General features: G+C 45.5%; 5 protein-coding genes across 7 annotated transcripts; 3 read left to right on the top strand and 2 right to left on the bottom strand.

The window, feature by feature from the left end:
* The first annotated feature begins 12,299 nt into the window (after positions 1-12,299).
* Positions 12,300-14,749, top strand: LOC136959595 (aquaporin-1-like). The gene is made up of 4 exons (XM_067253981.1): positions 12,300-12,734; positions 13,359-13,520; positions 13,751-13,831; positions 14,141-14,749. The coding sequence occupies exons 1-4, from the start codon at positions 12,372-12,374 to the stop codon at positions 14,321-14,323; spliced, it is 789 nt and encodes a 262-aa protein (XP_067110082.1). The 5' UTR covers positions 12,300-12,371; the 3' UTR covers positions 14,324-14,749.
* A 3,452-nt stretch (positions 14,750-18,201) lies between these two features.
* Positions 18,202-19,956, top strand: aqp1a.2 (aquaporin 1a (Colton blood group), tandem duplicate 2). The gene is made up of 4 exons (XM_067253980.1): positions 18,202-18,561; positions 18,760-18,921; positions 19,323-19,403; positions 19,587-19,956. Exons 1-4 carry the CDS (start codon positions 18,202-18,204, stop codon positions 19,779-19,781), a joined length of 798 nt encoding a protein of 265 aa, XP_067110081.1. The 3' UTR covers positions 19,782-19,956.
* A 3,153-nt stretch (positions 19,957-23,109) lies between these two features.
* thoc1 (THO complex 1) lies at positions 23,110-27,734 on the top strand. The gene is made up of 21 exons (XM_067253202.1): positions 23,110-23,205; positions 23,598-23,671; positions 23,789-23,849; positions 23,992-24,061; positions 24,161-24,279; positions 24,376-24,424; positions 24,508-24,603; positions 24,706-24,788; positions 24,876-24,949; positions 25,073-25,181; positions 25,258-25,392; positions 25,515-25,615; positions 25,777-25,843; positions 25,958-26,008; positions 26,111-26,181; positions 26,326-26,421; positions 26,505-26,570; positions 26,679-26,762; positions 26,859-27,006; positions 27,118-27,202; positions 27,306-27,734. Exons 1-21 carry the CDS (start codon positions 23,158-23,160, stop codon positions 27,581-27,583), a joined length of 1,965 nt encoding a protein of 654 aa, XP_067109303.1. The 5' UTR covers positions 23,110-23,157; the 3' UTR covers positions 27,584-27,734.
* A 766-nt stretch (positions 27,735-28,500) lies between these two features.
* Positions 28,501-33,453, bottom strand: usp14 (ubiquitin specific peptidase 14 (tRNA-guanine transglycosylase)). 2 transcript variants are annotated; one of them, XM_067253830.1, is made up of 16 exons: positions 33,328-33,453; positions 32,262-32,407; positions 32,112-32,144; positions 31,788-31,892; positions 31,098-31,201; positions 30,826-30,884; positions 30,602-30,732; positions 30,433-30,513; positions 30,242-30,321; positions 29,886-30,000; positions 29,700-29,765; positions 29,453-29,545; positions 29,215-29,343; positions 29,066-29,129; positions 28,861-28,968; positions 28,501-28,732 (listed from the first exon to the last, which is right to left on the bottom strand). In XM_067253830.1, exons 1-16 carry the CDS (start codon positions 33,341-33,343, stop codon positions 28,590-28,592), a joined length of 1,473 nt encoding a protein of 490 aa, XP_067109931.1. In that variant the 5' UTR covers positions 33,344-33,453; the 3' UTR covers positions 28,501-28,589. The 2 variants fall into 2 exon arrangements, with proteins under 2 accessions (XP_067109931.1, XP_067109932.1); XM_067253831.1 differs by lacking the exon at positions 29,066-29,129.
* An 826-nt stretch (positions 33,454-34,279) lies between these two features.
* rock1 (Rho-associated, coiled-coil containing protein kinase 1) lies at positions 34,280-59,087 on the bottom strand. Of its 2 annotated transcripts, none has more exons than XM_067252715.1 (33): positions 58,238-59,087; positions 53,342-53,423; positions 51,341-51,441; positions 51,087-51,224; positions 50,760-50,935; positions 50,577-50,661; positions 50,219-50,363; positions 49,476-49,614; positions 49,043-49,134; positions 48,072-48,231; positions 47,612-47,681; positions 46,927-47,015; positions 46,063-46,111; positions 45,803-45,938; positions 45,294-45,385; positions 44,580-44,826; positions 43,894-44,000; positions 43,621-43,771; positions 42,769-42,929; positions 42,274-42,458; positions 41,620-41,689; positions 41,385-41,488; positions 41,042-41,207; positions 40,784-40,877; positions 40,612-40,700; positions 40,284-40,475; positions 39,894-40,059; positions 37,692-37,762; positions 37,484-37,572; positions 37,213-37,291; positions 36,865-37,126; positions 36,453-36,660; positions 34,280-36,245 (listed from the first exon to the last, which is right to left on the bottom strand). In XM_067252715.1, exons 1-33 carry the CDS (start codon positions 58,328-58,330, stop codon positions 36,194-36,196), a joined length of 4,140 nt encoding a protein of 1,379 aa, XP_067108816.1. In that variant the 5' UTR covers positions 58,331-59,087; the 3' UTR covers positions 34,280-36,193. The 2 variants fall into 2 exon arrangements, with proteins under 2 accessions (XP_067108816.1, XP_067108817.1); XM_067252716.1 differs by having other exon boundaries at positions 34,280-35,772.
* Positions 59,088-69,642: the final 10,555 nt, after the last annotated feature.

Here is a 69,642-nt window from a genome sequence, read left to right as displayed (position 1 = left end):
ATGTGTTGCCCGGGAAACACAGGCTAATGTCATGATGCTAATACTTCAGTGAAATAGTAGACTACTGTTTCCGAAAGTAGATGTACTTCCTTAATAATATCAGCTTATATTGTACATTACACATCACAATTGTGTGTCATATCACAAAGTAAAATGAGTAAATAGTTATCACCCTGGCCTCTTTTCTTGTGGCGTTTCTGCAGCTGCCTTGCAGTAAAGCTATAGTTAGCCTAGCTATCCCCCAAGTTAACAGATGCTAAACGAATGTTCTGGCAAAGGTAGTCACGCGTGTTTTCGTGACGTTAGTGACGCAGTGACGTTAGTAACGTCAGTGACTGTGGCTAGCAAATTAGCCACCGTTAGCTTCACTTTTCGCCACAAAAACTTAACTGAAGCTTAAACCATGCAACGGAACGTAAATTCCAATAGAAGCAACTCAATCGCTACCAAGACGAAACTTTTGACACCTACGTTGTCTATGTAGGCCAAATATTGACTGAGTTTTAGGGGGGCAAAAATAAAAAATAAATAAATAATAATATATATGTGAGAGAACAAAGGTTGTGCTCTCGCCGAAGGCTTGAGCACACCCAATGAATACCGGTAGACAATAGACAATACGGTCTGCTCCCGAAATTATATTGATTCGACACATTTTAAAGTTCAGCAAATGCACAGAAGGAAACGACAGTGTTTCCCCCGACTCAATTCAATACTTACTCTGTCTGAAGAGAATAACACAAGACTCCACTGAGATCCAAATTTCTAATCTGAGTGACTATAGCAGCTTGCTGGCAGTGATCTTTCATTACTGTATGTCATGCCCTCTACCTCTGCCCCCTAGCGTTTTGTTTTTTTTGTTTCTGTGTCTCCCGGTGGTGGGTGGCCATGGTTTCCGGTTCCCAATTACCCACACACACTGCCTCAGTCTTCACACCTGTCTCCCATCAACTCATCAGCCCTGCAGTATATCAACCCTGGTTTTCACATTGTTCATCGCTGGATTATAGTTTTGGCTACCTTGGTAGGCATTCTCTTGGTTACCTACTGAATATAGTCAAGTAGAAGTGTTTTTGTGATATCATCATTCGTTTTGCTAACTTTGTTTTTTGCCTGTGCCTCCAGGATCACCAGCCAACCTTGCCACCCTGCCAAACCGCCAATCCCCTGCATAGCCTACCCTGCCTGTCCCGTTTGTTTTGTCAGTGCCATTCCACTCTGCAATAACCCAGGCATTAAACCGTTTCTGGACCATCCCTCATTGTTGTGTTAGTCTGTGTTGTGCACTTGGGTTCATCACCACCACCCCCGTCACACTGTAAAGGTCTGAAACGTCCTCTTGATCACACTTCTGATCCTTTCTCAATTACTGAGGATTGCGCCCAATTTCTCTCAATAGCTTTTTGGCCTCTCAGCAGGGGGTTGCCATGGTGCCCCTCAGGAAAGCCGATTAAAAACATTAGCACGTCTCAAGTGTTCTACCCCCTATCAACATGTTTCCCTTTATAAACATGGAGTTGTTGATATCACTTGAGTCCACATGGAAGACATTATTTCCCTTTCCTCTCCAATAGGCCAATAGCTTAAGCATGACCTCATTGTTCATGTTTTGCTTTCCATGAACTTGACTACCTTGAGCATTATGATAATGAGGAATGTATATGTGCATACTAATTGAGATAATAGACATGCTTAAGGAACACAGTATATACATAGTATATGTGTGTATAAACTGTAAATAACAAGTTATAATTATAAGACCGGTCTGGGTACACAACGATCAATTTGCATCTCCTGAAGGTTATATAATTCTTACAATTCAAATACCAGACTGACAGTGACAGAATATATGTCGTTTTTATATACCCATGTCATCCATTTCAAGATAAGTTGAACATGAGCAATAAATGGGGTGTGGGTTAAGTGCTGTAAATAGTCATGTCCAATAGCTTTTAGCCTCAACCACACCTTTTGCTGGGGGAAGAAAGCAACAACATTTGGAGTGATGGAGATGGAGTGGGTACCAAGAACAAGTCCTAACTTAATGATATGGGTGTCTACAATATCTAAAGTCTCCCGTAAAAAAAACAAACATGATAGGATTTGGAGATTTTGGTGCTTTCTGGATAAGACTAATGAGGAACCTCACCGTCTCAAGGAGTCAGTATCACATGGCAGTAGAAGTACAGATGTGGGCTGATTGATAAAAGCCAGACAGCTGCTGAGTAATGTGTGTGACTGTTCTTGGGATTTGTTGGCCAGTTTCCAGACCTGTTTTGTGAGTAGGCCTTAGTCTAAGCAACCAAACAGAAGCCCAGGATGTCATTAAAAGGCTGCCATAGAGAAATACGACCTCCCATCCAGGAACGCTGCCCATTGGGCAGTGTTAGTCCTGTGAGATTTACTACTTACTTCCTCAAAAACCTCTGTATTTACTACCCTCAATGCTGTCAATATAAAAATATGATAGACATTGATACATTCCTTTATGTTTCACACATGGATGAACTATGGAGGTTACTATGAAGAGGAATCAGTATTTTAAAGAAGACTTGTGAATCGTTTAGGCTGGGCAGTACAGCAGTGCATGTATAGAGTTGGCCGGCTTGCCATGGAAAATGGTTAGCCTTTGTTCTATGTTCCAAGTTGGAAGTGTATTTTTGGCAAAGTAGTTTGCCAGATTGGGTGAATGGGCAGAACTTAAGCAGATTCACAACTTTGGATTTAAAAGATTTTAGGTACTGGGACACAGTACTTTAACTCAATTGAATCAATTAAAGTTGGGTGCAGTTTGAGCAACTGTACCAGGTCAATTTCGGCACATGTGAAACCATTGACACGTGTCAATTTAATAGATACCTTTCTCACAATCACATGCTTCCTTTCTATGCTTCCTTTCTACTTCAGAAAGATCTTAGATGTTAAATTTGGGAATTTTATAGTCATATATCAGATGTCCAATAGGGTCAATGATTGAGGATGCTTCCTGTTAGCCCCATGGCAACCTTACCTTGAGCCACCCTTGAGGAATTTTCTTCTTGGTGCAAAAGGATAAGGAGCCGCTTTTACTTGCGGAAAGGTAAACACAATGACGGGAAGCAGCTCCAAGATTGTTTCCTTCCATGATATGGCACCGATCACCAGAGAATGGAAGACATGAGAGTCCCTTGTTTCCCCTTGGGATGAGTCGTAGTGTGAGAAGATCCTGTGTACTCTTTTAACCGACACCCCCTCATCGCCACCCATGAACAGTTCCGATACCACCCATCACTAATTGCCAGCTCCGTTTGGTTTCCACCTCAGTTCTCAGGATACTCTTGTCGCTTTGCAAAGTAAGCTAAATGAAGGTGCCAGCAATGCCACAATGGCTCTGTATAGACCTACATGATGCAATGGTTAGAGGGCATGCCAGCTTGATTATCACATAGCTAATAAGGTATCGATGGTTGGCCATGATAAGTAATCACCACCAACAAAGATAAATCATTTATCCAGGCACTGGAACATTCCTTTGAAAAAGGAAATGTGAAAATCCTCCCGGAAATGACCCATGTTATGAATCTGTGTTAAAATGTTTTTTGAACATCTAAGTATCTGAAATTCCATCATTTTCTGAGGGGAAACTGGAACATTGTGTGACGGATACAGCTGACCAACATGTTCTAAACTGCTTTTCACACACAGCAAAAGTGTGACTCATGCATCAAGATTTGACTTTCTCATTGACTTTGAGCCATAGGAGGTAGACAAGAGGCATTGTCAAGCCCAACACCAGTCCAGCGGTGCCCCACATTGTTTCAGCTTCTGGACGGGCAACTCTCCACATCAAAGTCCTGTCAGCCAACATCCTATTCGAACACAAACTGGGGTCTTTGGGAGGCAAAAACTTTGGGTATGGGAAGGGAAACCATTAAGGTCTCTCATAAGCTGATAGCCTCTTTTCACACTGCAGGTATTTGTTAGGATTTGATTAGATATTGGCATATTGTACACATTTAGTCAATTTAAAAATAATGATATATCATTTTCCTTCTGGTGAACTAATTAGATTTCTGCAGATATGTCTTTCAAATCACTTCTGGAATTTGGGATTCCCTCCGTTGAACCGTCTGATCACAAAAGCATCCAGCTTCTGGTCCAGGCCCATTCCCTCCAATGTTTACGAGTCTGACTGGCTGGTACAGACAGTACACAAGTACAAAAGAACACACAGTTTGTGTTAACTAAGGTGAACCACAACCCAACTCAAAAAAACATGTTTTGTCTGCATTACATTTCCAAACATCCTTTGCTTTTCTGAGAGTTCAGTTTCCGTAGATTGCTGATAAGATTCCTCAATCCTGGGCTCTGCCTTGTCCTATTGTGGCCACTGGCAAAGTGCCCATCCCTTGCCACCCTCCATGAAATCCCTAAAACTATCTGATCTGTTTTAGCCATGCGTAGTACGTCAAACCCTGTATGTCTGCATACTATTTCCTAGAATTGAGAGCCCTGGCACTTGGTCACACCAACTTTGGGGAAGAAGGCACCCAGAGTAAATTGGCACCAATGATGCCACGCCCAACCCCTGATAAAAACAGGGAAAAGTATTAGACAAAGCATGACAGCAACCACAACTTTGCGTCACGTGATTCACCTGCATCTCCTGCTCCGTTGTAAACAGAACCCCCAGAAGTCACATACATTTCATTAACTAATTATGTAGTGTGCCTGGCTTGTTGAAAGGTCACTGAAGAAGTCACTGAGAGGCAAGAGATTACAAGGACATCCTTCTTCCCTTTAAGATACGACAATTCAATTTAGTCATTTGGCCATAATCATGGTGATGATATTAACAAGGTGGTTGCACTTTACTCTTGATGCCAAATAAAAGAAATCTCAACATGGAACTATGAACTGGTTTTATAAATGTCTATAGTCTTTGCACATAAGAAGCAGTTAAATTGTTCTATAATTGTAACTATTACGTGACACTGTGAACAAGTGAATGGGAAGAAATAACTCTTCTTCCTCCTAGCTCATTTACAGCTACAGCTTCAACAGACAGACAATATGCACAATGTAAAAGGTTATTTTTATCCTGGGAACAGTATTCATTATACATGATAGACCCTCAACTGTGGGTGTGCCTCTGAGCTTAATTCCAGACATTCTTTGTGTATACTGTACCTTGTCTTAACTACGGGTGTCATTACTTGTATTTCCACCCATTGTTCCTATTACTCCCAGGAAATCAAACCTTGCAGTAAGCACATACACATGGAGACCAAGGCCAACACCAGTTCTCCCTGATTAAAGCAATTAAAGAAAAAGGATGTGCACAATTGTCTAGACTTCATGTTCTTATGATTAGCCTACTGTACTATAAGGAAATAGGTTTATTGTTATTGCTGTTGTTGCTGGCACCCTTAGTGCCACTGCAGAGGTTCACCGGTGTGGTCATGTTGTATTATGAGACCAGATATTAAAGGGACCACACACACTTTCACATGTCAATACACACGACCGCACACACATTTTCACACACCTTTCACCAAGATACACAAACGCACCAAAATAGTTTGTCGTCCTCTATCTAGATTAAGTTTCGGAACATGAATACATTTACATTCAGTAAAATAGATGTCTGACTTTCACAAGTGTTCAGGGCATGGATGTTGATTCATCATTAATATGATAAATAACTTTCTTCCAACTGAGTGGAGGATGACAAAAATATGTTCCTTAACTGACCCCCATCTTCTGCAGAGATAAACAACACTTCAGGAATTGTTAACTTATTTACTATTTGTATAAGGAAAGGGGAAGCACCATCACAATCACAAAGTTGACACGACAAACATGGTAACGTGATATAACAGTTTCTTTGCTCCCCCCACCCCCCCCTAACGACCATTACCCTTGCTTCCCTCCCACCAACCCACTCCCCTCACCCTCTAACCCCTGACATGATGGGAAAAGGCAGTGTAAGAACACAAAAACACAAAACAGACACAAACAACAGCAAACAAACATTAAGAAAAGTACAACCTAACCCTTCCTCACAACCCCATCCCCCTTTTACCCAGGAATAAACCGTCAGCATTCGGACACAAAGGAATTAGGAAGTGATACCACAAGATGATCAACACTTGTATATGACGTTGATGTCCTTCAAGGTGTTTCCTAACTTCATCACTTTTCTCAGCAACCAGGGGTCAGATATTGGTTTGAAGGGTTGCATTCATGCGGTGACTAATATCACACAAGTATGACTCATCTCATACTTACAACAGATGACAGAACTGCAAATGTTTCTACATGTGGTGTGCCTGGATTATTCGTCCAAAACGTTTGTTTCCCTATTCAGGCTATTATTTCTCTAACTAGATCAACTGCTTGAAAAGTATCCACGTGGGATGGGGAGCTTCCCAAAATTTACAGGAATCTTTTTCTTAATTGGACATTTGATGTGCTCCTCACTATGTTGCAGGAAAGGAACATCTGATACAGAACAACATTACATTGAAAGTGAACCAAGAAGACAATGCGTCTATTGCTAATATTTGCAGGAATATTCTTTATTAATTATTAGGGATTGAGTGGGGGGGTATGTGTTTTGCAGGAGGACTAATAAGCAGATGGCCATGAATATACATTTCAAATGGAATTAAGCAATAGTTTTTGTCTTGCCATAATGCAAGATAATAACTCGAAATTGAATCATAACTGGGGTTGAATAAGCTAGGAGAGGGAGGATATAACAGTTGAACACCAGAAAACATTGAAGTAACCAACAATGATATTGGCTATCTTTCCTATCCTTTATCAGTCATCACTTCACAGAGTTTTATACCTCAGGAACATTATGTGATTCCAATGTACAACTGCCATGGGGTCAAAGACAATAAAATTACTATGAAGCAAGGTTATCTCTAGGAAAGGGCAGTTGATAAACACCTCAAAAAGGCAACATAAAGTCAACTGTTAACCATTTAGTGAAACAGATGAATCTATAGTGTACAGTATAATTATAGCATAAAGACAACTAGAGCTTCTGGGTGATGGTCGTTTAGTGTTAGTGTATCTACATTGGTGTTCCATTCTGCGCCATTCCGGGAGACATCTACATGTTTTGCAATTCACAGTTACCTTAATATACAGTAAATCATTGGGTAACATAGAAAGAAAGAAACAGAAGTGTGGTTGAAATGACTGCTGCATAACCTCTCCCTGTGTGATGACTCGGCTAAGCTTCCTGGGTAATAAAACATGATAGGATCTCACAAAATGGGAGAAGTCTATATTATTAGAGCAGTTGTCATGGCATCAAGGACACCCGACAAGAAACCTTTCAAAAATCTTTTGTGCACGCTCTCTAAAAGTGGATACATTTGCATGGGGTCCTCACACTTGTAATAAAAAGGCAAAGAACCTTGAGTCACATTTGATAAATAGGAGGTCCAACACATGATAAGAGGCCTCAAATGTGTTTGTGATCCAGTCTTATATCCAGTTCAGTCAAGACACTCACGTGATTGATTTCACCATTTATTCATCCACATGACAAATGGTTTAACATTGGCGGAATGGATGTACATGGGGAAGCGCTCCCTGCCTTCACTGCAGCATGCATGACATGAGGCAGGGAGCAACAAGTTAAATCCCCCGCGGGGAGAACAGACAGACCACATGGGGGAGAAGGGGATGGTGGTGGGTGGCAGCAGCGCAGAACACAAGGGTAATCGAGGACGCGTGTGCGTGCATGTGTGCGACTTTATAGTGCCGCCTATCAAGCTAAGCCTATGGGCTGAGAACACGGTGATGGGTGATATGGTGCACGCTGCCCGAGTGCCATGCCTGAACTTGCTTTGCTCATTTAGTGATCCATACATGCTTAAAAGTATACATGTAACCTAGTCTGCAAGCTCATGTAAGTGTGTTCAAAAATGACCCCAGTTTGTGGTACTGCACCAAATCATCAGGGTTCATTAAAATAATATAAAATCTTGACGTCAGTAAATCTCCATGCCATCCACTTTCCGATGAAAATATGATGAAAAAGATTTATCGTATAATATTTTCTATGTAACTGTTAGGGTGAAGTAGACATGATTTTGCATGACAAATATGTGTGACACCTGCCTTGTGATCAGTGTCTTGTATTATAAGTAATTGAAATTTGGAAATTGTTTTTGTATATGAGGGAAGCTGTTCTCTCTCTTGAACTTTGGACCGTAATGCTTACTGATTAAAGATGTTTGTGGAGGCCATTGTAGGAGCCCGATAAAAAAAGGATCATTAAAAAGACATTAACTTCCTGTTGTGGAAAGTGACACAAATCCCTATGGAGATAAAATGTTAGCAAACAGATTTCTGCCATTCAAAAGTGTGATAGATCATTTCACTTTTTGAGGGTTACAGAAAGTTCTCAGTACTAAATAAGCATCACTTCAAATCCACTTATAGAATGTATTTTGTTGGTTTAGTTTTCAAATGAAAGTGTGTAAAGACCAACCCTTTAAAGTGAGCTTCCATTGTGGTCCCGACCTGCTTTATAAACTATTACATAACGGACAGGGCTGTCTGGGTCAACTCTGTGGAGCACTTAGCTGAACTGCTCATTAAGAACCAGCCTCATGTTTGTGATTTGGAACCTAATGCTACTGTCGCCAAGAGTTGAATGGAGGCCTTTGAGGGAGACTGCTCTCTGGCCATTTCAGTGAGGTGATCTCTCTGGCTATCTGAAAGCTCCATACACTCCCTGACACTTCCTGACTGTCACACTCAGAGGAGCCCCCGGGGTTCAGAGCCATCCGGTGAGCCACCATTTTAGTTTCAGCCTTTCTGATCAAGATCCATGCCATTCATTCAGGTCTTTTGTCTCAGTTCACTTTCACACGCTGGTAGATAAATTCCTGACCTTGTCAGTGCGAAGTCACTGTGAAGAATGCGCTTCAGAAACCCCTCTAAAACAACCTAAATCGGTTCATTTGACTCAATGGCAACAGTTTATAATATCTATCCTTAACATACCATTTGTAAATCATTTGCAGATAATAATCTATGAACAAAGGTGTCTGATTAAATAGAAATAGGAAGACTAAATGACAAGTAAGGATACATAAACAATTCATGAGGCTGATCAAGTTGGATTTACAACAATTTTGAAGGTGGTGTCCTAACTGAGATTGGTCTACTACAATACCTACCTACGGTAGATATCTACTTTCAGTCCCTTCTATCACAACATAGATACAGTATCTGGGTTGTAACCTGTTTACATCAATCTAAACCTTCTATTAACCATAGGGATAATTTTGTTCATTTGCGGAATTGCGCACTTACTAATACTCAAATACTACTAATTGCTTACAAACTATTTGTTAATAATTAGTGAACCGCCACAAACGATTTAGGAATGACACATAGATGATAGTGATTGTAGAGTTTTACCCGTGGCACATTTAGCCATGAAGGCCTACAGTCCTCCAGTTTTTGGATTCACCCAGTTCTTTGTTTTGATGCAAACTATGAAGGTGTCACTGGAATTTCTCTTTGAGTACATTTGCCTCCACGACCAAATTGTATGAACCAATTAGATAGATTTGAGCAATTAGTAAAATGAGTTCCCCACTGTCACGAATGGTTTCACGGGTCACATAATTTTTGCGTTGTCTGTTCGGCAACCCTGAACCCTCCAGTATGTTTACTCAACTAACTGCTCTAGATCTGCATTGGTCCATCCAACAGCCTCTCATACAGTGTGCAACTGTCTTTGTTGTTTTTAGAACAGTGTATACATACATTTATGCATCACATAGCTCTACCTTATGATTCTCTAGTGACCTAGACTTTATAGCCTAACAACCTGCTGAGACAATTTGTTAGAATCTGCTAAATGTCTTTTTTCAGACACATGGCTCACTCCCAAACATTTGGAGTGATAAATGTCTGTATTCAAACATTCTGAACATACCTCTGCTCATAGTTTGACCCCCTGCAAATCAAAATGTCATTCCTTTTTAAAATGTCTCTGCCGTTTTACAATGTTACTGCATGACATCTCTACCAAAAACATCTCTGGACCTAAAACACTTCAGTGTTTGGACAAAACATGCTTCCTAGCTGGGCTAGCTGGATTCTGAGAATCCAGATAGCCCAAAAGCATACACTACCATTAGTGTCCAACAAGTGGATGGATCCAACCAAAGTAGTGACTGGTCCTTGATAGTACCTGGTCAATCCTCCCCCAGCACACTGAGCACTTAGTGAGATGGTCCACTGCTGGAGATGGTGGTGGGGGGAGGAGGCAATACTTTATGGAGGCAGGGAAGCAGAGATTTGAAATCCTAATCTTTAGCCGTAAACAAAGCTTAGCACAGAATCCTACATTATTTGACTAGATGGATATACTCTCATAAAGGTTGTTGTTGAAGACTGTCTGGTGTTATAATGGCCTTAAGTTAACCCATTTTGGAGATGCAACTTTTTGACATGCAATATCAGGAAAAGCCATTAGTCAGTTCTAGCTCTTGGTTTTAAGCCCATTTTCAAAGACCATCCATGTTCAACCTGTCTTAAAACATGTTTTGCTGTGTACTTATTAACTTTTACTACTAATATGCAGGTTCACGGAACACCGCTTATTGCATGAGACGTTTCCTGTCATAGGATACTGTCATATAATATGTCATCACACTTATTCAATGTCAAAATCAATGCATTTACGAAAGCATACCTTTGATTGCACAAAGTATTTTCAGGGAGTTCTTTTTCCAGTTGTTTTCTTAGCTGTGAATCATTGTGAAAGATGATTTCACAAAGGATGCATATCTTTGCAAGACGGTAAATGAGAACAAACCATACTTTCTTCCTTCCTTCATCCATCAATTTATTTGAACTCTACCTTTAATGGGTACTGTTACCAAAGTCACACTTGTTTATCTTAAGGAAATCTTTGTGACTATGAGCTTGCCAACGGGGTACAGTTAATGATTCATTATTAAGTTATAACTTAACATAACACTTACTCCAAGTTAAAGGGATATTTTGAAATGTATTGTGATATTATTGTTTCCTTTAGAACTGGTATTTGATTGAGTTTACGAGACTATTCTTATCTGATTCTTTAATTGTAGTGGCCCAAGCAGCTTTAAACCTAGCATGTTTTATGACTGAATCAGCTCATTCAATATTCAGATAAACAGCATGTGCTCATACAAGTGCAAATGCACAGTGTAATTATATATTCAATACCTGACTGCTTCTTGCAGACTTGTTCTGTTTGTGGTTCCAGATGTCAGAGTTCCGGCCATTCATCACAATAACCGTCTGTCCGGTGCAGTAAGCGTAAGCAGGTAATATCTGAGAGGTTTGACCCTGTAGTATTACTCCATACCCTGTTAACATTAACCACAAGTCGTTTCAGTTCTTTTCCACCCTCCACGTTCTTTTCCCTCCATTCATGCTGTCCATCTAACCAAGACTAGCAAAAGACGGGCATTTAACCAGACTGAAGACGATCGAATGATGACCTCTGTGGAGAAAATATTCATAGTACCCTTTCCATTTGTGTGCCAGAGGAAAGGAGATTTTGGGTCTATGCTCGCCCTGTTCAGAACAAGTAGCAAAGATAAAGCAATTCTTAGATGGTATTTGGCCTCCAGAAATAATCTTATGTGTAGTCATTGTTGTCTTTTATCTGTCTCACATGGGAATTTTAGAATATGCTCAATGGTCTTTGAGTGAGAGGTCTGACTCAGAGACAAACTCATGGAGATGTTTTTCTATCTGAGCATGGGGTGGGGCTCTAAGTAAGGTTTATGACATATTACGAAATGTATTAAGTGTCCCAAAATGCGGCAAATCAATCGGCTGACCTTCCATCAACTTCAAGAGTGCTAAACAAGGTAAAAGAGCTTCTCCCTTTGTAGATAGGATGGAAACACATCATCACAAGACAAAGTTTAATGTTACCAGTCTTCATGGCCACTGACAGAAGTCCAAAAGAGCAGAGAGAGGTAAAAGTGTAGAGGGAGGAAAGGAAAAAGGAAACAAGAGCAGGACAGGGGAGAGGGGCGTCTGGTGTGTGTGTGGGGTGGGGGTGGGGGGGCCTGGTGGTGGAGGTGTGTGTGTGTGTGTGGGGGGGGGGGGGTAGGGGGTTGTAGAGAGGGAGAGACGAAGCAGAGGGAGGGAGAGGGAAGAAAAATCCTTTTGGATTTCTCATTAATTCAGCATGCCCTTCCCTTTTCACTTTTTTCTTTAAAACCCGCCTCCTTCTATTATCAGTCCCAGCCTTATAAATGCCTGTTGCTGTTGTTTGTGAGTACACACATTACACTGGACCACCACAGGCCCCCAGCCCAGCCAAACCAGCCTGCAAAGCCACCATGAGAGAATTCAAGAGCAAGGCATTCTGGAGGGCCGTGCTGGCAGAGCTCGTCGGGATGACCCTCTTCATATACCTCAGCATCTCCACAGCCATCGGGAACCCCAATAACACTAAACCAGACCAGGAGGTCAAGGTTTCTCTGGCCTTTGGATTGGCAATCGCCACCCTGGCCCAGAGTCTGGGACACATCAGTGGAGCCCACCTGAACCCTGCTGTTACCCTGGGCATGCTTGCCAGCTGTCAGATCAGTGTCTTCAAGGCAGTCATGTACATCGTGGCCCAGATGCTGGGGTCTGCCCTGGCTAGTGGCATTGTGTTTGGAACGCGTCCAGACAACACAAACGCACTGGGAGTAAACGCAGTAAGTACCACTTTGAAATGAATTTATTCCAAATGTGTGGAGGAGGTGTGTAGTCTTGAGTCAAATAAGAGGCTGATCTGTCCAGAAAATGTTGAGTGCAAATTAAAAGAAGTTTGTCAACTTTGTCATAGCCATGTAGTTTCAGCTACAACAGGTTGCATGTGTTTTTTATGTGTGCAAAGACACTGTAAATGTGAATGTAAACTTGTTCAATACATTTAGACTTACTGAAATAGCAAATGATTACGTTATGCTGCACCAGCTGCAAAAGATTGATAAAGAAAACAGTGTGATGATACGCATGCACCTGCTGTTGAATTGCTCAATGGTACAACAAAACTGTGTAAAGTAGACTGAGTATAATGAACTGGCTCTCTTAACATGTCATCACACTTCTATTACAATTATGTAATGCAATGCTATTACAATTGCATATATTGCTGTAGTCTTTCAAATCCTAAAATGTAAATGTTGAGTTTGTCAATGTATTTCGGGGGTTTCCTGCCATTGTAAAACAAATTTTTCAACAGACTGCAAAATTGATCAAATGACAAATGAGCTTGACAAACTGTTTGGAGCTTGGACTAGCTGTTTATTTTTGGCTTTTTCTCCTCTGTCTTGCAGCTCAATGGTGTCACTCCAGGACAAGGCGTGGGCATTGAGCTCCTGGCCACCTTCCAGCTGGTCCTATGTGTCATTGCAGTCACTGATAAAAGACGACGTGATGTCACAGGGTCTGCTCCCCTGGCCATTGGCCTCTCAGTCTGTTTGGGACACTTGGCAGCTGTAAGTTACTTAAGAGTCAGCCACGGTATCTGTCTAGACCATGCATCTTATTTTTAAGACATAATATTCACAGGAGCAACACCTGAGAGAGACAAAAAACATGTTTCAGAGTTGTTGCTCATCTAATAACATTGCATTTTAATCACACAAGTAAAACATAATAATTGGTAGACTTTTTAGAAGTTAGAGATCCTATCTCTTCATTTTGTTGTGATTGTTTATATTTACAGATCAGCTACACAGGCTGCGGCATCAACCCTGCTCGCTCCTTCGGCCCCGCACTGATCATGAATGATTTCACAAACCACTGGGTAAGTCATTATGCTGTATTGACACATTCCTCGGCTTAGTGTGTGGGACATTAAATCCACAGCCAGACAGCTCAATATCTTCTTCTATCTCCAAGTCTGTTGAATATGAAGAATAGAAGTTAATGAGCAACAGTATCTCTATTGTTGAGCTATTAGTAAGTCGCTCTGGATAAGAGCGTCTGCTAAATGACTAAATGTAGTAAACGATGTTGTGAGAGTACATGTTATCATGTAGGTGAGCTCATCATGTTAGTCCCTGTAGTCCAGTGTAACCGTGGTGTACTGACCTGAGGTACTGGCCTGTTGCAGGTGTACTGGGTGGGGCCAATGTGTGGAGGTGTGGCTGCCGCTCTCATCTACGACTTCCTGTTGTACCCAAAATTTGATGACTTCCCTGAGCGTATAAAGATCCTGGTCAGTGGCCCTGTGGGGGACTACGATGTCAATGGAGCTGATGACACAACCGCCGTAGAGATGTCCCCAACAAAGTAGAGTCATTAAACCAGCGTCATATAGTGTATAGTACTTTGAGATACTTATATATGCTCGTATAAAGAGTTTAAAATGCCCTTTAATATGAAAGAATGTTGTATTATTTCATATTGCTGATAAATAATGTTGTCATAGGGAAGGGCCATTTTGTCATAGGGAAGGGTCATTAGTTAAAACAACACATTTGTTTACTACAAACTATTTGTTCCCAAACTATTCATTTGAACATGCACTTCAGTTTTTGAGAGTCCTAAGAGAGACAGAATATGTATAAAACGAATTCCCTTATCAGTATTCTATGTAGAGTTTTTGTAAACATATTTCTATACATTTGTTTCTGTATGACTTTTTATTTTTCATGTATTGTGTGTGCACTCCTGAATTGTCTTTCACTTTTGTAAGTAAATAAAACACCAGTTGTTAACACTTGCCTCTAATTTTTAGTTCTTTAATCATTTTCAGAAATCTAACTCCAAACACTTCTCACTTCACATATTTCATTCACTATTATTGATAATGTTGTATTATATTTTAATAATTTTGAAACATGCATGGGTTGTTTTAACAACAAATGTTGCAAACATAATGCTTTCTGTAGCTGTTATAAAGCTGGTAACTAAAGGTTTGGCTGTACTTAACCTGCAGTAACCAATCACAGGACTTTGGAAGGCAGATGTTTGACTGGTTTCTTCTTCTGACCTCTGCTGTCCTCTTCTGTCTAAAATTAGCCTAACCTTTCTGACCTGTGTTGTTGGACACAGTAGGGAAGGAGAGGTTTTCTTTTCATGATTCAAACTTCTCCCTAAGTCTTACTTATCGACGAGTCTGACTTCAGTGTGAGGCCTGTAAAATACTGTAAAAGAGGACTCAACAACAGAAAGAGTTTCAAATATATACATATATACAATGTGCTATATCACATTACTGTAGTTACCAGTAATTGTCAACAGCAATTGGGAGCTTAAAAATAAAATGCATTCAACTTTGGCTGGTAAAAAAGCATGCTTTTGTAATGTAATTAACATTCATTCAACAGTGTGAATAGAATGAACTGCAAAGATTGAAGAGATTGCCACCTAATAGTCAATATAATTATATGATTCTTTAAACTGCCTATTCTGAATGGGACCATTAAATGTATGTGTACTGTCAGTGCCGGTCCTAGCACATTTGGTGCCCAAGGCAAGGTTTACAAACACTGCCCCCCCCCCCCCCCCCCCCATTCCCCCACCCCCCGTTCCCCCACCCCCGCGGTTGGCGCCCTCTGCTGGTAGTGTGTTTGAAACTCCAGGACAGCGGGAGGGTTAACTTAAATGGGTGCACTTTGGAAATTGCCACCCCTCTCTTCATGCCGCCCTATAGGAAGCACCGTGTACCGTACAGAAGTTGGTTTGAAACTGAATAACATCGATGAATTCGAGTTGTGAATATGTACGGCTCATTCCATCAGAACTTTCATTGACTCTGTGTCACATCATCTGTCTAAAACCTTATTTTCTTCATTCTTTCTACCTCTGACCTCAGACAGTAAAATGTGTTATAATGTCCTGCAGCCTCAGTGCCCTCATTCTATTTGGGGGGATATTCTGACTTCCACTGAGCTTCTCCAGGGCCTGGCAGTGCCTGAAGTTGCTGAACGTGATCGTATTTGTCCTCATCTGCTTGCTGGAGGCCGCTGGACATGAGAACAACAGCAGCCCAGACCCGGAGGCCATGGCCTTGCTGCCCCAGGGGCACCTTAACGGAGCCCAGCTGAACCCTGTGCTACCCAGGTCTGTTGGTCAGATGTCAGAGCAGCTTCTTAAGAGCTGTGGTCTGTGTCCCAATACAGATGCTGGAGGCGTTTCTGGTGAGTGGCCTTGTGAATGGCCTAACACAACACATTCACTTGGGATAACAAGGTAAGGGTGTGCATGTGACTGCAGCTTTGAGTCGTTTATAACTGAATATGTGCCATGTAGTCCATGTGTCTGAGTGACATTTGGGAAATTACTTTAAGTATTGCAGTTCCCTGTAAAACGTCTGCTATGCATTTTTCGGGGCTGATCCTAGGTGTTGTACGATGTTTGCCATCTCTTGATATGAAGGTCAAAATTGAATGGAAATAATTCCCTTTTTGCTGTTACACAGCCAACCTAGACTTGCTCAAGGGTAATCTGCGATGTATCCAATCAGTAGGTCCATTCATCACCCTGCCGTGAGCAGCTTCTGAAAGATGTTTCTTCAGAATTTCGTCTGTTCAATAAGCTATCACTACTTGGCAGCCCTTGCAGAGTCTGGAACGGCAGCGCCTTATCTTGTAGCTCCCTCTGTTTCGTCCATCCTTTGATACATGCAAATTTCATTGTGCTTTCCAACAGGCTTGAGTCAAGATTCATAAATCCTTTCCTGTTCCCTTCCCCAGCTGACTGGAATCAACGCAAGTCAAGATGTTGCCATCGAGCCTCTGCTCACGCTTCAGGTGTTTCTGTGTGTCATAGCCTCTTTTGATGTTGAGGTGACGTCAGGGGCACCCTCAGGTCAAGTGTTTGGGAACAGAATAAGATTGAACAACAAAAGAGAAAAGGGATGTAACAAAATGTTGTGAACTCAAGTAACTGTTTGTCCTGTTCCTCGATCCTATTTCTGTTCCGTCCCTACCTTCTTTCTTGATAAGCCTCCTTTCCTTATGCACATTTCCTCTTACCTCCTCCTATCTATACCATCTATTTCAAGTCCCACAAGTCCCACCAGGTCAACAACAACCTCATACCACAGCTTGTTACTCTAATATGGTTGATGCCATATTATATTGTTATTTAAACAACCGCAACCACCTCCTCCTTATACTATTTATTTCAAGCCCCACAAAGTTAAGTATGGTCTCATACTACAGCCATTTTATTATATGCTATAACACCTGTGGAAAACAGGAATTCTCTCCTCACCTGTTCATTGATTTATTGCTGTATAAAGTCATACGTGCATATGGGACCTTGGGGCACCAACTCACAGGTTGAGTGGAATGAGATGCAGATAACCCTACAGCAGCTGTACCATAGCAGATGGAAACAACAATAAGAACATTAGAGGAGGCTTCATTTGGTCTCAATAATCTGAGGGTCAGTGGTTAAAGGGGTTCTTAAGAATTATAAAGTTAATGTTTATTTTAAGTACATAATAATATATAACAACGTAAACCAATCTACAGCAACGTAACCATCATTGACACACAAACATAAGACAATAACACAAAACCACCTGTCCATGAATCAGATGATCAGAAGTAGCGCACGCCCAAACAGCATCTCACAAGTTCTGATGCCCTGGCAATCTTCAGCTTCGATATTTAAAGGAGTACCCTGGAATTTGTCAAGCATCTTGTCTCTCTAAACAACAATCAATCAGTATAAATGTTGAACACATTCTTCTCCAAAATGGATGTCTTATCAAGAAAGGGTAATCCAGCATCTTCTCTTTAACATGTTCCTAAAAACATGTTAACCCTTAAATCACCCAGACTTCCTGTCTCCGGATTTCCCTCCCTGATCAAACTAATCTCCATTGTATCAAGAATCTTAGATAGAAGCCTGTAAAAGATACCCACCCTTCCCCAACTCCTTTTCTGCAAATTGTAAGCTTGTCTCAGGATGTTCCTTAACAATGAACAAAAGAGCTTACAGGTCAACCACTATTAAAGCACATTAATTGTACATAAAGTACATCCAAAAATGGTATTACATGACACCACAGGGTGACAGTGTCAAGGCGTTGTTTTTTTCTTCTTCATCTTGCTTTTTCTGTCAGCCTCCTCCCACTGTTGCTACAGGGTGAAAGTGTATAAAGTCTACTTGACCAGCTCTGCTTTGTAACGTTAATGTCAAAGACGACACTCTAGAATGATGGCAGAAGTCAAAACGTGGTTGTTTTGGCGGGCAGTTATGGCAGAGTTGATTGGCATGATCCTTTTTATTTTCATTGGCATTTCTTCAGCCATAGGGAACAAACATGCCTCATTCCCAGACCAGGAGGTAAAGGTGGCCTTAGCGTTTGGACTGGCCATCGCCACCCTGGCCCAGAGTCTGGGACACATCAGTGGAGCCCACCTGAACCCTGCAATTACTCTGGGCCTGCTGGTGAGTTGTCAGATCAGTTTCCTCAGAGCAGCACTCTACATTGTCGCACAGATGCTGGGTGCCATCATAGCTAGTGCTATTATATATGGAATCAACCCAAATTCATCAATAGGGGTCAATTCGGTAAGTGTTTTTGCCTTGTTCTGGTTATGTAATTAAGTTATCTGAAGTGTGTTTGGAAGATGGAACAATTAGGACTCGTTTGTGTTCTGTTTTAAAGACTAGTCTGCTAAAGATCTGCTAAAGACTAGTTTTAAGCAACATTGAATAAAGAGGTACTTTGACCAAATCATTTTGAAAAGATTCTCCTGTCTCTCTCAGCTAAACAACATCAGTGCAGGCAAAGGTTTTGCCATAGAATTCCTAGCCACACTCCAACTGGTCCTGTGTGTCATTGCCGTCACTGATAAAAGGCGTAATGATGTCACTGGCTCTGCACCCCTGGCGATCGGCCTGTCTGTGGGTCTAGGGCATCTCGTGGCTGTAAGTGAAGCTAAAAACACATTAATCTTGACACTAGAGTTTACTGTATAAACAGACTTGAGGACAAGCTGCAAACCCCTCTGCTTAAGTGGACTTTGGAATGATACAGTATAAACAAAGTAAAATACAAGTGCTAACATCAGGGAAGATGGAATCTTTATAATATACGACATGAATTACATCTGTTTATGAAAAGAGAAGTACTGTTCCAACAAGCAATGTTAGAAGTCAGACAAGCACCAGTCCTGACAGTTACCTTTTCACACTAAGCTTCCTCAGGCTAGGACAGAGGTTCTTGTTCTGAAGATCCATCCTTTCTTACATGGGAAAGAAATCATGTTGTGATGTTGATATAATGCTTAATTGCAATGGCTGACACAGCTGTGACTTCTTATCCACAGATAAGTTTCACTGGCTGTGGAATAAACCCAGCAAGATCCTTTGGGCCAGCGTTGATTACGGAGTATTTTGACAATCATTGGGTAAAGTAAACTTTTCACAACTTTGTGTTTAGTTGTGTTTTGACTTGATCGTGTTCTCATGATCACCATCATACTTTTACAATTAATGGTTTCTTTGTGTAAAAGACAATAATTGTCTATCACGACTGTCCCCTCCCACATTCTGATAAAGGAATATTGCCAATATTTCTGCTCTCACATTAGGTGTACTGGCTGGGGCCGATGTGTGGAGGCGTAGCGGCAGCTCTTCTCTACGACTTCCTCTTTTATCCTCGAAGTGATAACTTCAGCAACCGCTGGAACGTCCTGTCCAGTGGTCAGGAGGCGGAGAGTGCTGCCCCTAACGTTTCTCTGGATGGCAGCAGCAGCCCAGTACCCAGTCAGTGGCCCCGACACTGAGGGTCTGTACTTGGTCTTGTCATCTGATCTGCTGTAGATGTTCTACTTATCGCAGCGATGGAATATGAATGTGCGCGCACTGTCTATCTCTGCCATGTTTGTTTTTTATTGAGCTATTTTGTCAAGCGTTTCATGCCTGTGATATTTTGGGTCCTTCATTTGGGTCCTACTTGTATGACGAGTTGAAGAATATTGTCTGAATAAAGAGTGTGTTTTTCATTTACTCACTTTGCAAACTGCAATGACCTCAAGTCACAGCCCCAAACACTCCCAGTGTAAGACAATGCCCCAGCAGTATCCACAATTGACCTGTTTAACTGTTATGAATCTTTGTTAACCTTGAAAAGGTCTCATGTGCATTACAAACTGTAGGTCATTCCATTCAAGGAGTCTGAAGGCAGTCCAGCATAACAATGATCAAACATCACAACAATATAAATGATAATAGAGCATTAAAAAACGATACATTTTCCACCAAAAAAAAACCCCCACTGTAATTAGTCAAGTGGACGTTTCCTCCTTGGCAGTGTCACAAGTAATGTTCTTCCTACAGTAGCACACACAGTCCCTCTCATGTGCTCCTTTATGGATGTTTAATGGACCCTCCACCCTGTGCTAATCATTGAATAACCACCAAGCCTATTCTGAACGGAGATAGTATAGTACAGTAAGCCCTCCAGAAAGTATTTGTGAGTTATTCTTGGCTGACCCACCCACCAGCGGCAGGAAAGCCTCTCTGCATGAATGAACATACCCTCATTGACGGTTCTATTAAGACAAACTTATTATTCTGCTCTGTGTGAGATGATCATTAACCTAAAATGTTTTCACTCCAATTGATGTCGTAACCTCACCGGAAGATGGAGCAAACAAGGTCTATACCTATTTTTGCAACATGGTTTTAAGTATTCCGCATCCGTTTGGAAATGAATGCTACAGTTACAGTTCATTATGCCAATGTCATAGCAAATAATGGGTTCAATGTGAACATGTTCATGTGAACCATGATTGCAGGAATATATTTAAAATTGGCACATCCTAGTCTCACTAAATTAGCACAGAAATGGCATAAAAGGTGCACTGCAAGATATTTTTCTATCCTTAATTAGATTAATTAAGGATAGAAATTGAGTGAATGTTCAACTTCTGAGGGCAAGCCTGGCTATTGTTATTAAGTCGTCCTTCAACAGCATGAACAAAGCTAGTGTCCATGTCCAATTGTTTGATTCTGAATTTCTTCCATCGAATAAATCTTTTCTGATGAGATCATTGGGTTGCCAATTTTTTCAACAAATCTGATTCTACTTGCCATTTTGAATTTCATACATGGCAAAACCTGCATCTGTATCACGTCTACTCAAGTATGTACTAGTAAATTTAATCAGATCAGCAATTCAACCCATTTCTGGTCTCTGGATACCTGTGGATAAATGTTTATCCAAATGCTTTAGTTCAACTAAGTGGGAGTTTGAAGAGAAGGTCACCCCCCAACCACACCCCCAACCTCTAACCCCTAACCCATCTTCAAATTCCTGGTTGTGAGCAATGTCGAACCCTTATCTGTAACCACAGAGAAACTTACTATGTTCACTCCCTTTCTGCTTTTCGTCAGTTATTGGCCTAGGCCCAAAAACCACGGTAGAAGATGGGGAAGGAGGGAAGGAACTGTTTAGAAATGAAGAAAAGTAAATAGCGCAGTGTTATCTTGACAAATGCAGAACTAGGCATGAAGTCAACGTTAGAATGAGGTGCCACAACAAACTGCTGGGTCAAGTGGTCTTCTTTTTTTTTGCATACACCCTTACTATTGAAGCATGAAATGTTGTCTCAGCTATTCACAACAGCCAGATAGTGACACTCCTGGACCACATTTCACAGTCATGTTGTGCAACAGTCAAGTTAACCATATTTCCTTTTCAACTGACACAGCCGAATCACCCTAATTCTCAGTATTTTCTAACACCTCAGAATGCTAGTAGTTGTGCTAGTCACTCCAGTGCTGAGAGAACATAGGCTACTGATTGCACAGATATTTGATCCCTTCGTGCACAAGCCACTTCAAAGCACATTGCCCCTAGAACTGCCATGTGTAATTTTAGCCAACAAATAAGCAATGCAGTAAAGTAAAGTATTATTCACTGGGGTGATAGTGTGGTGGGCATACAACTAAAAACAAAGATTAGTATCTAGACGAGCTGGCATATTCTATAGAAACAACAATCTATGGGCCATTTTCGCAAGGCCTGCTTACCTACTTACTTTCGTACTTTCTTATTTGTGTACCTACCTATTTACTTACCTACAACTTATTTACTTACTTGCGTGTTCTCTTTCACACACACAACAGTGTTTTCCTCTTCTTTTGGGTGCCGGCACAATGTTTAAGGCATGGGAACAAGCCTTAAAGCAGATTAGATTGACCTGGCCTTCAGGAATGGCAAAGAAGGGTTGGCGTTTAGATGTTAAGGAGACGTTGCCAGCCTGATAATTAGGAAACGTGGAGCCAGTGTTCTTTTAAGAGATCCTATGATGGAAGAGAGGACACAGAAGGCATTCAGCAACATTCTGCATGTGTCAGGATACTAATGAATGCTCTCAAGAAACCACCATGCTGTGAACATTTCAGCTGGTTTAAGCTTTTCAACACCTCATGTGTGCTGAATGCAAATGAGGATAGATAATATGTATAAGAATGTAACTACCTCTTGGACCTCTTTGGCAAATATTTTACAGACACAAAACATTAGCATGCTGACATATGCAAAATATAAGGATATGGAAACACAGACACATCAGGGCTCTCATGTCTTATCAAACGTTTGGAGTGAGATTACTTGTCAACGTTTAGGTAGGCCTACTAAAATCCTGGGGGCGAGGGGGGGGGGGCGAGGGCGAGGGGGGGGGGGGGCGAGCAAATTACTTACATCTAAAATACCTTGTAATTATTTTATTTTTTTATATCATACTATCTTAATTCACATCCTTACTGGTTCATAGTCGAGTGGTGCTCGGGCCGCATTTCTGTCCGAAAGAATAACCGAGCTCGACCCCGGTATTCGGGCTCGAGTCAGGAGGGGAGCCACTAGTTCGTACCTAGCTTATACTGCCACCTCGCGTCCTTAAACATTTCTTATAAAACAAATGGAGAACACCCCACGCCTGCAAGTTACAAAATATCTAGCAAAAAGATAACATGTCATTATGTATCTGCTAAGTATAGTAACGTTAGATTATGACTTTTACAATAAATTCACGCTTTTTTCTTTTGGAATATAATTGTTGATCTACTTTTCCGTTTCCCCCGGATGTACAACACTAGTCGGGCCAGGGTCAGTTCTGCGTTGCGGCTGCTACAAGCTAGCAGTAACAGGGGAAAATGTCTCCGTCCTTGTTCAATTTCATCGATGCTAAAGACAAATTTACTGTAAGAATTGTAACGTTATAATTGTATGGTAATGAAGTTAAGAACGTTATAGCTAAGAACGTTGTTTTATTTGAAGACAATTCAATAGATACAATTTCCTGATAAATGTAGCTAGTTAGCTGGCTAGCTAGTCATACAACACCCGGTTGTAAGCAGGCTAGCACGAACTAACTAGAGCAAGCAGCAGCAGTTCGACTAAAAATGATAACAACCGATGCAATTCACCAGTACTTTACTAGATGTCTCAAAAGCTTTCCATGGGGACAGTAGACCGTGCTGAACATTAAGAGCTTACCAGGGCGTTTACTGCCTGGTACAGACAGTGTTACGATGTAAATTACGCTAGTGTTTTGCTAATATTAATAGTGTTATTTCTTGTTTCACTCATTTAGGCTTCGACCTTAAGTGCACTGACTAACAAAAACAGCAAACCGTTGATCAGCGCATTCAACCAGATCACTGGGAAGTAAGTAACAAGCTAAACGCCAGTTCATTAGTGTCTTTTCTCTCTGCACACCGTCGTTTCTTAGCTAACAATAGTTCTTAACATATCTTTCCTGTCTCTGATTTTATTTCTCTGCAGTGAGTTAGAGAAGAAAACCACGTTCGACCAAGCTCTGAGGGGTGTGTTGGAAGAGCAAATTGTAAGTCTTCTGCTATAGTCTGTGATGAAGATGTAGTTTGAGTGTATAGTGTGTTAACAGTGGCTAAGTAAGAACCTCTGACTCCCATTCAAATATTGTGTGCCTGTCCTTCTGAATATTGTTATTATTCTTTTTTGTACAGGTAGAACAGAAAGCAAGCTGTGATGACTTCCTTTCTCTCATCTATATCAGCATTGATGGAGTCACGGAAGGTAGGCAGTTTGCCTAGTTAGCCTACCTCACTTCCTAAACACGGTCTGTAGTGAACTAAGAGAGATGGATAATGATGTTCTCCCCCACCTCCTATCCAGGGATCTGTTCGGCTACTACTCCTTTCCTCTTGTTGGGAGATGTGTTGGACTGCCTTCCTCTGGACCAATGTGATAAGATATTCTCCTTTGTTGAAGAAAATGTATCTACCTGGAAATCGGTAAGGAACTGGAAGCTCTACGTATGCTTGCTTGGAGAACATTGGAACCATGTGCGTCTTTCAGCACAATTTTAATATTTTGGTATTGTTTTTCAGAACTCCTTCTATACGGCTGGGAAGAACTACTTGTTGAGGATGTGTAATGGTAAGGAGGCAGTTGAGTTTAGGATTCAAATCACCATGGATGACTTTTTAGTCCCGTTCTAACACCGTCCTCTGTCTCTGCAGATCTTCTGAGGAGACTGTCCAAGTCTCAGAACACAGTGTTCTGTGGGAGAATTCAGCTGTTCCTGGCTCGCCTGTTCCCCCTGTCTGAGAAATCAGGTGCGAGTGGCCTGTAGATATCAGCTGCCACAAGCGGCCTCTCGTCATCATGGGATTGCATTCAGACTTCCTCCTGTGTTGATCCCCCTGTGTTTGTCTCAGGTTTAAATTTGCAGAGCCAGTTCAACCTGGACAACATCACAGTCTTCAACAAAAATGAACAAGAGAGCACTCTTGGGCAGAAGGTGAGGGCCTTTCACGTGTCGGACACCTGCCTGCTGTTTGTATTCGGGTGAAACACTGTTCCCTCATCTGTACCTGTGTGTTCACAGCACACAGAGGAGAGGGAGGATGGCATGGAGGTGGAGGAGGGGGAGATGGGAGACGAGGACGCCCCTGCACCATGGTAACTCAACATCGCCGAATCAGCAGATCATGTTGGTTAGATTACGTTGGCTGAAATAAAAACAAATTGCTAATGTCAATTTGATATTATTATTGACGTGTAACACACTGTCTTCACTTTCAGCTCCATTCCCATCGACTACAACCTCTACAGAAAGTTCTGGACCCTCCAGGACTATTTCAGAAATCCTGTGCAGTGCTATGACAAGTTCTCGTGGATGACGTTCCTCAAGGTAACCCCCCTAGAGATTGACTTCAAAAGAAGAAGAAAACATCTTCAAGGCAATTCAGTGATGTGTCCTCTCTCAGTATTCAGACGAGACGTTGGCAGTGTTCAAGAGCTTCAAACTAGACGACATGCAGGCCTCTAAGAGAAAGCTGGAGGAGCTAAGGACCTCTGGCGGAGAGCACGTCTACTTTGCCAAGTTCCTCACCAGTGAGAAGGTGCACCATCTCTCCCTGTTTCGGCCATCATGAATCAGTGCACGGCTTGAGTAAAAAAAGGAACCTTGAACCATATTATACACATGGGTTCATTATTAAGCTCTCGTGTCCTCTCTCTGCAGCTGATGGACCTCCAGCTCAGTGACAGCAACTTCAGACGGCACATCCTCTTGCAGTATCTCATCCTCTTCCAGTACCTGAAAGGCCAAGTCAAATTTAAAAGGTATGGAGGTGAGGGGGGGGGGGGGGGGGGGTTACTCTGTACCATGTCCTCTGTCGTGTAAAGATTGGGCACGCGGCTCTTCTTCGGGGGCACAGCCTTGAATAGATGTGTCAGAAGCCACAGGAAACTTCAGGTGTCTGTACTTGTTGCCCCTGCTGCAGCTCTGGCTGTGTCTTGAATGATGACCAGTCTGCGTGGATGGAGGAGACCACCAAACTGGTTTACCAGGTCAGCCTCTGGCACATAAATGCACACTGTTCACAATGACATGCTCAACTTGTGTGTTGGGATCATGGATTGCAACTTTAGAGAATATTGACGCTAAAAGCTGTTTCCCCGTAGCTCCTGAGAGAGATCCCACCCGATGGAGACAAATTTGCCACAATGGTTGAGGTAAATTTCTGCATAGAGATATCTAGCCATGTGTTTTACTTCTATGTAGGTCATAGCATTTCAGACAACACTGATGTGAAATGATATGTTCCTTTTTAAAAGCATATCCTGAACACGGAAGAGAACTGGAACTCTTGGAAAAACGAGGGATGCCCAAGCTTTGTTAAAGAAAGGTAAGACAAACAAAATCTGTCATGCAAGTGTACTTTATGGTACACACAAAGGATTGGATTTGATGCGAGTCTGGAAGTCCTGGCACACCTCCTTCCAGACTCCCAAACCCAGACACCCTCTCACCTGTATCTCCCCCTCTATAGACCAGCAGAAGACAAACCCAAGAGGCCCACAAGGAAACGGCAAGCTCCAGAGGACTTTCTGGGAAAAGGCCCTGATAGGAAGGTCTTCATGGGAAAGTAAGTATTCGGTACTCCATAGGATTAGATGACAGATCACATCAACCCGAGACTCTACATCTCACAACGTCCTTATCTTCCAGCGATGAGTTGACCAGACTGTGGAACCTCAACCATGACAACATGGAGGCCTGCAAATCTGACAGCAGGTCAGTGTTCCTGTCGGTCAAACAAACTGGGGATCCCCACGATCCTGCTACGAATGAAAAGATGTCCTCAAGTGTAGGAACCGGTGATTTAACCCCTCCTTCCTGCAGGGAGTTCATGCCATCCCTGGAGGAGTTCTTCGAGGAAGCCATTGAACAAGCCGACCCCGTCAACATGGTGGAGGAAGAGTACAAGTACGTCAAGAACTTTCACAGTGTCACAGAAGTCCTCCTTGGCTAACCAGACCTCTGAGATGTAGTTCTTCTCCCTTCCCCGCGTGTTCTCCGCAGGGTGGTGAGGAACTCCAACTATGGCTGGAGAGCTCTCCGCCTGCTGTCCAGGAGGAGCCCGCACTTCTTCCAGCCTACCAACCAGCAGTTCAAGAGCCTAGCAGACTACCTGGAGAGCATGGTCATCAAACTGGCCAAGGAGCTACCTGTAAGTGACCCCCACTGGGAGGAGCACACCCAGTCGTGACCTCAGTCAAGAATTGACATTGTTTGCTCCGATGACACTGATAATTCACCCATCACCCCCACACACACACAGAAGGACCTCCCCTCCGAGGAGATCAAGACTGGGGAGGAGGATGACGATGACAACGGAGACAACCTTCTCAAAGAGAGCAACGACAGTAAGACCAGTACCAGTAACGTCACCACACGCCACCAGACATGCTAAGAGATGAGAGCATGGTCATTTCTTGGTCACCCATTCGTGTTTGCTGTTGTCCCCAGGCCCAAGCATGCAGAGCAAGCTGGTTTCCAACCAGCAGATGGATGAGATCGCAGCCAAGCTGGGGGCTCAGTGGAAGGCCCTGGCGGTCCAGCTAGAGATGAAAGCGGTGGAGGTGCGGGAGATTGAGACAGACAGTGAGGACGTGGAGATGCAGGCCAAGCTGCTGCTGGTGGCCTGGCAGGATCGGGAGGGGCCCCAGGCCACTGTGGAGAACCTGGTCACTGCCCTCAACACAGCTGGCTTCTCCCAGATGGCAGATAACCTCAATGAGGCATGAACTGTTGAGGCTGTTTCGTTGTTTTAATTGGCGCCATATGTCAGTACACTCACTTTAGGTAAAACACAAAAAAAAAAGACACTTTTTGTATGTTAAACCTCAAGGGACTAATCGTTTTCCTTTCTTCAATAAAGATGTTTTTTTTTTTAGAGACTTGACTTCCATTCATTTTCACATGCAGTTCGGAGAGCACAACAAGGTATATTTTGGTTGGTATAACAGTTTATTTTCACCATCCATGAAAAGCCATCAGTCAATAACTTAGTACAGAGACAGTGTTGATCATTGAAGGTCTTACACATCGTGGCAGGGTGGTTAGGATGACTGCATGAGATTGAAAGTAAAGCATATTTGCCAGAGATCAGGGATATTTGAACCAATCCAGAGGCATCATTCCCAAGAACATCAGTAAGAGCAATGTGCATGGTTGGTTTGTTTTACAAACCATGTATCCTAGAGACCTCAAGTGAGGGGTTTTGAGCTTTTAATTTGGAAGATAACAATACATTTGATAAGTACCAACAAAGGATACGTGGGACACCTGGTACTAGGCCCAAACTTTCTGTACAAGACTATTAGTTATGACTACAGAGGAATACTTTGCTTTCTATGACATGAGCACCTTATCAAAGGCTTTAAAAAATATACAATGTGTATAAAACATTTAATGGAACTGCAGAACTAGACTTCAAAACCTCTCAAGGATCCAGTCCAGAGATTGCCTCTTTCATTCATTTAAAACCTTTCAGCGTTAGAATGTCAGGTTATGGGTCAATCTCATTGACATCCTTCATTGAGAAGGGAGATGACACATTTAAATGAGTGACTCGAATCCTGAAGAATACCTCTCTGAAATGTATGCAGGATGAAGTCTTACAAGCATCCTTGTCAGTTACAAAAACAAAATATTAAGGTCATCAATTTTGAAAGACACCCAGATTTATTGCACATCTATGCAGACAGTGCTTGGAAATGGCATTTGTTGTTTTGTCTTCTTTCTCTACGGTTACTGATCCTCAAGTATTTCCAATCGTCGAGGTCCGTACAGCAGAACGTAAGCTATGTGCCAGTCTCCCCCTCCAGACAGTCTCAGTATGTCTTCTGGAGAGACCACGCTCACCTTGTCGTCGTCAAACTTCACCCATTCATCTGTTGGTGGTGGGAAAACAGACTAATTGAGTACAATTATTTAGGAGGAGCTCATTTATGTGAGCTGTTCCTGTGGTGCTAATGAACTTGTCACTTGGGGGTCTCCTAGAGGGTTGCTGTTGTGTTACCTTCTTTCCTCTTGACCCAGCCAACGTAATGGCCTGAGGAACTGGAACGTCCCTGGTGCGTGAGCACGGCCTGCAGGTCGTAGTAGCCACTGTTGTTGGAACCCAGGTCTGCAGGGGAGAGTCACATGTTGAATGGGTCTATGACTTCAGGACTCCAGGTTCTGTTATAGGGGTGCAGCATTCAAACTGTGACGCGAGCACCTACCGTCAGAAAACGAGAAGGGCTCGTATTTCACTTCCTTTGGTGTACCGCTGGCAGACTTTACAACCTAATACAAACCCCAAGCAAGAATTGTAGGTCAAATTCATGGTACTACACACGTGTACTGAAGACACAAACGTTAGGACACCTGCCTTCAGGGGCTGGTTCTCCAGCTTCTTGTCTTCGACCTCCTTGAACTTTGACCTTATTGTCACCATCTTCTCCTGAAGCTCTGAGGTGCACAGCTCGTAGACATCCAGCATAAGTGGGAACTTGACATCCTGGTAGTTACAGAACACAAACAAAACACAGTCTATAGCCTCACACAGAACACGCATTTGACTCAAGTCACTACCCTTGAATCATTTCCCAGAGCTTTCGTAAACCAACCTTAAGCACTTTGGCATTGACTGACTCCTTCTCTTTGTAGAAAAAGCGGACCATCTGAATAGTCAGGTAGGCAGGGAGGCGGCCAAGTTTAGACTGGAGGATGAGAGACACATTAAGCATTGGCTCGAGGAAAATTGACAATCAAGTCTTCAACCACCCCTCGCTATATGTTCAACATACGACTGCATCTCACGGTTCTTTGAGAAACCAAAGTGAGAGTTGAGAGCTGAGGGTGAAGACGGCTCACCGATTTTATATACAGGGCGTTTCTGTTCAAAGATGGGGAGAGCTTGGTGATTTCTTCCTGCAGTCTCTGGAGGAAAACACAGACAGTCGAGATGGGATTAGATGGCGGTTGCCACGGCGACAACCATCCCCGTGAGCCTGTTCGGGTGCGCGTGTGTGTTTGTGTGTGTGTTCTCCTGGGACTCACCAGCCTCAGGCCGGTGTTGAGGTATTTGACCTCCTGGTTGATGAAGCAGCTGAGCTGCAGCTGGCTCTCCTTGCCCTTGGTGGGCTCCTCCTCCTCGGACTCTGTGCATTTCATACTGGTCAGGACGGGGTTAAGGAAGAGACTGCCACGGCACACACACACACACAAATACACAATTCACCTTGTGAACCTTGACCTATGTCAACGTTACCCTGGCGTTCATCATCAAATCGCATTTAAAACACCGCTCTACACCGTGACAATGTGGCCATGTTTTGAAAAGAGAAATCCCATGGGGCTCATAGAACCAATAAACGGAATTCAACCAAGTTGAAAACGGAAGACGGCAAGGATACGTGGTCTCGTACTCCACTCCGAAATACTGGTCAATGAAGTTCTTCTTAGCGGCGGCGGCGGCTCCACTCTCAGTGTCAGTCTGAGATGCGGAGGAGGGGAGAAAAGGTGACTACCACACTTGCCAACGATGACGCACACTCGCTCATAGGCTGCAGCAACGTCTTCCACAGTAAAGCGCAGACGGACTCACCTCCATTGGAGTCTCTGGCTCCTGATGCTCCAGCTTCTGCTGGAGGACTCTCATCATCTGCAACCAGCACTCGTTGGCATCCTGGGGGGAGGGAAGGAGACGAGAGCATTCAAGCTTGGCACGGAGTGATCCAGAGACCTTCATAAGACAATGCCAGACGCCTTCTGACCTGCTGGAGGTACTGGCCCTGGTCCCCCTTTTCAGCAAACTGTGGGAAGGCCATGTGCAGGAACTGCAGCAGAATGATAGGGGGCAGGCTGGATGAAGTCTTGTCCATGGTTTCATAGAGGTCCCGGAGGGCTGGAGGTTGGGGAAAGGACAATAATTACTTCACAGGCAAACTATGTATGTGTACCAAGGGCTTCAGGAGCAGGTCTGGGTGCTTCCTCTGACCTGCTGTGATGTACTGGGATGGAGCGTTGGCCCCTGAAGATCTCAGAGCACCTTCATACCTACAGAGGGAGACGATGACAAAAACAACCAATGCACAGCCATGAAAGAACAGATTGGGAGTCTAGTCTTTTGTTACACATATAAAGAACCACAGCGCTGAAAACGTTCTCATAAGGGAAAGGAGGCAGGCATATGGATATGAACACGGGTTGAAAGAGACTTCCAGTTTTGTTTGCATTCATCCCAATGGGCAGACATGCAGGAAAGCCCACCTTTTAAGTGCAACTTTCAGCTCTGGCACAGAGCGCAGACACTGCACCGTGGCGTTCATGTAGCACGTGTTCCCCAGGTTTGTCAGTCCACATGGTAGCTCCATCTACAGAAGCACAAGAGCAAGTGGAGTTACTTTCTTTGCCAAAGCGGGAGTACAACGGTACTTAGGAACGGTTCGCTTGACCCGATGTTAGTTTCCTCAAGGATCACAATGACTCTTGCTTAGAGACTTGTTGCTCTTGTGGTTAGTGGTAACTGATTGAAATTTTTGTTCTCGCTGTGATATATTGTTTTATTACTGTTTCTTGCTTTTTTCCACAGGTACACTTGCACTTATAGCTGTTCATGTTGTTTAATTGTAACTTGTTTAACTACATGCTCTTATGGTTCTTCCCTTTGGCACTTACTTTGGTTGTTCACAATGTGTGCTTCATGTTTTGGCTACTCGCGATGTTTTTTGGCTATCTTGTTGTTATGATCAGTGACCTATGCACTTTGTAAAGCTCGATCTTGGAAGTCGCTTTGGATAAAAGCGTCTGCTAAATGAATAAATGTAATGTAAATGTAAAGCTGTGCCCTAGAAGAGTCCTGCCCCAACCACAAAGTCAAATGTCATCCGTGGTACGAGGATCAGACAGTCCAGTGAGCGGTGGGTTCCTTGAAGCCTGTTAGTCAACATGGGAACTCACTGCTGAGGCCAGCTGCTCCTCAGTCATGTCCTCTACAAACATGGGCCTGACCACCGGCTCCTCGGGCAGGGCCTCCGCAGAACCCATCATCAACAGAGTCATCCCCTGGGGGAGGGGAGGGAGACAGAATAAGAGAGGAATAACAGGAGGAGAAATAGGAGAGTAGAAACAGAGGGGAATCAGATGACATCAGAGACAGTGTGTTGAGAAACAAAGAGAAATTACATGTTATAATGTAATTTTTCATTTTTATGAAACCATCAATATCAAAGAGGGATGTATTTGGTGAATTGCAAACAGAGTCTAATGATTGAAAACACTTACATTCTTCAGTTTAATGTTTCCCCACTCATCATCCTAAAACAAATAGACCGATTAACCTTTTTTAAGGAAAACATAATATTCACAATATGCCTATTATCGAATGTTGCATTTCTGATTCAGCGCTAGAAGTTGGATAAGTATATACTATACCTTCAGAGTGCCTCCCTTTACCATAACCTTCTGTCTCTCTGGCTGTACTCCTGTCAGAGCAAAGAGCTGAGCCTTGAACACCATGGGTGGTTCCTCAGTGTTCAGTTCTATTGCGTCAAACTTCTCCTTTCCCCATTTAACATTCACTATTGAAGAAATAGTATCAAATTTTTCAGACATAACTCTTACACACACACACACACAGATGTTGATTGGTCTATATCAGACCATCAGCCACGAATGACACAGCACAATGATGCCTAGCCACTATTCAGCAAAGTCTACAAAGAGATGCTTCACGCTCGACACTGAGCTAAATATTTATATTTTATAAATAGTCCACATGTACGTATGATTTCAGTTAGCACTCAAGTATCCTTAATTTGCCCGGTAGCAAAATTGTTAGTAAATCATGACAGTGTGGCTAACTATCCAGCTAGTTAGCTAGCTAGCAAGCTAATCAGCGAGTTACTTCTTATGGCTTAACACGTTAGAAAACTTCCAAACAAAAAACCTACCCAACTAATAACCACAGTTAAGCTATATTATTATATATTGTATATATAGTTATCATTATATTATGTTGTAAGGAAGCTAGCTAGTTAGAGACTGTGTGCTAAGGAAACGTAGCTAGCTGACAGGCGAACTGCTTTATTATAGCAAGCTAACGCAGTTACTACTACTAGCCCAGCGGCTGAGCTGATGTTGATGATCATGAAAACTACTTGTTAAGCACTTAGCAAAAACATAACACTGTAGCTAGCTTCGTAGACAAACGCTAGATAGTAGCGTTTGTCTAGTTGACAAATGTAAGTTGGTCAACAGCGTGCTCTTTTTTCAACATGTTTTTGACAATAACCACCTAGCAAGCAACCTAAATACTTCCTTGCAGTAGCCGCCGGTGCAGAAGCCACAGATAATGTTAGCCGCCTTTACGGCCTAGCAAGGCTAGCTTGTCAATGTACGCTAATGTGTGGCTAAGCTAATGCTAACGACATTACCAAGTTATGTCAGAATCGGTGTAGAAAAGTCTCATTAAAGTGACTGCAACGTAATATCCAGTTACCTGTAAACACCGGCATCTTTTGTTGTAAGAGAATCAATTTCAGTCCACCAAATGTCTGCTGAGTTGGGTCCTTTAGCTACACCGAACTTCATTCAAACAGCTCCTTCTCACAATGACGCTGCAACTGCACGCTGAGAGGGGATCGATGCGCTCCACACAGCAGCTATCCAGCCTAGTCCTGCAGCCACCACGATCTTCATGGATTAGAATGGGATTTTACTGCTATAATATTCTGCATTGGTAAAGGCTGTACACACACACAACCTATCAACATGGTGAGAGCGCTTTATTAACCGTTTCACTTATTTTTCATCTAGATCACACTGTATTGATGGATTGGAGTTTGAGAAAAATGGGGAAAAAGTTATAAAAATAATAATTTTATTAGATAAAAAAAAAACAATCCTAACTTCCTGGTAACCTTCCTTATTAAAAGGACAATGTGTGTGTGCTTACCTTTTTGTTTGTAAAAGTAGGCTAGTAGTAATACTGTCATGATCCCTCTGTCCATCCTGGTCTGCTGTCCAAAAACTCCCTTCATTACGTCCTGTCCATTCTATAGATTATAGTACCCCCCAAACGATTATTCCTAACAACCACATTCCTACAATCATGACATTTGTAACTGGATAGCTGTGCAACAGCCAACCAACAAGTTACTGTGATGAACATGGTAGTTGCTAACACCTTAGTGAACAGGGTTCCATTGTCATTAGGATGTGGAGAGTCAGGTGGCTGAGCGGTTAGGGAGTCGGGCTAGTAATCCGAAGGTTGCCAGTTCGATTCCCGGTCATGCCAACTGACGTTGTGTCCTTGGGCAAGGCACTTCACCCTACTTGCCTCGGGGGAATGTCCCTGTACTTACTGTAAGTCGCTCTGGATAAGAGCGTCTGCTAAATGACTAAATGTAAATGTAGGATGTATTTCTTGGTTAAAAAAAAACTGCACATGATAGATAAAGATATGTTTATTGACACATATCCATCAGTGCAGCCTCCAATGCAGTTAAACATGCAATTCATCCAAGACAAAATAGAGTAGATCATAGTTCCAGTGCTTTTTATGCTGAACAAAAATGTAAAAACAATTTTGAATATTGAGGAGGTATTCATGATCCTTGTCTCTAATTATTTACACCAGGGGGGTTGCGTGAATGGGACATTTCCATGTAGAACTATATCTTTACCAAGAGGAGTTTGTGACACACATCTTTGCCTTCGTCCAAATACACCATTCAAATATGGGGCAATGGACTCTGGGAACTTTGTGTTGTCACCCTGTTGCTATGTGTCCATTAAGAGGCTTTTGATATACTCAAACGACAGAACTTTACTGATAAAACCACAAAGTGGCAGATTTAAAACGAAAAATGGAAGAGTTAAGATTTGTCTTGTTTTGGAGATAAACACAAACAGATATGGCAGTAAAATCGTTATCCAAAAGTTAAGGCACTAGGTGGGCCAAATGCTACACCTGTTGAGTCTTCTACAAATAATTTACAATTCAAACAGTGCAGTTTTACATTTGTTAACTTAATGTTTTCCTTTTGAACCATTTATCTATGAATCAATGTAAGGCAATACATTACAAAAAATAAACATTACACACAAAAAAAAAAATACAGAAACGATGTACCCAATGAACACATACAAATCAATGAAGTTTTAGGTCTCCTATATGCCATTACAATGGAATTTCCTTATGGCTTGGAGCAATAACAATAATTATAATAAAAATAATAATGCATAGATTTAAATGATGATCTTGCATGCTCCTCACTCGATATTTATCTAATACTCATTTCCCAACGCTCGGCCCCAACCCTGATAACGGACTTGCAGAGTAATAGAAATAGAGGCATGAAGGCCCTCACAGTCCATCAGGTGAAGGCAGCAGTCAGTTTAGATGGAAACACAGCTGTCCGTGCAAGCTAGAGTGTTCTCAGACAGGTAAGGAAAACATTTTAGTTCTTGCAAGTTGTACCCATTCACCGCAGAGCAAAGCCAATCCCTGTACTACAGTACCTCCATGTTCATGCAAGAGTCCCAGCGAAACCCCCCCAATCAACCATTCCTTTCCCACAACGGATGATATGGAGAATGTACCCATGCCAAAAGTCCCCCCTCTCCCCCAATCAGGTCCATAGTTTGGTTAAGATGACAGCGCCATCTTCTGGAAGAAATGGAAAACTGCAGGTAAGTGTTTCCTGGTTGAGGGGGGACCTCAGGGCTGGAGGAGCAGGAAGAGGAGGGGGGGAAGAGCAGGCCTCAATGTCCCTGATGCTTTGTGTCAGCTAAGTGTTCCAATTCTCCAGCGCTGATCAGATTGTTTCAATTGACTTGAATAAAACAGGGGGCATCCACTTTTTGAAGGGGATAGGAGGATAAGAAAAAAAACAAAAAAAACAACAGAGTCCCAACAGAATCCAGTGGTTCAGATGGTTAGCTGGAAGAAAGAGAGAAACAGGTGTCCAGTAAAAGAAGGCAAGACATTTATCAACTGGTTAGTTCCCAGAAGTTAATACATTACTCAAGGGGGGAAACTAAACAGATGTAGCCACAGCGTTCTAATTAAGTCTTTGCTCGTCTGCACCACACTTGGTAGGAAAAATAACCTTTCACATGGACCACCTGCTCAAGCTGGGTTGCAAAGAAGCCAAGAGTTAGTCAACGAAACCAACAAGACTTGAGTGTGAATTATAGACAGAGAGCCGAATGGAAACAACCACCAAGGAGTCAACCAACCCAGGACACTATTAGACCATTAACACAGTTAATAATAAATAAATCAGGCCGATCAAACAGCAGGATTTAGTCTAATAACGCGAGACTCTCTTCCGAAAATTTGGGGTCTGCAGGAGCATCTGTCAACAAGTGCTGGAGGTTGGGTCTGCTGCTTGGAGGCTGGACTGGGCCCTGCTACAACACAGGAGACAAACAGCAGGTCACACGACTGACAGAGCTGTACGTCAGTCAGTCCCAGAGAGCGCCCGCTCCAGTCATTCCGTCAACGTCGTCCCTATGCAAAGCCCAACCCGACAGCAGTTACCAGCCTACAGGACGTGAATGTGACGGCTAAGGCCATTCGAGAATGAGAGAAAACCGTAGCACAGGGTGGAATATTACCTTGGCTTGCCCGTGATGCTTTTGGGATTCTTGCGGAAGGACTGATTGGCTGCAGAGCGTGTGGAGATGGTGCGGGGCGAGGCCCTCATGAAGGATGATGGAGGAGTTTTGGGGATCTTCTTGCCCAGGTGGCCGATCCACTTCTTCTGCTCGTCCTGGGTGAGGGCCAGCAGGAGCATGTTCCGGGCAGACGTCACATCGTAGTTGACTGTGGTGGGGGGGGGGGGGGGGGGGGAGGGGGGGTGGAGACAAATGCAACAATGCTGAAAACACAAGCTTGCACAACTCGGTCTCCCTTCTGGGGAGAATGCATTAACATTCTCCCCAAACGTGAGGTCAAAAAGTATTCCATCTAGAACAAAAACACATCTCTCTTCCCATGTGACGGGGCCTGTGTGTGTGTGTACCGTACCTTTGCAGGGGGCGATGACGTCCTCCTTCTTGTCCAGGTGGTCCTTGTGGCACTTGACGTGGCAGCGGCGGCACTCGAGCGCGGCCGGGGGTTTGAAGACGTGCCAGAGGGGCTTGGAGCAGGCCTCGCAGTTGGAGGGGAAGTGGTACAGGGTGGGGATGAACTCGTGGCCCTTGTGAGGCAGGCAGTTGGTCTTGTCGCCCTGGGGGACCGTCTCGACGTCTGCCTCCTTCCTGCACTCGCCCTCGTTGGCATAGAGGATCTGAGGAGAGGCAGAGAGTGTGGGGGAGTGAGGGGACTGAAACACCTGCTGGACTGAACCAAAGGGGGGGGGGGGGGGGGTCCTACCTGGAATATCCTGGGGATCTCCTCAGTTTCTGCCCGGTACACGTCTCCCTGGGTGACCGGCCTCACATGGAACAGTTTGCTGTGCGGGACGACAAGCCGTTAAGTCCGCCAGAAAGGCAAACCACATGGAGCGTATTCGCCCAATCACCCCCCAACCGTAGAACCAAACGTCCTCAGAGCAGGTGTGAGATAGGTAAATACAACAGAGCACTTTTTTGCAAATGACACGTCAGACAACACGGCATCAGGCGTGGACAGCGGGGGCACTTACTCGATATCTAGTACCATGGAAGGGTTGGACTGCTCTTTATCCAGCTCGTCGTTGTAGAACAAGATCTTCTTGCTGCTCACCACCACGTACTACAGAAACACAAGAACGAGGTCACGTGTTCTGGGGACACAAGGAGCTGGGGTAACACAGAGGGGCATGGAGGAACAGGACCCCGAGCGTGGAGGGGAATCCTCTTGTTGTGACATACCTGCTTCTTCCAGCCGTATCGCTTGATATTAGCACGGTTAGGTATGGACAGCCACCCTTCCAATCGGGATTCTGCGGGTAGAGGAGCCAAGTTCAAAAACCAAGCCAGTGATGAGATACAAACCCAAAAAGGCCATGCAGTGATTAAATCCAAACTCGACTTGGAGAGCGGAGAACACAAATAAATAAGAGTCATGTGAGGACAAAAACCCGTAACTCGGTTGTTTCAAAACAACGTTTCTCACCGTCTGTGTTCCACTTAAATGTACGCACGCGATGTACTTTTGTGTAGGCAAAAGGTTTAGGCATCCCATGCTGGTAATCCACATTCGGCAGATCTAGATCCCATGCATAAAGGGGTATTAAGGGGTATCATGGGATTGTTCACGAATCAATAAGGCCCATTCGTGGCGTTCCTCCAGCACGTCAGAGGTTTCAAACTATTTTAAGAAGGAGATCAGCGAGTGCACATAGTGTAAGCATGACATCGTTTTGGCTCGGCCAATTGGCTTGTCCTTATCATTGACTGTGACGCAGAGTAAATATTCTCTTTGTTGAATTCATCATGAAGGCTTCAGGCCACAAACACACTGGCTATAGCCTGTGTACCGTTTGGATTATCGGTGGCATCTATGAAGTGTTACAGACTGTTCAGAAACTCGGCATGCTTTAGTACAACACAAGTTAGGGAAACTGACAAAGGCTTTACGCCCAGGGTGACAGAGTGAGGGAAGTTGTATGTTTCTAAGGTGATCATGCATCGACACACCAAACGGTCCCCAAAAAAAAGGGTGCGCTTTGGAAGCAGACAGGAACTTAGCAGGGGTGTGGTCACGGTTTCCGCACACGTTTTGAAAGGTGCTCAGAGTGATGAGTTAACTCAGCCAGGGTGGAGTCTAGGTCTGGAGCTTTGGTGTCGATCGTAGCCTCAGTTGTGACACGCAAGAATCTCACAGCAAACATCATTAGCCAGTCCCATCCCCTGCACTTTAGAGTCAAATGTTGAGTAAAGTCCTAAATACATTTATTTATACACTCATTTGATTGGTCCCCATACAGCAATAAATACCTATTTTCTTGTCACTCAGAAAAGCTTCTTTCAAAAGTGTGAAACAAAAAAGGTACTTTTCTCACCCTAAAGGCAAAGTGAAACTCAAAATGTGAACACGACAACAAAGACGCGCGCGCGCACACGCAAGACAGCACAGGCCAGGCACAACGGGTAGTCCAGACTGCAGGTTACTCACAGAGGGAAAAGAATAGACGTTACACAGATTACGAGAGCAAGGAGAACCAACTGGATATGAGGGAATAAGAGATGACAGACTTTAAACCACACACACCAGGATTCTAAATACAGAATAACACCTGACACCAGCAAACATGTAGATCAAAACATCAAGTCTTTCAACGAGCGCCACACTTAAAACCGGAGACAATCAACAAGGATGCTATTTGTTGAAACAGTCCACTAAACCCATAAAGGAACAATATGCACTTTAGATTTACAGTAAACCGTGCTGGCTGTGAACCTGTGTCGGATGGGTGATGTAGATGATGTGAAGCTAACCATAGCCTTTTATGGGTAGCCAGCAACCCACTTTACTGCACGGTTCAAATAAACAGACAAGTACACTGGACGTTCTCTCTGTGTGGTTCTTCACGAGGGGCAATTTGGACCTTTCCGCCAATTTAGGAACCTCTCTTGAACCTGTTCCCTTCCAACCAGAGGGCCTACGACCCTGCACGGGAAACTCAGATATAAGATCCGGTCTTAAATATCAGTTCTAGTAGTTCCACACATGTAGAATCCAGTGTCCCAGAATAGCTTTTTGTGTGTCACTTTGCAACCCTCATAAGCTAGTCCACATTCTCACATCAATGTAGAATGTGAATGTTAGATTTTTTCCAACAGGCCATTCAAGTCATTGATAGACATCGGCCCCTACGTCCACAGCATGACTTACAACTTTTCATATGACTGAGGTCCTAACACAGTAATCAGATTCACCTATCAAAACTAACCCTCGCTTTTAGAATAGGAAATTTAGGTGCTAATTCAGACATCCAAACTGTCGAAGCCTGACTTTCCTGTCTGTAGCCGGGATGGAGATTGTCCACAGAGGGAGATTGTCCTCTGTCGGGCCGGCTGTCCGGGAGGGAGGAGGGATGGGGTTGATGGGGGGGGGGGGGGGGACCTTACCGGCCAGGTTGCTGTCCGTCTCGTCCGTCTGCAGGCTGGTGACGCTGGAGTTCTCCATGCGCAGGTGCAGGTCTTTGAGCTTCTCGCGGAGCTGCTCGATGTCGCTCTCCTTGCTGTCCAGCTGCATCTGCAGCTCGTTGCGGTAAGTGCACTCCTCGGACAGTTGCTGTGGAGGGGGGGAGGGGGAGCAGGGGGTCAAATGAACCGTCTGAACTGGGTTGAGCTTTCACACATCAACCGTGTTTGCTCTCTAAGAAGGTTGGATGCGAGTCACCATGTCATGCGACTGGTCGACATGTACAGTTACTTCTGATTGGTGTCCCTGGCCTGGAGAACACTACACCCCCCCTCCCTCCTCCACCCCCCCCCACTGCGAGAGTCCCTGCTCACCGCCTGCATCTCGCTCAGCTCTTTCTGGTACTTGACGGCCATGTGGTTGAACTTGTCCTTCTCCTGGTTGAGGTCGAGCTGCAGCTTGCGGTTCTCCTTCTCCTTCTTGCGCAGGTCGGCCGTGCTGCCCTTCTTCTTCTGGTCCAGCTTCATGTCCTTGCGGTTCATGATCTCCGCCAGCTTGTTTACCGCCTGGAGGGGAAACGACCCCCGGGGGGGAGAGGGGGAGAGAGAGAGAGAGACACGGTGTGACTGAACGGCCGTGTTCAGAAGCGTTCACCGTAGCGGTGGGGACGTGAGGATCTGTCCAGAGGAGCGGAGCCCACACCTGGATCTTGAGCGTGCGCTCCGTGTGGAGGACCTTCTCGTAGTTGGCCTTGATGGCGTTTGCGATCTCCTCCTTCTGGGCTTCGTACTCTGCGGGAGGGAGAGGTACGGGGTGAGGACACCGCGAGGTTCCGGAGGAGCGGGTGTCTAGGGGGAGTGGGGGGACACAGTACCTTCCTCCTGAGAGTGCAGCTTCTCGGTGAGCTCCGTCTTCTCCTTGCTGAGGTGCTCCACGTCTTTGGTCAGGGTTTTGTTGGACTCCTCGAGCTGGTGGGGGAGGAGACGGCAGGTGAGGAAAAAAAAACAAAACAACCTACTCTCACTAGCATGGCAGTGATCTGTTCTTGTGTCAGCGCCCCAGGAGGTGTGTGTGTGTGTGTGTGAGTGTGTGTGCGCGTGGTAGCGTTGAGGGAGGCGAGGGGGGTGCGGACCCGTGCGATGGTGGCGTCCTTCTCAGAGCCCTCCTGCTTGTGGCGGGCTTGGGCCTTCTTGTTCTCCTGGCTGAGCTCAAAGTACTGCTCTTCCTGCAGCGCCCGGGCCAGCTGCTCCGACTCGGCCTTGGTCACCGTCAGGTCCAGCTGGGCTGACAGGGAATCCCTGGACACACACACGCACGTACGCAGGGGACACACACACGCACGTACGCAGGGGACACACACACACACGCACGTACGCAGGGGACACACACACACACACAAGTCGGCCCAGGTTGCCACATGTCTGCGAGTCGTAAGGCTGTGGCAGGTGCGTGCGGGGTGAAGGTGACGTCGTTACCTTTCACTGTGCAGATCCTGCACCTTCTTATGAGCATCCTGCACCTGGCGGTTCTTCTCCTCGATCTCCTCCTTCAGCTCCTTCACCTGAGTTTTGTAAAGTGTCTGAGAGAGCCAGGCGGGGGGAGGGGGGGGGGGGGGGGGGGAGGAGGAGGAGACGACCGTTACCCAGGGAAGCTCACTCACACCGGACTGGTGTACGGGGCGTTTAGGGGGTGGGTTGTGGCTCTACTCACTGAGAAATACTGTTCGGCCTCCAGCTGGTCCTGCAGTTCCCTCATCTGTCCTTCGTTGCCCCTGTATTGCCTGGAAGACACACCACCCACATCCAAACAGGGCGTGTCAGACGCTGAGGGCAGTGGGATTTTCACAGCACTGCTGTTACCAGCGCGACACCGAGTGAACTGTGCGCATCGGAGCCCTGGTCGTAATTAGCGGGTGTGCTGCGCGACCAGGGAGATTTGAGCGGTGCTTTCATATGCTGGGCAGTCTGAGATGTTGAGCAGAGTGCACACACCCACACTGGGGATTAGGAGTGTGTGTGTGTGTGTGTGTGTGGGAGGGGCTGGGTAAGCCTTAATCCTGTGGTGTAAACATTGTCGGCGAGCAGCTTTGGCCCAGACACCCTCTAAGCTGGAATAATAGGCCTTTTCTGGAATAACAAGCAATTGTAAGGCCATTGACACATTGACTTCTAAAGACTATTAGCAGATAGGGTTGGAACAAAAAGTGCAGTTTGGCGCTTGAGTGTGAAGTTTGTGAGGTGGTTGGCAACAGCTTATTTTCCCACAGGCTTGACTTGTGGCAGAAGAAGGGAATCGGTACACAACAGGCTGTGCTCTCTAGACACACTCCCCCAGCACGCTCCAACGGTCAGGGGTGTTTCCTACTTGGTGAGCTGCGCCAGCTGGAACTCGACGGAGCGCTTGCTCTCCAGCGCAGTGTTGATCTCCTGCTTCAGCTGCTTCTCGGAGCCCCGCAGGCGCTCGGCGTCCTGCAGGCGGCCCTTCAGGTCGCTCTGGGCCTGGAGACGCTTGCTGGACTCCTGCTCCATCTGCATGCGCAGGGCCTTCACCTGGGGGGCGAGCAGGGGGGTCAGGGCACGTATACATGGGGATGGCTTTAGCCCAGCGGAGGTTTTTTTTTTACTCCACGTCTGTGGGCCGCTTTGGATAAAAGCGTCCGCTAAATTCACGCGTTATACCTTGTTGTTGTAGTTATTATTATAACGTACAGTACACAGGAGGAGAAGGCTTGAATCACTTTGAATCTGCCAAATCGCATGCATTCCAAAAGGCTACTCCATAACACTGAGACCAGAAAGGACCAGGGACACTTGTTCAAGCAGGATCCCCCCTCAGGGGGGGGGGGGGGGGTTCTCTCACCTCGTCCTCCAGCCTCTCCTTCTGCTTCATCAGCTGCTCCATCTTCTGGACCGACTGCTTGAGGTCAAACTCCAGCATGGAGCACTGCTTCTCCACCTCCACCACCCTGCTCTCCGCCCGCACCCGCGCCCCGCTCTCCTCCGACACCTTCTGCTGCACCGCTGCGGGGACACACACACACACACGCGGGCCGTGAGCCTGGGCCGTCCGTGGACTCAGTGGGAGGTGGCAGGGTTTCCCACAACACACTGCAGTTGAGGCGGCCGCCTAAGCAACACACGCCTGCCGCCTTAACTACTTTGTCCAAAAAAACTGCAACTTCGTAACTTTTGTAACGAAAGGTCCTAGAGGTTGATTGGTTGGCGTGACCCGCCTTAAAGTCTACACGACATGGGACAACTGGACTGGCTCAGCTTTCTTTAAGCTTCGAACCCTCAGCAGCTAAAAAGGTTTTCCAGAGGGGAAACGGGAGTTCAGCTGTTGCAGAAAGATGCTTTCAGTAGCAGTTGGAACCAATTTCCAGCGGCTGCTGTTTTTGGAGCGTGGGCTAGGCCCCAGATTCATCTGTACAAGACACCCGGAGCAAAGTTCTGACACGCAACGTGGATTAAACTCCTGAATTCCTGCCTCTCATCCTGATGCCCTCTGGGTAAGAGTCTGTAGACACAGCTCTGGGGGAGAAGAGCAGGTGGAGAGGAGAGGGGAGGAGCAGAGATGGGAGGTGAGGAGAGGGTAGGAGAAACAAGGGGAGGAGAGGAAAGGGGAGGAGATGTGAGGAGAGGGGGGGGGTTGGGAGCAGAGGAGAGGAGGAGCATGGCAGAACGTTGGAGTGCGGCCGGGGGCCAGACCTACCATGCATGGCGGCCGACTTGGCCTCCTCGATGGACTCGTACTTGTCGGTGAGCTGGGCCCTGGTCACCCTGTGCTCCGTGTGCTCCTGGTCCAGGCGCTGCTGCAGGGTCTTCAGCTTGTAGTTCAGGTCGATCTCCAGGCCGTTCCTCTCCTGCGACACACGACACGGCCACGCGTTTTACCGGAGAGACGAGCGTATCGAGGGAGAGCGTACCTGGCAGGAGGGCCGCGGGGGTTCACGGCAGTGCGTTGGGGGGGGGGGGGCGGACGGACCTTCTCCAGGTTGTTGCTCCTCTCCTGGGCCTGCTTGCGCTCCGTCTCCAGCTTGGACAGGCTGAGCTTCAGGTTCTTGTTGTCCTCCTGCAGCCCCGCCATCCGCGCTGAGCCACACAGGAAGACAGGACACTCTCACAACAGCCAACACAGGGAAGAATCACTGTGGAGGTCGCGGCCCACAGTTTACCACCCCTACTGCCATTTAGAACCCCTGACGTCCCAAGTCAGTTGGTTAAATAAAAGACCCGCCCCTTTATCGTCTACAGGCATCAGTATGCTTGTTCGGATGGTCTTGATCTACTGAAATAGACGTGTGTTTATTAATTTGGGTTAATTTATAGCTTTAAGGAGGCCTTGAAGGCTCTTGATGAGAGATGTATGTCTGACAGATCCATCTGCAGCTCGGGGCGGCGTCAGTGTCCGGGCACGTCTCAGATCAGTGGGCAGGTGATGGATGGGGATGTTTAAAACTGGGGCTGGGATTCCTGCAGCTGTTTAATCAGGGAGGGAGGCCGTGGCTCCCAGCTCAACATGTTAACGAGGCTGAAACTGGTTTTCCCCACATCTAGATCCAACCTAATCCAACGCCAAGATCCGACGTCTAAAAACCCAGAAAAGCCAACCACCCGAATCCAGTTCTAGCTTATTTTTAGCGTGTGTGTGTGTGGGCGTGGCTGGGCTACCTTGCAGCTCGTGGATCTCCTCGGAGCCCTGGCTGTAGGTCCTCCTCTCTGAGTCCAGCGTGGCCTGCAGCAGCAGCAGCTCCTTCTCCAGCTGGCCTCGCTCCCCCTCCCAGCCCCGGCTCCTCTCCTGCAGCTCCCTGTTCACGCCCTCCAGCTGGCTCATGGACTTGGACAGCTCCGTGTGGCTCTTCCTCAGGCGCGCCGCCGTGTCCGACTCGGCCCGCAGCAGGTCGTTGGCCTCCTCCAGCTGTCAATCAGAGTGTGTGTGCGGGGGCGGGGGGGGGGGGGGGGGCGAGGGCAAGTTCAAGCTGCTGGTTGCGGAGATTCTGTAGACTTGTTATTTTTGCCTAGGATTGTTTATATAGTTGGGGCGGTCTAACATGAATGATTCAAATGCCTTGTTTGCCTCGATGGGATTTGAATCAATCAAATTCAGACATATAAAAGGGTACTCATCGCCAAGCATAGGGATAATTTCACACAATAATTCATTTTTCTATCTTTCCTACCAGTACAAGCACATCTCCTATTGGACAGAACCACCCCCTTTCCCCCTGAGCAGATGACTGTACAGACACAGACCTCCAGATAACCCCCGCTAAACGCTCTGACCCATTAGTCTGGACAACACACCAGCATGTCCCCAATGAAATACATTTGTAGTTGCTTTTTTCCCCTTGTTATGGCAGTGTGTGTGTGTGTGTGTGTTCTTACCTGTTTCTGCAGCTGTACAATCTTGTCATTAGAGGCCTGAGAGCTTTGGTTCATTTTCCTCATGTCCTCCATCTGCTCCTTCAGAGTAGACACTGAAGAGAGCGGACCGAGAATTCAGATGAGCCGTCTCATCCAACAGACACGAGCAGAACAGGTTCATGCACATGGGGTCCAATCTGCCGTTTCACCCACTGTTGCTACGGCCAGGTTATTATGTGGAAATCCACTTAGTGCCGTCTCCTGGTACAACCTAATGGACGGTCTAAGAAGGCCCCCTGGGCATCCTCTCACAGCTAACCAGACCATGAAAAGAGGCTCTCGCTCTGGTGTTATCCATTTGGGACCAACATATGTTTGGGTCAGATCAAATAGCTGAATGGAGGGGAGGGGGGGGGGGAGATACTTTGCATGTCCGCCAAAAAATAAATTATCATGCATTTTATAGAATGAGAGAGAGGGGGGGGGGGGGTAGAGAAGGGAGGAAGAGAAGGAGGGGGTTTGTGGTATACCCTCGTTCTCCAGGTTGCGTCTCTTCTCGGCCTCCTGGTCGCCCTTTCTTTGGTACTCGGTGGCCCGGTGCTGGATCATCATCTTGTCCTTCTCCAGCAGGGACACGCTGGCCTCCACACCCTTCCTCAGGTTGGCCTGGGGAGCAGGACCACCCCCCCCGTCACTAACAGGAAGTCACACTCGGCCATCCTGACTGGTGGCTTGTAACGTCTGGTGTGTGTGGGCGACACCCGTGTGTTTGCGTTGAGAAGACACTCACCTCCTCGTCCAGCTCTTTCATGATTTTGTCCAGCTTCGTGTTCGAGGTCCTGGTGGGAGAGAGCGCAAAATACATTTCAAAATACATTGTGGCATCAGGTGTTTTGTTTTGCATTTTGGGCTGGGAAAATGCACATATACAGTACTGTGCAAAAGTCTTAGGCACAATAAAAAGAAAAAAGGTCAAGGAAAAATGCTTTAAGAAATAATGAAATTCAACAAAAAGTTTTGCAAAATCTCACTTTTATACTGCTGCACAAAAAAAAAATGGTATTACATATATTTCTTTGATTAAACGGTGCATTCAAATCTGATACACTTAAACGCCGCCCTCGAAAAAATGCAGCAACATAAAATTTAGATTTACTATAATTCTAATTTATTTTTACTACAAATAGGTAAGGTACAAAACTTTCTGCATCACTATTAGCATCCTCATCTGCCTCCTCACCGACGAGACACCAGAGATGTCGCCTACTAATTAATAAACTGCTTTGCGCAATTCCTGTGTTGTTCTTAATTACAAATTAAATAATAAATGCTGCCCTCGTGTACACACCGCCCTCATCGAAACATGTAATTCAAGAAAAGCTGTAGCATTTAATTGAGGAAATACAGTATAAGACATTATTTGTGTAAAAAATCTTGGGTGCCCAAGACTTATGCACAGTACTGTATATATATATATATATATACACTGTATTATTATTTAATTTGTAATTAAGAACAACATGAGGATGCTAATAGTGATGCAGAAAGTTTTGTACCTCAAATGAGTTATTAACATCATTAACTGTCACTGGTCGAACTACTCCATGGATGCTGTGCATTAGAGTTTGGTCCCAGACGGTGTTGATGTCCATACCTGCACTTGGCCTCCATCTCGTCCTTCAGCTGCATCTCGCTGTTCAGCTGCTCTTCCAGCTGGTAGATCCTCTTCTGCAGGTTCTCCAGCTGGACAGACACACACACAGCCAAGGCACAACATGGACATGTTAAATATATAGTCTGTGACAGACAAGAACGTTATCTCATCGCTAAACATAAAAACACGACGCTTGTGTGTTAAGTTGATTTCAGATGCACGTCCCAGGACAGGTTTTGGAGCCAGTCGGGAGCGTGTGCAAGGAGCTGCAAGGAGCTGCAAGGAGCTGCATGGAGCTGCAGGGAGCTGCATGGAGCTGCAGGGAGCTGCAGGGAGCTGCATGGAGCTGCAGGGAGCTGCAGGGAGCTGCATGGAGCTGCAGGGAGCTGCAGGGAGCTGCAGGGAGCTGCAAGGAGCTGCATGGAGCTGCAGGGAGCTGCAAGGAGCTGCAGGGAGCTGCAGGGAGCTGCAGGGAGCTGCAGGGAGCTGCAAGGAGCTGCAGGGAGCTGCAGGGAGCTGCAGGGAGCTGCAGGGAGCTGCATGGAGCTGCATGGAGCTGCATGGAGCTGCAGGGAGCTGCAGGGAGCTGCAGGGAGCTGCAAGGAGCTGCAGGGAGCTGCAGGGAGCTGCAGGGAGCTGCAGGGAGCTGCAGGGAGCTGCAGGGAGCTGCGTCAGGCCAACTCACCTGGCTCTTATCCTCCTTGGTGGAGCTGCTGCGTTTCTCACTGGTCTTGGTGCTGGAGCTGCGGGTGAACCTGAACACACACACACACACACAGAGCTCTATCACAACAGCTTTAACACACACCTTTAGACTACACAGGGGCTCACGGCTCACTAGACCAGCCATGGAAGAGTACAACAGTCAACTCAGGACAGAGGGTTCAGGTAGGGGAGTGCTGCAGTCTTACTTTGAAGAACATACACCGGCTCACTGTCGACCTGTGTCGGGGTACACATTGAAACAGTGGTTCTCGTTCTCAGCATGAGCACAGTTCAATAGCTGACTGACTGCTGGAGCGAGTGAGGCGCCTGCACAATGTCGAAAGGTGTAGCTGAACCAAGATGGCCGCTGTGCAGAGGAGCTCGGCTGACCATGGAGCCGGACAGGTCTCGGCCCTGTGCCGGCTGTGCGGCGGACTCACTGGTGGCTGCTGTAATAGGTGAAGCCCACGAAGGGGAGCTGGTTTCCCACGAAGGCCTTTGGTATGGGGAAGGTCTCCTCGTCCCCCCGGTCCTCCTCGATGTCGTCGAAGTTGCTGGTGTCGATGTCGCTGCTCAGCTCGGGCACCACGGGGGCGGCCGCTGCACACGGGGAGAGACGAGGGGGTTGAGGGGGAGGGGAGAGACATTGGCCTCGTGCGCGGGCCCAACTATCCTATCATGTCACTGTGTGAGAAGCCCTGTTTGGGCAGAGGGAAGGGGGACGCGAACAGTGCCTTGGATCCTCTAGGTTCTCAGGTGTGTAAACAACGAGAGGCGAACACAACCGGCCAATCAGCCTGTGCTGGGAGCTGGGCCGCTGGAGGCACGGTGAAGTGCTGACTCCAAGCTGGGGGAGGGCCGAAGATCAACTTGCTCAACAGGGGCCGCAGCGGACGGACTTAGCCCTCCGTTCCTAATCTGGCCCTGCTCTAGTGGACGCAGTGGAGGCTGACGGTTAACCTGGCTGCACCCCTCCCCCCCCCCCCCCCGGGCTGTCTGGCTGCACCCCTCCCCCCCCCCCCCCCGGGCTGTCTGGCTGCACCCCTCCCCCCCCCCCCCCGGGCTGTCTGTGGTCCCTCGGCTGCCCCACACACTGAAACCACCCCTGGTGGTTCCTCAGGGAAGGTGTGTTGGAGAACAGACATTACAGATGGGAACTTCACTGATCCCGAGAGGGATTTACACCATCACGGCAAAAGTGAAAAAGCAAGACAACGGAACACAATAAAACAAGTAGAAAGCATTGTCCCTAGGTGCATTATAATAAATATGTATTCAGATACGAAACGTTAAGAAAATATGAATTTGTCACGTCAGTATCAGATTGTCAACACTGTAGAGAAAGTCGAGGAGAAGGTGTCAAAGGGGAGCGCAGAATGTGAAATATCGGTGTGCCTCCGGCCCAACTCACTCTCCCTGATGTTCTCCCAGGTCCACTGGTCGTTCTTGAAGAAGGGGTGCCTCTTGATCTCGTCCACCCCGTTGCGTCCCAGTCGCACCTCTCTGAGGAGACACACCACCAGCACGCAGGTCAGGAGATATCACAGCCTATGGCTTGGGAAGCAGTCCACATCTCTACATTCAAGGGGAACTGCAGTGTTCTCGTGCAAGAACCACATCAGCGCAGTTGAGTGGCAGTACTAGGCTGGATCTCGTCCTTAACCGCCAGTGTTGCTTTGGTACCGACACTGGAAAGCACCCGATGGCGTTTTAAGCGATGATATCTTCATGTGCCGCGCCCCATCAGCAAGTCAATGACAATCGTGAGTTAACTCCTGGCTGTTAGACCAGGAGGGGAAAAAAGGGAAGGATCAATAACTGGGCCCTCGGTGCCTCAATCTCACCTGTCGGTCAAGAACGCACAGATGAGGTTTTTGGCGTCCTTGGATATGTCGCTGTCCTCGGGGAAGGTCAGCGCGTTTTTGTGATTCATGATCTTGCTGTAGGTCCCCACCAGCGAGTCGGCGTAGAAAGGCGTGTCGCCTGCAGCGGACGGACACAGCCATGGGTTAGGAGAACGGCCACGAGTGAATCCTAAACAACCCCCCCCCCCCCCCCTCAAAACAAAACACAGAGCGCATGACCGGGCCTGCTGGAGGTCTGGTCCAGAGGCTCCTGTCGACGTTTCAGTGGGAAATTACATTTTGTCATTTAGCAGACGCTCTTTTCCAGAGCGACTTACAGTAAGTACAGGGACATTCCCCCGAAGCAAGTAGGGTGAAGTGCCTTTCCCAAGGACACAATGTCATTTGGCACGGCTGGGAATCGAACTGGCAACCTTCAGATTACTAGCCCGACTCCCTCACCACTCAGCCATCTTAAGTGAAATGACTTACGATCCTCTAAAAGTGGTCGATATACAACACAAGGAAAAGCACAGCCCTGCAGCAGTAACATACGAGTCTGCACAACTCGGTTGCTGGAAGCCTTTCACAACGATATGACACGGGACGACCGGGGGCCCGTCTCCCATTCTGAGCAGGCGTTTCGTGAAAAACGACGACAATGACTACGATACCCAAACATGATGTTGGCACCGCACTTTAATCCTCATCTGCACACGCACGGCGGGCCGGCGTGAACTCACCAACAAGCATCTCGTACAGGAAGACTCCCACGGACCACCAGTCACACTCTCGGCCGTAGTATCCGTCCCCTCCCTGGGATTTGAGTACCTCGGGTGAAATGTAGTCGGGGGTTCCCACGGCCGTGTCACATCGTACCATACCGTCCTGGAGGGATGGGGGGGGGGGAGAGACAGCCTCATGAGCCACAGCACCAAACTCTTACCTCATCAACTACCATCATCGTTTCAGACCAGGGAGGAAGCACATCCCTGTGGTTTTGCATGGGGTTAACCCTACTGACACAACAGTGGACCGTTCTCCCTGGGACGACAAGTGTGCCTTATTGTGTCGGGCTGGAGTGACGACTGCAGTAGATACCTTGTTCATTTTCATACAGGTTCCAAAGTCAGCCAGCTTCAGGTGGCCTGCTTTGTCTAGCAACATGTTGTCAGGCTTCACGTCCCTAAAAGAAAAAGACACCCCCCCAGAAAAACAATCAAGCCACCTTTAAACTCATCCCCCCCCCCCAGTACACAGGGACAGAGGAAGGAGAGGCCTCACCGGTGGATGAAACCCATGGCGTGGATCCCATCCAGCGCCAGCACCACCTCGGCGGTGTAGAAGCGGGCCCACTTCTCGGGGACGTCGTAGTTGCTCATCAAGTTGACCAGGTCCCCGCCGGGCATGTACTCCATCACCATGTAGAGGTAGCGGTCGTCCTGGAACGCGTAGAACAGCTGCGGGGCCAGAGAGAGAGGAGACGGATGTCAGAGGAGGCCCCAGCAGGTAGAGGAGGCACCGCGCCCCTGTGCCTTTCCAGCGTCCCGGTTGTATAGACAATGTGACGCATCAGCAGGTGACCTGGGAGGACTGAGAGAAGAACCTTACCTGCACTACCCAGGCGCTGTTGGCGAAGGCCATGATGTCCCTCTCCTCCCAGAAGAAAGCAGAGTCTGACCTCTTGATCATCTCGAACTTGCTTAGCAGCTTCATGGCATACACCTTCCTCGTGGCTTTGTGTCTAACCTGAGGACGGGGCAAGGGCGGGGAGTAGAGGAATCAAAGCTCAGCATGCGAGCTGTACCTTGCGGAAAAAAACTGATGCAAGTTTGAGTGCAAGCAACCCGGAAAAGGACGCTCACCAACTGGACTTCTCCAAACGCTCCCCTGCCGATAACCTTGACCACCTCGTAGTCCTCCGCTTTCATACGCAGGTCCCGGATTTTACTGATGGTGTCCTTATCTGGGGAACAGAGAGAGAGAGAGAGAGCGAGCAAGAGGGAGAGAAGACAAGAACAACATGTTAGAGCAGCGCAGGCTTCCAACCGTACAAAAAAAAAGAAAAAAGACACCCGCAGGCACAGCTCCCCACTGCAGGAGCCTGATCCCCCAGATGACTGAGCCTGCAGGGGGGGAGATCCAGGAGTTATGAGAGGAGCAAATAAGGAACAAGATGGAGATCGGAGAATTATCGAAATCACGGACACACGAGAGTACACTCCTGGGTGTGTCATCGGCTGCAATACTCGTGTCCTGCAGAACACCTGGCGACGGCGTGCTTGTTAAGGTGGCTTTTACGGAGTAAGGCGTGGGGCGATGACGGCAGCGTTGCAGCCGTTGTTTCTTCCAGTCTGTGTGAGGATGGGGGAACGAGCCCGCTGATGAGGAAAGCCCTGCCTGGCAGACGGGCCTCCTCGGCGGGGACGAGCTGCTCGGAGGGGAACGTGCTCCTGACTGATCTCATGCAACAACACTGGCCCCTCTGGGGGGAGATAGAGCGCAGACAAATGTGGTGGGTCGTTTTCTATTCACACGGGTCACAACTGGCTCGGGAACGCATGGAGAAAAAAGGGGGGGGGGGGGCTGGCGGGAGCATCCGAGTTCAATTGATCTAAAAATACAGAGCGAGGGCCTATTAGAATAAGAACATCCAAGTGTGAGTCATTTCCAGCAGGGTCTCCAGGGAATACAATCCACCGCTTCCAAATAAAAACGGTTGTGAGGAAGGCCAGATCAGGGACATCTCTTGGAAACCTTCAAATCCGATTTTCCTCCATGGGGCTCGGGACACACACACACACACACACACACACACAAAAGGGAGGAGAGCTAGATGGCGGAGGCTCGTCGGTGATGCTCACAGAGCTGGGAGCTGAAGTGGCGATCAGACAGCATGAACTCGTTTTCAGAGAGAACAGTGGGAAGTGCAAAGGGCTTGGGGCAGTGCATGCCACTGACAACCAGTCCTTCTCACAAGACAGCCAGGCCATTAACATCCATCGATGCGTTTTCAACACTTGGCTGTCGAACACAAAGGTACTGTAGCAACACTAATTGAACAAATAGCTCACGACAGCTTCTGCCCCAAGGCTTCACACACGCTTGTAATGCCAGTCTCAGGAGAGACCGGCATTTCAAAGGACTGTTGGCAGAAATAAGTCCTTGAAAAAGTTTCAGATGATGTTGCAGGCATTGAAAACGAAGTTAATAACTATCAACATTTTAAATGTACTTGCAGGTTAACTTGCAAGTTACCCCCCCCCCCCCCCCCCCGTTTAGGCCATTTCATCCACGATAACATGTGTACGTCTATCTAATATAGACATGAATGTCAAACAGAAACATTGACTTTTGTGTGTAGAACAGTTTACTCTCAAAGTAACCGACCGTCTGATGAAGATATATTGTGTATATGACAAAAAAACGTTGTGTTAAAACCAGTATAGTAGGGGGGGGGGGTTTAAGGGTATCTCGATTCAACTCTAATTTGTCATAACCTTCGCACAACAGGCACACAAACAGCAAACACAGACACCCTTGTTCTTGGAGGTACTGTATTTTGAGCATTTCCCAGAATGCTACACCACTGCCGCCAGCGCCAGCCGTGGTGATCCAGCAGTACGAGGGCAGAGACACGGTGTGGGGAGGCCTCCACCATCATGTGGGTCACCAGCTACTCATGAAAGAGCCTTTGTTGGGGGAGTCTGAGCGCCAGACACAATTGTGCCTGCGCCTGGATGGAGGCACTGACCCAAAAACAGCCTCGTCCTAAGAGCCTCCAGTAGCTTCCACGGACGCCTGCCCGGTCTAGGAGCCACAAGGAAGTGAAAAGCGGGGAGGAGAACCTGGCGTGGGCTACTTACATCTATTCAAGAAGTTGTCGATGCTTTTGTTCTTCCTCAGGGCTGGGAAGTCAAGGTCGTACACCAACGCGTCCAAGCCATCCTACGAGAGAGGGGAGAAGAGAGTTAATAGGTGATGTAACTGTCACTGCAGTAGTTTGGTTTCCAGCCTTCCTGCACGACCTTCCTGTTCCATGTAGACATTTAAGGCATACACTCTGTTTCTCTGACTTCTGTGAGAGCTTTTTCCATCCAGCCATGTGCCTTTAACTTCCCACAGCAAGCCACACCCTTCAAACAGCACCCCATACTTAAAGTCCTTTATATGATACTACCCACGACTCTGGTTTTTAGTTCAATCCCAAACACGATTTCAAATCAGAACACGCAAATGGGTTAACAGTACTGATGAACGCCTGACTAAGGACGGACCCTTTGAGAGTCCTTTTGCGTCACTTTTTTCTGCAACAAACGCCAGCAGAAATGTGTTTGGTGGACATGCTGCTTGAACCACGAGTACTTTGTCATCCAGACAAGCACACATCCCAAATCATCCCAAAGTCAACAATAACCTGCTCATGACAGTGACTTAGGAAACGGAGGCTTACAATTGCCCAGTGATGACTGATGTAGCCAGTGTGTGGAAGGTTATTAACCTAAACCACCAGAGAGCCGGTCCTCTGGCCGGCAAAGCAAACAGGGGTTTCCACCAGGGAAGTTGTTCCCCGCTCCAACGTCCTCATTCACTTCCGGTCCCAAACGTGACATGACCAGGTGTAGGTAACCTTGCTGTGGTGGAGTAACAGTAAGAATGCGTATGCCCAGACTCTACATTACATAGGTCCAACTGCCTCACCTCTGGAGTGTGTGCTGGTGCAGGAGGGGAGACAGTGTTCTGGGCCTGAACACATCCGTGTTATCAACAACCTCAAAGGAGAACTGGCACAGCGAGACTTCCTCAACTCCACTCTGCCCTCAGTCAAAAAAGACCGACTTTAAAATCCTGTGTGTTCTCTAAACTCAAACTGTGCACGCATGTGATTTTGACCGATTACTTTTCGCGTGGTAAATCAGCTAGCTACCTAGCTTTTCGACATATTCCACACACACCAAAAAAAGCAGCCTCTGTTTATAGGAAACATGCATGCGTTTGGCAGTTCATTTCTCCGATTAAACGGGTCAAATCGAAACAACAGTGCCTATGTGTTTGAAATACAGTGCGGATGTGAGGAATTTAACTGTCCACAGACCATGAGCTTCAATACAACCGCTGGACTGTGCTACATGAATCGGTGGGGTCCATTACGAGTGTTGTCATATGTTCTAACACAGGCATATTAATCCCCATTCTTCCACCAGTTGTGAGCATAAGGGCCAGTTAGCCTTAGGCCATGCCAGGGCAGAAGTGCCACCAGCAGGATTTAATTTAATCTTCCTTAATCCAGGATGGCTCACAAAAAGAGGGCACATGAACACAAAGAGTTGCTGCAGCACTGCAGAAATGGGCTCCTTCCTCACGGCTAGGAGAGGACCGACATTGAAACACAGTGCTAGGAGTTTGGTTGCGCACGTGACTATCCTGCAGAATAATAATCTGACCTTGGTGATCAGACTTTACTGAATCTATGACTTGGCTTTGTGACCCGATCCATACTCATTCCATGATTCAAAGCACAGTAGACGTTCAGCTGTTAAGAAAAGGACGAGAACAAAAAACACGTTTGTCTGCGTTTAACCACTGACTGATACAGACACATAACAGGCCTTCATCTCTGCACAGATGATGATGATGACGAATGGTGAATCAGCCGCTCTGACGAGCAGAGGAATCCTCTTAAGTAACTGCGCTGCTCCTCTCTTAGTGCAGAGGGGTCAGGACCAGAGTCGTCCCCCTCGACGAGACGTCGTGTGAGTGAGCGCCTCGGGAGAGGGAGGGAGAACAGGAGGGAGGTGAACACTGGGTGGGCAGAAGGAGGGAGAGAGCAAAGCCCTAAGTGAGCCGGGGAGAGAGATGTAGGCTCGTCATAGACTGGAGGGAAACGACGGGAGAGGCTAGCTTCAACAGAAGGAAATGGAAGGGGGAGAACATAAAGAAAGAGGGAGGAGTCCAAAACGAAAGAAAGTGAGGCCTTGTTGACCATACAGTTGTAACCAGGCTTAGCTATGGAAAGAAGAAAAAAAGAAGAAGAAGCAGACTTGAGTCCTCCAGGACGCTAATCACACAGCTCTGTGCTCAGCAATGCACGTTTGCATAACTTCCTGCCACAGAGAACTCTGGACAGCCACAGTAACATTCCTCAACAGGACTGTACACGTCAGAGAGCTATTTTAAGTATGTGGCCAAACAAGTTCTCCGCACAAAAAAAGGTCTAAAACAAATGCTATTACAGTGGCTCCTATTCCAGGGTTTTCAGGGCACAATATATGGGCCTAAGTGAACTATGGAAAGCCTGCTAAAAAACAAACAAACATACACGGACAATAGCAGAGCTTTAATGTCGGTGAGCTTTCCCATCACAATGCCAGGAATTCTGCCTGTTCAGAGTGGCTCTCAGGAGTCTGCCTGAAGCACAGCCCATCACTGATAAGGCCCTCTCTCGCTGCTAGGAACCACTCCGTGAGACGATAAGAAGAATGACAGGCCTGGAGCACCGTGTCTGATAGGCCACCCGAGTGGAGGATGCCAGGCAAATGTCAGTCACAACAGTCACGAAAGAGACAAACACCAGTAGGCAAGACCAACAGAAACTCAGGTACCAACAGGGCCAGTGAAAGACCGGCATTGTGCTTTTTTTTGATGGAAGCGATTACTCACAGGGCAACATGCTGGAAGCTGCTTTATGACTTAAATGTCCCAATTCAAGGGACTTCAGAAACATGAGTCTTCAGTTCACATAATTTTGGTTTATGGGCAGGGAGAGCACACACCCAGCTACCTCAGAGCAGCCTGCCTGGTCTCTGCTCTCCAGACACACAGAATGGCTTTGGGACACACAGGGGACTCCAGGCGAGTCAAAGACAAGAGGTTATTTGATTAGCATGGAATTTTATTAAGCTGTGGGTGGAGTGGCAGGGTGGTGGCGGTGGCGGTGGAGAGGGGCTCCAGCAAAAGGCCTCCATTCATTGATCACAGGAGATTGCAGAGAAGGGGGGGGGGGGAGGCGAACAACACCCTTGTGTGTGACTGCCTGCAGAAACAGTCCTCACAGCTTTTTACCATTAAAATGCAGTGTTGCTTTTAGGTGAGTTAAAGCCAGCAGGGAGATAAAACAACTGCCCTTGCTAGAGGCAGTTTTAGTTGCTTTAATGGCCTGTAGTGTCATTAGAAAGAGATGCAGTAAGGTGGCTATGTGATTGTGTGGTATGACCATAACCATAACCACACAACCTGGGCATTCCCTTGTCCATTTTGCTTCTAATTGGTGCAAGAAATCAACTTTGGGAGACAAGTTTCCTTATCCGTGTGTGTTAAGGCTGTCTGATTCATACCTGAAAAAATAAGGCTTTTCCCCAAAACAATAGCAGGAAATTCAGGGAAACACATTTCCATCAGACAGCCATACAATGGTGCTCTAGGTGGATTCATAATGCATCTACAGGGTCAGGAAGCAGATACCAAGATCCAGATATGATATCCTCCCATCCACTTGATCACTAATGTGAAAGATCATGTTTTAAGACTAGATATGTATATATATATATATATACACACTGATGGCAATGGGATGAAGCTGCTGATTTATATAGGTCACACTTCAATTACGATGCGTTTTATTGTTGTTCTTTTGTTGCTGGTGATTTATTAACTCCAACTAGTTACATGTAACAAGCTGTTAAGGAAATATGAATGGATAAGAGAGGATGAAATGAGGAACCAAAGACAGGCAGATACGGTATGCTACAGCTGGAACAGCACAGACCCCCCGGGCCCCTCAGAGCTATCACTGCCTCTGCACTCATTTAGGACAACACTCTGATAACAAGTTTAGTCAGCATGTTGGTTTCCCTCTGAGGGATCCTGTGTGGCAGGCCCTGCAGACATAGCCAATCACGAGGAGTAACAAAGTCAGGGCCGGTAAGAGAGGAGCAGGTGAACTGTTGCAGCTGGGACAGCAGGCCCGCAGATCTGACACATCACTGATAGGCCTGTCATTACAATACATGTTAATAGTGGCTGACAGCTACACAAGCCCTGATCCAGTTTGTCAGCTGCAGTTCACATCCTCTCACTTCCAACCTGGCTTGGAAACACAATGGTGACAGGTTTTGGATACTACAGGTATTTAACATACCACTTCCTGTTCTGCTTCTTCAGATATACTATTTTAGCAATCAAGAACATATATGCCCTTGGCTAAAGCACCTATCCTCAAAGGAAATTAACTGATTTATTCACAAGCCTTGTCACATTATTTAGACAGCAAAAAATAGTCAGTCAACACAAAGCAGGCTGGCTTTAAAAACCAGCAACACGTTCAATTGTCTAGAACAGAACTGCCACTATAAGATATTTGAATCAAATGTATAGCAGATCGAATGTCAATGCATTGCTGGGAGTCTTGAACTTGATTTGGATAGCTGGAGATCTTGATAAAGCCACACAGATGAATTTTTGGTTATTTTACCATCTGGCAAGGGAACTTGCAACAGATCTGGCAACGTAGATTAATAAGCAGTAGCTAGGTTGGCTAAAGAGATAGTTAATAACTAGTTGGCTAGGTTGCACCTATAACCTATGCTTTTATCAAACGAAATAACGTCCTCGCGCCCACACTACCGTCGCGAGGCAATTAGCCTGTCTGCTAGCTAGCCAGACGATTCTTGACAAATGTGACTGACTCTGAGCAATGTGGTAGCTAGCTGTCTGAGTTGTCCAAGTAACATTTGCTAGCTACAAACACTGGCTAAAGTACTTACCAAAAGGCAATCCGTGTTTATTTCTGATTTCGGATCCTTCAGCATGGCATCGATTTTTTCAAACCGAGCCTCCAAACTCTCGCCAGCTGACATTTTCGCAGTCAAGTCGATATCCACGATGGTGAGATAATCAAGAAAATAGTTGGCAATCCAGAAGGCTAGCTAGCTAGCTTAGCTAGCAACCTGAAGCTACACTAGCTAGCCAAATGTTCCTTTCTTCCCGTGAACTTGGTTTGTAAGCCGCACTTCAAAGAAGTGCTGTACTATCTCTTCTCAAAATTTCGCAAACAACAAAGAGTTTAAAGTGGCGCTGGAAACACAGAAGCCACATTTTCTGGGAAAAGATGTTTCCCCAGCTTGAGTTTGGACGCGATAACTTTAGCAGCTCGAGCCACCTAGCCAGCCAAGTTAAATGCAGCACAACAGATTAGCTAACTTTACGTTAGTCAGTCTCCACAGGATGCCACAGAAGATGGGTTAAAAATGTTGATACATCCGAACAATAACAACAGCTTAAATATGCCTTGCAAAGTTGGATATGTGCAAGGTTACTCCAGGCCCATATCTATATCAGTGCCAGGCCCTTGAAAGAAAAAAGACAAACGAGTCTGACAGCTGCAAAGTAGAAGTGCTGAAAAAAACTTCTCCTTCCAAATTTCGATCAGTTTAAAACACGGTCTTGTTAAAATACTGTATTGCAGTCCTTTCGCTGTGAGCTTCGCATTGTCATTGACCATCAGTTGTAACTGGTGTAAACAAAAATCTTGTAGGCGCTACATTGGCCAATAGCTTTTTGAACGATGCTATTTTTTCGAAAAACAGACGATGCCCGATTTTCTCCCACAGCCCGACCAACATGTCCGCCTTCCTGTTCAAACACCCCGGAGAAGCAACTTCGAAATGTCAAGTACTGCGCATGACCTCAATCCAGGCGCGTTCAATGAGTTTGAGGGTTGAGCGAAACGATGATGGCAAGGCAATATGTTACAATTCATTAGTGTTTCGGATCGACATGCACGTTTTGAAAGACATTCAACTTAATTATAATACAGTACCGTATAATGCAATCAAAAAACTTCAATATAGCGAATAAAAAAACTGTTTATCAATTGAGTAAACTAGCCTACCAGCAGAGGGCCTACAAAGGCGCACGGAATGTTTCCGAGATAGGCTACATTTAGGCTATAGGTTTGTACAATTTTGTAAATTAAAGTAAAAAAAATTTAAAGAAAAAAATATGTTTAAGAAGACTTGAGTGGGATAAGAATATGTGTATAACGTCCAAGCTTTACATGAAAATGTAGTTGAAAATACGTCTTAAGACACTTAAAACAGCATATGGCGAGAGCAGGGTTGGCTGGCATTGACGTGGGTAGTCCTGTGTCCTCAAAGGGCACTATTAGGGCCTATCATATGGGACGCTAGGACATCGGTAGAAAAAAAATGAACAGGACGGGGCATGTATGAGAGTCGGAAGGCTGGGTCACATAATGCACCTGAGACTGCGAGGGATCTCTGTTATAGCGTTGGAACGTTGAGGTGTATGCATTAATAATGAAATAGGGTAGGCTATGCAACATTTTACATAGTAAAACTTTTTAAAATTGTTTATCAATGTTTAGAGACGTAAGCCTATGCACATAACATGTTTAATACATCTATAGTAAGCGATTGTGGATATAGCCTATCAAGAGATAGCCCATAAACTAGTTACATTAAGCTGAACATTTGCCTACAATTTCGGTTGGAAATTGTTGTAGATGAATAAAATAGCACTAGTTATTAATTTTTTTCTAACGATAGGCTATAATGGGCCTGTTAAAAAAAGCACCAAATGAACTCAGCATAACGATGCAGTGACTGATATTTAGATGTTAGGCTACTTTTGCCGACAGAGGGAGATGTTGCCATGGTTTGCAGCAAAAACTTCACACGGGTCCGATTCGTGAGAATTTATTTTAATTACTGCCGAAGTTAGTTATATCCTGTCTTAATTTAACTCATGTAAATAAATAAACATTTTAAACCCGCGCGTTTGAGAGAGGAGGGGAGAGAATATGACAGAGGGCCAGGAGTGTTAGGCTATTCCACGTTGCAGGATGCATTTTGTATTATTCTCTCAAGATTTGCTCGTGTTCTCTTTGTGTTCATTCTAGGCTACAGAACTACACATTCCATTTACCCATTGCAGCCAAAAGGTAAGCATAGTACATACAGTAGTTCCTTGACGTCATTTGGAGGCTCCCCCTCTGTAGTTCGACACTAGAGACGCTTAGCAGCGCACAAATATCCGCATAGGCCTACTGTGGAGTGGAAAGAAGTAGACGACCGAATCATTCATTCCGTGATGGAAAGTAATGCGCTACCAGTTCCAGTTTGAATACAGGTAAGATAAATATTTTTAAAAATAAAAGCAAAAATTATTTTGCTTTATCAGGTAGAAAGATAGTCGTGCGCTAGCACAGATATTTAAGTCTGCCTATTCATTTAGCCAATGTTTCTGAACTCATCTCACCGTCAGAGCGTTCAAAATTTCTGAAGAGGCTCTGTTGCAGGTGATTATCTCTGCCGATAAAAGAGCCTGTACGTGTCAGTGTATGTGCTTTAAATGAAATACAGGGGTTTCTAAATTCTGTTCTATTTTGAGATCATGTTCATTATTGTTTAAGCCTGTTTAGATAACAGTAAAATTCGCTTTAGTAATGCTCTTTAGTAAAATGTATAGAAAGCATCATCGATAGTATAATCTGCGATGGGGGGACAATCTATCTTGATGTTGGGTCCACATCCATGACGCACTTAAAATATCCCAGTCTTTCTATTAACCGTAACGAAGTCAATGAGGCTGTAGCCAGCATAATTTGTATTATTTTCAGCTGTCTCATTGTAGCATTTCACCTGTCTCATTGTAGCATTTCACCTGTGTGATTGCATTTTGAATATAACTTTCGTTGTTCATATGGGTATTTCAAAAACACGATGTCAAAACTGGGTAGTCAGGCAGATTATATATTATGCATTATTAATTAATTATTGTTCAAACGAGTTATTTAAATACATTACAATAGATGGACTCATGTTCCAAGAGCTGTGTGATCTGTCCTTGTAATTAGAACCTTTTATAAATCTGTCCTGACCTGATTATAGTCTGTGGTCCCTCATGTTGTGTGTCCCAGAAGGTTACATTCCTTGTGTCTCCACAGGACCCCCATAGGCTACTACCTCCAACCCTTGCGGGGAAAGTTAGAAGTTCACAGCCACTGCAGGGACCAGGATAAATGTCAGTTCTGATTGAGGAATTAATTGTGAAACATAATGGGCCTCTCAGAAATTGGAAGCTGGAAAATCAGTGCTGTCCCCAAATAGCTTTGTTTTATGGGGTGTAATATGTCTAGGGTCTATGTGTCTTCACAAAATAAAATACTGTAAATGTAATATGATTTGAACCGTGGTCCTGAAATAAGTATTTTTCATTGTTTTTTCACTAATTTCTTATCATTACATTTTTCTTACTATCGAATATTACCTCTTTCTCAAATTGAGCAGACAAAAAGGTTCCTGTAGTTCAGACAGGTTTCCCCAAATGTGCTTATAATTTCCCCCACTTGGACACAGTATGTGAAATTGTACTGGGTATGTGGCCTGTCTCATCTGAGCACGTGCAAGGCTGTCAGTGAGGACAAGGACTTGTGGGGTCAGGGGGCTCTGTCCACTGGCCATCTGGCCCTCGGGGGTCTGGCTTCCTCACTGGCCGGCCTTTGTTCCTTGGGAACAATTGGAAGTTAATCTGGGGAGGAGATAAGTAAAGTCCCGGTGACACTGATTCAGCCTTTGGACAGGTTTCTGTAGCCTTGAATGAGACTGTAGCCTATTTATTTTTCCAACCCTAACCCATCTAGGTAGTCTGTATTTGGAATAATCAACTGCAGGTTGTTCAATCTGTATGAATCTAGTCCCTCAGCTGCCTACATCCATTTTGGGGCTGTCATTCCAGAAAATCAATTCTCAGTACTCGTCGTTTGCAATGTTTTGCGTAATCATCCAACTTCAGTTATACAAGTCGCAGGTCATGACTCGGCAAACTAGACATGGTTTTTCTCAGAAACACCTGTAGAATGACTAAATGTTTATATACTGTGCATTCACTAAGTTTGATGGCTACTTCAGTCATAAACCTGAACAAAACATTCTCAATAATGTAGGTGTAATAAAATAAAATAGTAAATAAAATGGCCCAAATGTAATTTTTGAATCTTTGATTTTAATACTGTAAAAACAACAGCTTTGAGAAGGCAGGCCTTCCTTCTCTCACTGCCTACAGTACTACTTCATTGTTTTCCTGCAGTTGTTCCTCATTGCCAGAGACCTACTGTCAGGAACAAAGATAGCCTCAAAGCTGCCTGACATTTCTTGCATTGAAAGGCACTCCTAGATGTAAAATACAGCACTATACCAAATACATGCTTATTTTAGTCAGTTGTTACCAGGGTAACAGTTTGACTTAACGTCCTGCACTTATAGTTGAAGATTATGTCTGTACTGAACAACTGGTGGAAAAAGCTGCTACAGGGTGTTTGCTCTAAAAACCTGGCTTGAATTTGTTCACAGTTTCTCATCAATCACGTTCTGTTATGACAGACTAGTTTGTGATGGTCTGCTTAATTATGCAGTCTATGTCATAACAAGAGAGCAACCAAAACAATTGATTGCCAATAATATTGAGAAGAGGAAGCTCTCTGTTTCCATCTCTGTTTTCTTTGGTCAGCAGGGACATGATCAGTCAGGACAGGATAACAGCAGAAGAACAATTCATCTTAATAAAGCCTCGTCATTTTCAAAATCATAGTAGATGATAAAAACACCTGAAATCCAATCTACACAACCATGTTCAATCTTTTTAAATAGAGTGAGCTGGCTTTACCAGGAAACAGAGAAAGAGAGACAAAATCCTAGCTAGTTGGTGAAATCACTGCCGCTGTCCTAACACCTATTGGACTAAGATTTGACAGGGTTCTGAGAACAGGTGGCCCTTAAAATAGCCATCATTCATCAAACCATTCTGACAGGATGGTTTGATGAATGTTGCAAGCTTCTCATTGCAAGCTTTCATTCTAATCACAGGTCTCATGTTGGTAGACTGAATTTGGGAGAAACTGTATTTAGGCTGGACTGGAAACACATCTAGTTGACCAGGCCTGATCAGCAGCTGAAATGCAATTTAATCAGTCGGTGCAGAGCTTTGGTAAAGCTTTGGCGTCTGTGGCTGTTTGGAGTAATGTGACTAATGTGGCCAAAGTGGTTGTGACCTCGTAAATAATGGATTGACATGGAGATTTCCTGGATAATCCTTAGATTTTATTTAAGGAAATATAGCTTTGCGCTTGACCACATCACACTAAAGCGAACAAGAATTAAGTGCTTTAAAAACAGTTTGGAATTGGAACTGAGGTTTCTTATCAAAAAGAAAACTCTGCAGTTGACATTGGGTCAGGTTATCTGACACTAACGTCAGTGTTGGGAAGCCCTTCCTCTCCACTGTTCTGCAGACCTTGTCGTCTTCTGCATGGACGCCTGTAAACTTTTAACCTGCCCTTTTTATTGGGGGTCAAGAATGCCAGGATCCCATCTGCATTATCAGCCCTGTGTAAAACTAGAGAAAGAAAACATAGACACTGATATTCTTTGTAATAGCCAGATGTGCCATATACCAGAATGAGAACACAGTCAGACTTTGCTACACGTTTTTTTTTTTACACTCAAGAGCCTCTGCCTGTATGTAATTTGGTGAAGTGTGGCATGTATACAGTATGTTTGTATATATATATAAATGTAGCATATCTGCAGCTGCGTATTTCATTACTGGACTGGACTGAATACTTGTTTGACTCATTGACTTAATAGCATTACATTCTATTCAAGAAATCCATTATCGAATGATACCTTGTTGACAGGCCATCATATATTTTAGTGTGTTGTGTTTTGGTGGCAAATAATATCTGCTATATGCTGTATCTGTCAAGAAACAACTTCATTTAATTCAAGAAGTTGTTAAAAAAAAATATATATAAGATTCCTTAGAAATAGTGAAAGGATTTTCCTTCACTCGCATATTTAGACTCCTTGTGCCTTGTGGGTCCGAGCCCTACCTAAAAATGCAGCATGAAAGCAGAAGGAGACAACAGATAAGGTTTGGAAAGAAGGATGTGAAGGAGGAGGGGAGGATGGGGGGGAATGTGAGGGAGAGGAGAGGAGGAACATGTGGGAGGCAGTGAGAAAGAAACAAGGCAGCTGGGAAGGCAGTGTGATTTAAGATATGTCTGTGCGTACGTGTTTTTGCGTGTGCGAGTGTTTGTGTGTGTGGGGGGAGGGGGGGGCACATGAGGCAAACTGTATGTACTGTATGAGGTTGTATGACACAGTTGCACAATTGGATCATTAAAGCCAATCTCACAAAGGCCGGTGCCCCTCCCCCGGTTAAATGTAGATGTCAAAGGTCTTTGACCTCCTCCATTTATGGGAATTGATCCCTCCACTGGGGGTGGGGCCTTAAGTCCCCCTTCCTCTCATCAGCTGCTATATCTTATTTTCACCAGAAGGAAAAGTAACATGGAATTCACACGTGACGTGTTTGTTTATGGCCAATTCTTCATCTGGAAATGAAACATATGTCCCTGTGTTTCGTGTGAAACCTATTCTGAGTGTCAACTAAACATTCAATAATGAATCTCAAAGATGTTCCGTCTGAAGAAATGCCTCTGCTTAGATAGAATCACAAAACGCCGTTTTTTATTAAAAATAATCAAACGGGATAGGTCTGCCTCAAATCTATGACCGTGAATTTATGCTCTTGAGTGTGAATCGACTTCACACCCAGGTGTTTATGAGCTACTGAGGAAAGAGTAGGGGAAGAAGAGAGGCTCTGTGGACCAAACCCTGGCAGTTCCAGCTCCTCTCTGAGCTCTGCCAGCGGACACACTGTTCTGATGCAGGGGAGGAACCTCCAGAGAGAGAGCTAGAACTTACAGTTCCTTTAAAAGGCTCTTCAACCAAAAGCTGAACCTCCAACCTAAACGTCCTGGCCCGGGTCGGAGGGAAGCCTGGGGAGAAGAGCAGTGAGGCGTTGATTGATGTCACTTCCTGTTGTCCCGCTGGTTATCTCGAGACCCTACGAGGAAGACAGGCCTTTATCTGTCATCGTTGGAATTCCATGCACCCTCCCTCCTTCCACCTCTCCAGCCTCTGACCTCCCCCTCTCCCGAACCCCCCTCCCCTCCGACCCCGGCACCCATCCAGAGGGGGGCTCCCTCCCCTGGATCAGATGGGATCAAAGCTGGAAGACTCTTCTGGCAGAAGTGAATGGAGCTTATCTCCTTGTGTCCCCAAGTCATTCGTCAGGGAGTGCGTCCAAAACAAAAGGAGAGGAGGCTGACAGTTTTCCAGCCGTGTACGTGTCCTGGCATAACCTTTACCGTGCGGACTGCCTTATAATAGAGCCATACGCTAAGTCTAAAATGACAAAGCTGTTTAAAAAACACATTTAAAAAAACACCATGGTTTAGAATGCATCATTTACTGTATATGGGGGGTCAGATGGCTGAGCGGTTAGGGAATCGGGCTATTAATCAGAAGGTTGCCGGTTCGATTCCAGGCTGTGTAAGATGAGGCTTCATAGTTGTTTAAAACATGAGGTGACAACTGATGGAGACGGATTGCCTTTTTGTGCAGCTGTAATGACCTCACATGCCCAGTAAAACACTCTTTCTCTTCTCTCGTTTACTTCCTGTATCCCGGTATTTCTAAATCCTAACAACCAATCAGAAAAAAATATGAATATTCTACAAACAGATTATTTTCACTGCCAAGCACAGGTTTGTCAACCCTCGTGCTGCCTTCGGGTCACATGACCCAAAGGTTCATAACGAACCATCGTTGTGTTTACCCAATTTTACCCAATACAAAAACAAATAAAAATAATTTTCTTTTAACCATTCCAATGTGGGGGGTCTGAGACAGCCCGACAGTTAAAAGAAAATGCTTCACTTTGTTTTTGTATGAGGTAAATTTGTCGCAATACGACGGTGGGTCACAATGACTGATGGGTCAGAATGACCCGAAGATAACACAAGGGTTAATCATAGCTCAAGATATTCAAAAATGTTTTTTTGTGGGTGTGTACATTTTGTCTGGGAAGGTGAAGGACATTAAAGTTTCTTTATTAGCAGTTTAACTGCTGTAGAATCAGGGAGCCCTCTACTACACAAAGGTCTCTGATGTGACTATCATATCACTATCTTAGTGATGTGAATGTGTCTGTTTGAGCACATGAATGGAAAAGTATTTTCCATCGCAGCGACAGTTTAAATGTGGGTTTAAGAGCTACTAATGGTAGCAAAGTAGTAGCAGTAAAAGAAGTGTAACCAGAGGTTGTGTTTTGAGTTTTGGAACACAGTGTTCTGTCAGTCTCTACATTGCTCACACTGTTCACAGATGCCTAAGGAACAAAACCTGCTGCCAGAAAATATTGCTTCCAGTACACTTGTTTTATAAGAGCACAGCATGTGCCCAGAGGGTCTATTTATGAGATGTCTTTAATGGAACACAGGGGTTTATGGGTCTCCCTATTCTCTTCATTTTTATCCTCTGCTCATTGATATTCAAATTATTAATGTTGAAAAAATAATAGTCATTTGTGTTTCAGGTTGCTTGAGATAACAACTTTTAAAGCTGTTCCTCCCAGCTTAAAGAATGGACAGCCAGGAGGTGGTTGTCACTCTGGTCTCAGCTGAACTGTGTGTTTACAGAAGGGTCAAAATGTTAGAGTTGTTTTTCATTTGCTTGGCCAATCTTTCTATTTAAAAGCACCACTTACTAAAAGTAAAGTATTCCCAACAACACACTCTCGCTTCTCTTTCTATAATCTTCTCTTTTTCTCTTTTTTCTCTTTTTCTCTTTCTCTCTCCCCTCTCCATGCTTACACATTGACTCAGCTCCCCCCTCCTCTCTCTCTCTCTCTCTCTCTCTCTCTCTCTCTCTCTCTCTCTCTCTCTCTCTCTCTCTCTCTCTCTCTCTCTCTCTCTCTCTCTCTCTGTCTCTGTCCCAATGTGTACTGAAAACTGAAGCCCAAGGTCATAGTGGTGTCAGTCTGCCAGGGCCTGTGGGGGAGATGGCCTTTGGCAGAAGGCTCAGGCTGTCACAGTCTGTCCAAGGCCAGGGTGACCAGGACCCAGCCCGGCCAGGCCTGTGTAGCTTCAGAACAGAGTTCCTCACTGGGAGGGGGCTTCCTCTCCCAGAAATGGCAGCTTCTCCCCTCCCTCTCATGTCCAGAATAACTGAAATTCTCCTGGTTTGAAGCAACAAGTAGATCTGGATGAATGGGCAGGTCAGGTTTGTGAGGCTATCTCCTTGTTGTGGGAAGAAGGAGAGCAGGGGGGCAGCGCTGGGGAGTAAGAGGAAAGAGCTGCGTGTTGATAAAGCCCTTCACACACACACACACATACACACACACACACAGATATGTCATTAGTTTGGTCTAAAAATGTTCCTAGTTGCAGCAGGCTTCTAGACTCCCCGCTCTCTACATTTGATAAGAAAAAGAGCAAATATTGACCAGGGAGGAGCACAGGTTAATCTTCTCCCAGAAAGCATCTTGTTTATTAAGTTTGGAAGACAGTCAGTGTAGTAGGCTATTGTTGTTTTCCTTAAAAGTAGGCTATATACCATTTAATTGATGACGGATTCAGTTCATTCAAGTTTCATGAAACTTGGATGCTATTCAACATTTTGAGTTTGAAAATCCTGTTTGACATACTGTAGCAAAGAATTACCTGACTTGCATATCCTGCCACAACTGGCTCTAGTTGAACAACACTGGAGAATATTTAACAAAAGGCCAAAAAGGGAAGTGGATATCTTAACCTGTGGATTGTTCTTTAGTGTAGTATAGGTCAAAGTGACCTCACCAGCATCATCACCTCAGTAACTAATTAACAGACGTCTTTATCTGGCCCTCCACGTGGATGACTGAGCCCATCTCGGCACTGCCCCGCTCTCCTGGCACATCTGCCGGGAAAGATCCCGTCTCTCAGAGGATCAATGCAGATGAGATGAAGAGGCACTGGGCCTGAATAGGTTTACTGTCACTTGTCTCATCAGTGAGGTTTGTGTCGGCATCAAGCCCCCGACAAAGGATGTCCCAGCGCCCATTGTCTCATTTAAAGGCAAAAAGAGTCCTGCTGGTGTGGGTCTCGCAGGGCTGTGGTGGACTGATGGGATTTTAGCGGGGGGGGGGGGGGGTCACCGGGGGCAACCTGGCTCTTATTAATTGGGGGTGGGGGGGGGGAAGCGCTGATGCGGTAGAGGGGGCCTGGGGTCAGGAAGAGGGGCATGATGGACACAGCTGATCACCCTGTAAAGAAGTCCTTCCTCAAAACATTAAGAGCTCTTCTTTGTCAATGTGTCACTCAGCTGAATTCAAGGTGGCTGAGATCTTGTCTTCGTGGAGGGAAAGGGTGGAGGGGAAGGGAAGGGTGGGGGGGGTCCTATTGTGAAGAGTGTTTTGCCCCCTCTTGTTTTGGCACAGAAGGATCTCATACTCACTGTATCAAGTTAAATGCTCCTCGAGGAAGGTCACATGGTCAGCTATTAGATCCTATGTATGGGGTTTTATTTTTGTGGCCATAATTTTATTTATAAATGAAACATCAAAGGCATTTACATGACTTGATGACAGATGTGGAGTCTTTGTCGATTCGACTCTTTGTTTGATTGAAAGCTTCACTTTTGGCTGGACACCTGTGCACGCTCTCTCTGACCGAGCAGACCTGGGAACGGTGTGTTGTACCTATCATGTCACCACCACCCCTGTGTGACCGTCATCTGATGAGGCTGGGGCGGAGGGGCATGGCCCAACCAGACCCAGGAAAACGGAACTCGACCCCTGTTCCCCGCTTCTGTCATCTGATAACACTGACTGGTTTGGATGGCTTGGCCCCATCCAAACCACCCCACCCTCCACCCCCCACCCTCCACCCGCTGCCTAGATGAGACACGACTTCAGAGGATTCTCCTTTTTACACCCCATAACCAATAGGCCAGTCTAAACAGCAATTCAAGGGCCGTATGTAATCCTGCTCTAAGTAACCATGAAGGGCCGATGACCTCAAAGGGCTGACCCGGATGATCTGTCTGACCAGATGCCCGCATGCAGATGTGAACTGTGATAATGACCAACGGGAGGACACACGTTTCTGTCTTAACCGACATCCTGCCTAGTCTGCACGTTGTCAAATGTGGAAACATTTTGTCGTTTTTGGTTCAAACACATTTTCTGGAGCATTTAACTCTCTCATTCGAATGAGAATGAAGACAGTATGTGGTGCTGTCCATTTGAATAAACTGGGCTCTTC

This window comes from Osmerus mordax, chromosome 16, assembly GCF_038355195.1.
Source record: "Osmerus mordax isolate fOsmMor3 chromosome 16, fOsmMor3.pri, whole genome shotgun sequence".
Taxonomy (NCBI): domain Eukaryota; kingdom Metazoa; phylum Chordata; class Actinopteri; order Osmeriformes; family Osmeridae; genus Osmerus; species Osmerus mordax.
This window is presented reverse-complemented; position numbering and strand designations above follow the sequence as displayed.

Coding starts and splice junctions, on each gene's coding strand:
- LOC136959595 (XM_067253981.1), top strand. CDS start 12,372: ATGAGAGAATTCAAGAGCAAGGCATTCTGGAGGGCCGTGCTGGCAGAG. Junction 12,735..13,358: donor ACGCACTGGGAGTAAACGCA/GTAAGTACCACT, acceptor TCTGTCTTGCAG/CTCAATGGTGTCACTCCAGG. Junction 13,521..13,750: donor GTTTGGGACACTTGGCAGCT/GTAAGTTACTTA, acceptor TTATATTTACAG/ATCAGCTACACAGGCTGCGG.
- aqp1a.2 (XM_067253980.1), top strand. CDS start 18,202: ATGATGGCAGAAGTCAAAACGTGGTTGTTTTGGCGGGCAGTTATGGCA. Junction 18,562..18,759: donor CATCAATAGGGGTCAATTCG/GTAAGTGTTTTT, acceptor TGTCTCTCTCAG/CTAAACAACATCAGTGCAGG. Junction 18,922..19,322: donor GTCTAGGGCATCTCGTGGCT/GTAAGTGAAGCT, acceptor TCTTATCCACAG/ATAAGTTTCACTGGCTGTGG.
- thoc1 (XM_067253202.1), top strand. CDS start 23,158: ATGTCTCCGTCCTTGTTCAATTTCATCGATGCTAAAGACAAATTTACT. Junction 24,950..25,072: donor GAGGACGCCCCTGCACCATG/GTAACTCAACAT, acceptor CTTCACTTTCAG/CTCCATTCCCATCGACTACA. Junction 26,763..26,858: donor ATGGTGGAGGAAGAGTACAA/GTACGTCAAGAA, acceptor TGTTCTCCGCAG/GGTGGTGAGGAACTCCAACT.
- usp14 (XM_067253830.1), bottom strand. Junction 30,322..30,432: donor AGCCAGAGACTCCAATGGAG/GTGAGTCCGTCT, acceptor TCCGCATCTCAG/ACTGACACTGAGAGTGGAGC. Junction 29,766..29,885: donor TCAACACCGGCCTGAGGCTG/GTGAGTCCCAGG, acceptor GTTTTCCTCCAG/AGACTGCAGGAAGAAATCAC.
- rock1 (XM_067252715.1), bottom strand. CDS start 58,330: ATGTCAGCTGGCGAGAGTTTGGAGGCTCGGTTTGAAAAAATCGATGCC. Junction 50,662..50,759: donor GCCATGGGTTTCATCCACCG/GTGAGGCCTCTC, acceptor TTTTTCTTTTAG/GGACGTGAAGCCTGACAACA. Junction 47,016..47,611: donor CCAAGGAGGATAAGAGCCAG/GTGAGTTGGCCT, acceptor GTGTCTGTCCAG/CTGGAGAACCTGCAGAAGAG.